Source organism: Hyperoodon ampullatus (assembly GCF_949752795.1).
Source record: "Hyperoodon ampullatus genome assembly, chromosome: 5".
NCBI lineage: Eukaryota > Metazoa > Chordata > Mammalia > Artiodactyla > Ziphiidae > Hyperoodon > Hyperoodon ampullatus.
The window spans coordinates 50,948,106-51,020,194 of record NC_136918.1 but is presented as its reverse complement, the minus strand read 5'-3'; the positions used below and the strand labels follow the sequence as shown (position 1 = coordinate 51,020,194).

General features: G+C 35.6%; 2 protein-coding genes across 2 annotated transcripts; one reads left to right on the top strand and one right to left on the bottom strand.

Annotated features, from left to right (window-relative positions):
- Window positions 1–12,437: 12,437 nt before the first annotated feature.
- PIK3CA (phosphatidylinositol-4,5-bisphosphate 3-kinase catalytic subunit alpha) lies at window positions 12,438–43,627 on the top strand (the record flags this gene model as incomplete). The annotated part of the gene is made up of 20 exons (XM_079705169.1): window positions 12,438–12,789; window positions 13,327–13,536; window positions 16,623–16,873; window positions 18,597–18,842; window positions 19,598–19,683; window positions 23,803–23,908; window positions 24,387–24,539; window positions 24,636–24,770; window positions 30,403–30,527; window positions 31,423–31,504; window positions 32,340–32,504; window positions 32,722–32,825; window positions 34,199–34,370; window positions 36,554–36,660; window positions 37,177–37,298; window positions 38,137–38,215; window positions 41,087–41,257; window positions 41,875–41,992; window positions 42,394–42,545; window positions 43,357–43,627. The coding sequence occupies 20 exons, from the start codon at window positions 12,438–12,440 to the stop codon at window positions 43,625–43,627; spliced, it is 3,207 nt and encodes a 1,068-aa protein (XP_079561295.1).
- Window positions 43,628–48,838: 5,211 nt separating this feature from the next.
- Window positions 48,839–69,251, bottom strand: LOC307053736 (calcium-activated potassium channel subunit beta-3-like; the record flags this gene model as incomplete). The annotated part of the gene is given in 6 exon segments (XM_079705225.1): window positions 48,839–49,406; window positions 53,773–53,903; window positions 53,906–53,961; window positions 56,773–56,861; window positions 56,865–56,964; window positions 69,190–69,251. Coding segments are annotated over 6 exon segments (507 nt in total). The 3' UTR covers window positions 48,839–49,337.
- Between the last annotated feature and the right edge of the window lie 2,838 nt (window positions 69,252–72,089).

Genomic DNA, 72,089 nt, shown 5'->3' with positions numbered 1-72,089 from the left:
AGTTACAGACACCATAGCTTAAGTTTAATGACACTGCATAAAACTCAGGAAGTAGAGAAATCCATTGGAAACTGTAGACCATAATGAAGCTTTATGAATGGCCCCTCATTCTCTCTCCTAGATAAGTTTGGCCTTGTGGCAGATAGTACAATCTATAAAATTTGGAATGTTAAGTTGGTCAAAAATGAAAATAATACTACCAAAGTAAAGAGACTTTCTATGAAATATATCTGGATGCAATTAGGTGAATATATTATGTCTGCTAGTACCCCTAGTCAAAGTTGCTAGCTCCAACTTTATTGGATCAAACTAGAGTGAAAATTTACTATTTTGGTATTTAGGGTGTTTTTTTCCTTTCTCTATGGATACTAACTACTTGTTCTGTACAAGGAGGATAGAGCAACTCATTCTACTGAGAAATCTGTAGCTGACACAAGTTTCACTTTGTTTATAATGATAGCATAAGACTTGTTATGCAGGACTCATCTTTTCATCATTGTCAGGAAATACCATAAGGTTAATCAGTGGGGTGCAGACAAGTTTCAATACATCTAGACACTAGAGAGGTACCACCAGAAGGAATAGTAATTGACTAGAAGTCCCAATAGTGACCAAATTATGTCTTCATCCTATGACATAACGAAATAAGGTAGCTGTTCATTCTTGATAAAGAGAAGAAAAGACAAAGAACAGTGTGAAGCAAATGTTTTCCAAAAGTTCATCTGCCCTCACCCATAGTAGCAGGAGAGCTTGAAAGATGACTGTTGAGCTATTCAAAGCCATGGAAAGGCTTATGAGGGCATTATGCTAAACCAGAAAGAAACAAAAATAAAAGAGGAAAAGCCATTTGTAAACTTCAGGAAGAGAAGTTCTCATTCCTGATGACTTATGGAAACATCTTGCCTTCAGCTTATTACAGGTCTTTAAAAGAATCAAGTCAAGTGAGCTAGAAGACACATTGCTAGTGTTACCTTTTTCTAGATGTTTTAATTTAATTAAGATGTTTACTCAAGATATTCTTAAACTCTTTAATGCATTTATCTAGATGGGCCCTGGATGATGTACTCTTTTGTCTCTTCAAAAGAGTACATCCAAGTCCCGGATAGGTGTTAGCTTCATTAGTATAATAAAGAGTGAAGTTATGTTTTTTGAAGCCCCCAGACTTTTGAAAGAAAAAGAGGGGAGAATTAATTTTAATACTGACTTTAAGTTGGAAAGTAGATCCCTTTTATACTTTTTAAAATGAACCCATCAATCAAGAAAGGAGCACTGTGTAGTTAGCATCATCTGTATAACTCCAAGTAATAAATAGTAATAAATAGACTTTCTTTCTGAAATATATGGGACATGAGTCTCATTTGTAAAGGGGAATTAGAAAGGACTGTGAGCCCTATTTTTTGGTTATCATCAGTAATAAGTTTGGTTATAAACTTTGACTTCTAAGAGATTAAGCTTTCAGGACCTTTTCTCTTCATCTTCCATGGGAGCTAAAATTTTTGCTTAGCAGGAAATTGGAGTAACATTTCGAGAACTCCATATTTTGCATTTCTTTGTAGTAGGCCATGCTTTCTTATGGGGCTGTTCTCTTCATTGATCTTATATTGGTTAAATTTTCATGGAGGCAATCAGGTGCATAATTAGGCTTCTGTTTTCACTGTTGTGTTGAAGTATACTCTTGACCCTTAAATGTAAATACAGCTGCCAGACTTAAATATCATAGAGTTGTTTCTCTCCATATATAAAAGATACTACTTTGTAACCATTTTTCAAGGAAAGTATCTTTTTTCTCAATAAAAAATTACCCTTTACATTATACCAAATTTCCTTTAAGTATTGCTTCCGTGAACTAAATAGTATCTTACTAAATGTACATGAGCTATGTTGTTGGTTTTTAGCCCAAAAAGATCATCGATCATCACTGCTTATTTCCAGTCAATCCAGATATGACTAAAAGGCATTTATTTTAACATGAAGAGAAAGTCGGTAGTATGGTCTATTTCATTCCCCTTTACTTCTTGGTTTTCCTCACTGGTCGTTATTTTTTTTCAGTCCAAAGAGCCAAAAATACTTGTTACCATGACTTTGAATTTTTATTTCTATTATTCATTGCAATTTTCCCCCTTTTTCTTTAAATGAGAAGAACCAGTAGAATCTCATGTGTAAACTTAAAGAAGTAGATTTTACAAATTATGTATAGCATAATTCTAAAATAAGAATTTTTATATTTCCATCTGCTTTTGTCTTATGTTTCTTGTGTTTTATCATTATTGAAATATGTTAGATGACCATTTGATGCTTATGCTTTGCTGAGAATGTACGGACTGAGTTAAACAGACACAGGCCTCATCCTTTAGGAATTTCATGTTTCAGTAAGAATACAGAGACAAATACAAATATGAGGACAGAGACATCTGTACAGATATCAAATATATCAATAAAATATTCTGCATCAAAAATATTTTTTAAAATCATTTTAAAAAATATCTTTCATCTCCTTACAATAGGCCTGAAACAATAAAGTTGTGTCCCTTTCTGGACACATGGATCTAGATAGCATTGATCCAATAGATAAGAGAGAGGGAACCTTTATTGAATTTTTATGCTCCAAGCACTATACTAAGGATTTTTTTACACGTATTATCTCATTTAATTCTTATAACATCACTATGAGGTAGTAACTTTTTTTTTTCACTTTGTGCAAATAAGGAAACTGCCTGAAATTTCCTCTCCTGGGGAAGTCTTAATAATTGCAGAGTTCTTCATAGGGTCAGCAGAGCTGAGGGTGATGGAGCAAGCAGTGATCTGAACCAAAGCAAAACCCTCAGGTTAGACCATTTCTGCTCTGCCATTAAAATAAGACTTTTCATATATGCTACTAAATACTGAATAATACCATAATTGAAAAAACGTAGAGGTTTCTAAAACGTTTTCAGGTCCCTTGGTTATTCATTTGTTACAGGTGTTAAGATGTTAAAGCTTAAGTCACCTGGTTAGATTCTCTTTATGGAATGGTTAGCTTTGTTCGTTTCTTTGGACAGAAGGAGGCACCCTTAACCGTGTCCACCTGTGTTACCAATGCTTGCTATTAGTCACAAGGTGGCCTGGTTAATAAAGAGGAATCAAAGAATTGGAATTTACTACTCTTTTCTACAAATAGAAAAACAAGGCAAACTATTAATGTATTTTTTATTTGAAGTATTGCTCATTAAGTAAATGGGAATTCTAGAGTTACCTGATTTACAGTTTACTTCTGACTGCCTGCTGCCTGTTTTACATGAAGCTGTGATAATCTGTCTTGACTCCCTCACAAAGATGAGAAAAATATTTTCTGGAAAACTATGTCAGTGTGGAATCATTTGTCCTATTAAGTTGTGTGCTACTATGAAAGAGCTCTTATTGTATTTTCCACATTGTTTAACTATATTTACTTCATAATCCTGTCCTTCCAGTTTACACTGTACTCTTTTAATATTTAGGCCCCTTTGAGTTTAAATTTTAAGAAATTTTAATTTATCCTATCACACAGTAAAATTTGAATTTTTATAAGTTCAAATTGGGAAAATTAGTGACTATATTTTGAGATTTGGTATGTTTTCTTTATGTATCTATATAAAATATGAAAATTATAATTTAATAATCTAAGATCAAATATTTATTAATCTGTATTTCACCTTATTAATGACTTATGTTTGTTTACCACATTTTCTTTAGTTAAGCGTTTATTTATTTATTTATTTGGCTGCGGCGGGTCTTAGTTGCGGCACGTGAACTCTTCGTTGCGGCGCTCAGGGTTGTCTTCTAGTTGTGGCATGCAGGCTCTAGAGTGCACGGGCTCAGTAGTTGCAGCGTGGACTTAGTGCGGCACTCAGGCTTCTCTTCTAGTTGTGGCGCGCAGGCTCTAGAGTGCACGGGCTCAGTAGTTGCAGCACGGACTTAGTTGCCCCATGGCATGTGGGATCTTAGTTCCCCGACCAGGGATCAAACCTGTGTCCCCTGCATTGGAAGGTGGATTCTTAACTGTTGGACCATTAGGGAAGTCCCTGTTTACCACATTTGATTGTGCTACACATTTGTTCACATTTATTGATAATCAAAAATATGTCAGTAGAGGGACTTCCCTGGTGGTGCAGTGGTTAAGAATCCACCTGCCAATGCAGGGGACACGGGTTTGAGCCCTGGTCCGGGAAGATCCCACATGCCACGGAGCAGCTAAGCCCGTGCGCCACAACTACTGAGCCTGAAATCTAAAGCCCGCGAACCACAACTGCTGAGCCTGCGTGTCACAACTACTGAGCCCAAGAGCCACAATTACTGAGGCTGCGTCCCACAATTACTGAGGCTGCGTCCCACAACTACTGAAGCCCGCATGCCTAAAGCCCATGCTCCGCAACAAGAGAAGCCACCACAATGAGAAGCCCATGCACCACAACAAAGAGTACCCCCCGCTCTCTGCAACTAGAGAAAGCCTGCATGCAGCAACGAAAACCCAACGCAGCCAAAAATAAATAAATAAATAAATTTACTTAAAAAAAAAAACCCATCAGTATAAACATTGCTGACCTAGACCTTAATTGTCATTATTTTAAAAATCCATTAGCAAGACCCTTCCTAAGCCCATCTATGGACCTCATGTTAGGGAACACTTATGTTATATAATGCATTAAATCTCTGAAATTTATTTTCATAACACCTTTTTTATAGCACTACAAATTTAATAGTGAAAATGAATTGCATCACCTTCTAAAGGAATTTAAATTTTCTATATCCTGGTCATGAGAACTTGATTTTCCAACCAGAAGTTGTTAAGGTCTGTCTGAATCACTAAAAGAATGAGTTAAATCTGTTTTCTCATGATCTGCTTGTAAAGGTTAGTGAAGGACAGCACTTTGAAAGAAATGGATAATACGCATCCTTCCAGAGCTCGTGTATATTACAGCTGTCTGTTTGGACTCACTCCAACAACAGCTCAGTGACTTAGAGGAAGAGAATTTTAGAGGCCCTAACTGGGGCTCAGAATAATTGTACTAAAAGACACTTGCTTCCCATGCATAACCACTGAAGTGAAATTTGTTTAAAATGGTTTCTTATCCCTTAAATCCAATTGGTCTCTCAGTGCTTTTGATTTTCCTTTACAAGGTATCTTGTCTATCTCTTTTCTTGCTTATTACTGTTGCTACCACTCTTTTGTTCAGGGCCTTGTTACATTTTCCCTGGGATGATTTCAACAAATTAGTTTTCCTACTTACTCATTTATGCTGTAGGATTATAGTCACCCAAATAAAGACCCTATCTTGGAAAAGTTCACAGTCTATCAGGAAGTCAAACATGGATGTAGATAATATAATAGTAATGTATTAAGGTATAATTATAGAAATACATATAAGAGGCTGGGTAACATTAAGAAAGGAAGTAATTAACTCTGGAAATAAATATTAAAGAGATTAATCAGACCGTGGAATTATTGAGATTTAAATCATGTTATTTCTGTAGTAAGTGTAGAGGCAAGTTTTTGTTCTCTTGTTCTAAATAAACTAAAGATTCATTTGTAATTATTTAAAAAAACAGAAAAGTTTATTTTCTAGTTAATGAGCAAATAGATGCAGCTGAGATGCAATGGTGGCAACTGAGTTAGCCACAAAACGAATGTTTTCCTGTTGACCTATCTGAGAATGAGGGTAGAAAATATCTTGTCAACATATGTCTAAACAGATACACATTTGTAAATGTGTCAGTGAAATCAGATAACATTTGCTAAATGTATCAGTTAAGTTAAAAAATGGTATTTGTAAAACCTTTGGTCATTCAACAAACATTTATGCAGCTTCTATATTTGTGGGACATATATATCTAGAAAATACAAGGTGCTTATTTTAGCAAATTGTGGCTGTTTGGGGTGATTAAGCTGCAATCGAGTCAGTATAGATATCCCCTCAGTTTGCAAGTGTGCACTTAAAAATAGCTTTCTTATTTTTAATGACTTCCTGATGCAGATGTAATATTGATATTTTGAAACAAATAACTATTTTAAACATAATATACTTCTGAAATTAAAATCTGAATTAAAAATATATAAGATATGCTTTATGTATATTTTAAAGTAATCAAGTTAGAAAAGGTCTCTGCTGTCTTAGCCTGTGTTTATAGAGACTCATAATCCACAGTCAACTAATAGTTTTCTGTACTCTGCCTTGGTGATATTGACTCTAGAGTATTGTACTAGATTTTGATTGCTGCATTTTGAGATGAATATTATTAGCAAAAGAACACATCCAGTGATGACAACAAACTATCTCACCTGAATTATGGTTAAAGGAATTGGGATTAAAAGACTTAGGGAAAATTCTAATCTCTGTCAGTATGTGAAGAGATAGAGAAGGCAGAACTGTTGGAATAAAGAAGGTTTAGGAATAACAACCTTTAGGAATAACTTTAGAAGTGCTTCACAAAAACTTCTACATCAGATAGTGAGCTCCTAACACTGAAAATATTTAAGTGACTTATGAGATACTTTAGCATTTCAAGATTTTAACTTCACTGGCTTAAAATTAATGTCTTTGTTTTTGTTTTCAGAGTACTTAGATTGAAAGTATAGGGTTGTGGTTGTAAAGGTAGGGTTGGGATGACTTACTAGCCATTGTGCATTTAGAAAATTCTCCAATTGCTATCAAGTAATTCTGATACCTTTTCAGAGGTAGCAAACTTATTCTGTAAAAAGCCAGATAGTAAATATTTTAGGTTTTGCAGGCCACATGGGCTCTGTAGCACCTGCTCAACTCTACTGTTGTAGTGCAAAAGCATCGTTGACAATATGTAAACATGGTTTATTGGCTGTGTTCCAATTAAACTTTATTTACAAAAGCAGGTGGTGAGTTGGATTTGGCCTGTGGGCCATAGTTTGACAACCCTTGCCTTAAATGATGAAATCTGGAAATAACAGTTTAATATAAATGGAGAAAGGCTTTCAATTTAGCAGTTAAAAACAAATTGTCAAAATGTCATTGTCTTTTTGGGCTGAAAGTGCACACTAAGTGTTCAAAATACTGAATTGCCCATTGAAGTAAGAAGCCTTTCACTATAAAAGTCAAGTGACAGTGGACAGTCTGAGACTATTTTCTACTGTTCATTTCTGCTGCATATTTTGTCCTTAAAGGTGTGTTTACTCCTGCTGAGCAATATCATCCATCCCGCATGGACTGCTAATGCAGACAGACCCAACCCCTACCAAGACATAAATGCAGGTTCAGGCCTTCTAAGAACAAAAAAGACTTTCAGTGCCTCCTGCCCAAGCACAGTAATTTTTAACAGTAATTTTAATACCAGAACAAGGAAGTAAACAGAAGTCCCTGATCAGCAAGTTATCTGTTACATGTTTTGTTCTAACCTCATAAAGCAGAGGTTCTCATATCATCATTTGGTCTGTTGGCCTTTAGCTAATAGACTGTTAGAAAACGATGGTCAAATGTGGATGCTGACTAGAAATGAATAACAGAAGAACAGGAGGCTACTCTCATAAGGCAGTCTGGCCACAGCTGAGAAGTGACCATTGACTGCTAGAAAACCAGGGGATGAGAGCGTTTTTAAATCACAGTCTCCAACCTGGGGTCATTGGTTTTAGGGTCAGAAATACCCTCAGACTCCTCAGTAATACTGAAAAGCTTTGCTTTTGATTTTTGATTTTTGATCTTGTGTTTTAGTATAGCACAGTAGTTCATTTTATAATGAGGACTGTAATTCATCAAGAAAAGGGTAAGTTGTAAAATATATTTATATATACTCTTTTAGGAAAACAGAACTGCCCCAGTTGAAATAACTTATTAGATATATTTAAAAATTAGGATAAGCAAAACCAATTTATTTCCTAACAGTTCTGAATAATTGTGATTTGTCAGTATGTGGCTATTTAGTCCTGGCATTCTGAACTCAAAAGCCAATAGAGTAGTTCCTTGACTCTTAAAGTGTTTTCTTTTTAGCAAATACATTTTTGTCACCTCAGACCTCCAAATTGCATAGATTCATATTTTAAATATTCATCTTAGAGTGATTTATCCCCCTCTACTGCTTTTCAAATAAGTTTTTCTTTGTAAATAGGTTATGCCCTTAAGTTTGGACAATTCCACCTTCTTTATCAACATTTAATTTTTTTCTATAGTGTAAAGGCCGTTTATTTAAAACGTTACTTACTCTGATTTCTTAACTTTAGGGATTTTCCTCCAAATTTGGGAAATGGAGAAGATTAAGTTTTTACACCTTGGTTTAATGTTTATTTGATTATATCCTATATTTAAAAACAAATTTTTTAAGAAATCTGAATTTAAAAATCATGAAAAAAATGTCATGTCATTCTTGTGTTCAAAATACTTCAGAGACTCCCTTTTACTTATAGTGTACTACATAAAATTCAAACTCCTTAAAATGGAGTCTGCTCACCTTTCTGGCCCCTGCCTACCTCTCATCCCTCCTTCTTTATCACATATCCTACCTATTCTCATGCACTTCATACTCAAGTAATAAAAACAACTTGTATTGCTGGTAAAATGTGCATTCTTTCATGGTCTGTGACTTTGCACACATACTCTTGTGGCAATCTAAAACACCCTCCTCATCTAGCTCTCCCATGTCCAAGCCACCTCTTCTCTGCAAAATCCTTACTAATCTGTAATACTCAGACTTTACATCTGTGATGCTTTCCCTAGCCTCCTCAGGCAGTTGGAGATTTCCTGTGACTTTTCCAAAGTTCATATTCTGTCTTATAACAATTTTCCATTGTTAAAGTTGTTCCTGTGTCTTGTCTTTCCCCAGTAAACTCAACAACCAAAGAGAAAGCATCTATTTACCATTGTTTTCATACTATTTAACCTAGAACCTGGCACAAGCAAGTATTTCTCCAAAAAGGAGGATTCCTCACACCTAAGCCATAAATAGCTGTACCAATTAAATAGGGATACTAGGGGTTTGGGGAACTAGAAGCAGCTGCAAAAGTACCAGCATCTGAGCCACATTCTAAACTCATCTGTGAGCCTTGCAATACCAGTGCTACCTTCAAGTTTCAGCACTTGACACTGGTGCTGCTTTATGAAGCTGAAGCTCCTTATTTACTTGCCTCCCTCTGTAAAAGAACCCAAGCCCCTTTTTCCCATCCCTAACTGATGCTAGTCCTGAATAATTCATAATAGCTTGAAAAGATAATATGGGTATACTTAACAGGTTTATTAATAATATTTAACATTTTTGAGTGCTTACAGTGTGCCAGTCTCTTTGCTTACATGTTTTTCATATATTACCTCATCTAATACCACAGTCTGATGAAGTATATGCCATTATCCCAACTTAACAAATTGGGGCAGGGGGCGGCAGGGGTGGGGAGTGATATAAGGTGCCGTGAGATGAATTAAACTGCTCAAGGCCATACAACTATTAACTAAGGCAGACAGAACGTGAATCCAGTGTAACTTCAGAGCCCATTCTCTTATTTACCACCAGTGAATATTCCTGCCATAACTGAAGCCCAAATAGCAGCATGGTTATAACGTACACTTTGAAATCATCTAGACCTGGATTCAAAATCCGTATCTAACATTTACTGGTGGCAAATAACTTTACTTCTCTGACCTTCGTTTTTCTCATATGTAAAGTGGTTATTACCTACACCAAAAGGGTTATTGCCTGCGTAAGTGCAAGATGCATACTAAATACTAAGTGTTAGCTCCATTTGCCTCTTCTACACTTCTGTTCTTGTGAGCTCTGAGGTAATGGTTTGAACAGAATAAGGCCTGGCAGAAGAAGACAAAGTTAGCTTCCTCTCTTCTGTATAGTACTACCAGAGTGTCGACCAGTGCCTGCCTTCCAAGATCACCAAGTGTTTTATAGCTGTGATTGCATTTATTCTCTTAATGAGAAGGGCATGTCTTGAATATTTACTAGTTGTTAATTGCCCATAAATATACTATAGTAGAATAAGGATTAGAATCAGTGATCTCCTGTTGTACTAGACTTCTCTTTTGCTAATTCTTAGGAAACATATGGGACTCTGGGGGTTGTTATTTATTATATATAAAATAGTTGCCCGCATGATTCCGTAACATAGATCAGTTAGTGCCATTCAACAAAGAACACTATAAACACAGCTGCTGTTTTAGTGTGGTTTGTGGTTTGGTTTTGTTTTTGTTTGAACTTTTTTGTGCAGGCAGATCATCATTTAAAAGTAGTCATTTGGCATTTTCCCTTGCATTCTTCAAATTTTTTTGTATGTTTTTAAAAAGCTTAGCTTAAGTCACTTTATAATTATGCACTCAGATTGATCCATCTGGTCTTTTTCCTAGCCAGTGAATTTTCCTTTAAAAGTATAGAAAATAGGATAATTATATTTTAAATCCTATAACTTCAGTGAGTCCCTTTTATAAATTTGAAGAAAATATTTTCAAGTATTAAAAAATAATTTTTTATTCCTTATTGTCTTTCAATTGATTTCTGTATTTCCAGAGGTAGGGAGAGGGCTTGAAATTTCTCCTATTTCTACTCCTCACCTCCTTCGTATGTTATAACTCTGAAGCATACCATAAACACTTGTTTGCAACTGAGAATGGGTACAGCAGAAATGTCTGATCAAAATAGGTCCTATTGTTCTCTCTAGGTTGCACTGGCTGTGAGGAGAAAGATGGATTGTAGGGGGCAAATGTAGATGTAGTAAGACCATTTAGGCCTTTGCAGTGGTCCAGACAAGAAATAGTAGTGGCCCGACCCAAGGTACTAAGAGATTCAGGATATAGAATTAACAGAATTGGTTGATGGATTAGATGTTGACGAGCATGACATAAAGGAGTCAGAGATAGGTTTCTGGATTAGATAATATTGTGCTCCTCACCTCTTTCTCACTGTGTTTGTTCAGCTCCTGCTTATCCCTGAAGAATTTAGTTTATATGTTACCTCCTATGGAAAACTTTCCCACTCCAACTTCCATTAAGTTAGGTGACCACTCAATGTGCTTTTATAGCACCTGACACTTCATGAGAACATTTTTTTTCCATTTTGTACCTGTGAATTTATTACCCCACACCCATATACACATAACCTTCACACTCTTGACTTTGTCTTGTGAGGGCAAGGGCCATGCCTGTCTTACTTATCATCATATTCCCAGCACCTAACATGGTCCTGGGGACAACACCAATACATTTTTGGTGAATAAACAAAGTGTCATTTATAGCTATTGTCTGCAGTGCCTGATAGAGTAATTGAATACGTAAGTTATCTGGGCTCTTTTTTGATTCATTCTTCTTGCTGAACTTTTATTTCTTTTTTATTTTCTTAACATCTCAGACCTTATTTTTTCTTATATCTTTACAGTTTAGCTTACTGAATAAAAGAAAATATAAACAGCAAGAAATAAAATTTTGCTTTGTGGGTTTTGACAGTATCTTCCAAAGGAACCCCTAAGGTTGTTGACATATAAAATAAATGAGGGCTTCAGATTGTAATAATACTTAATATTTTTCAAAATATTATAAGTGCTTAACACAGTTTGTTGGAACATTATACTGACAAAAAGAGTCATTGGATATGTAGATCAGTTCATTTCAATCAGAAGTATTAGGACTGGGTTATTTGATAAAAGGGATGGATCATTGCAAATTCATAATCATATCTCAAGGAAAATGCATTGATGACACTTTACATTATAGTGAATATATAACTAAATTATACTTAAAAGCTTATTATACTTAAGCTTTATACTTAAGTAAATTTAATTATACTTAAAATACTTAGATATGGTCTAAGATATCACTTAGACAATAATCAATACAAAAAAGGAAATTACAATGATTTTTCTTTCTTTTCTTAAGAAAGAAAAAAAGACTAAGCTATGTAAATTCTCGTTACCACAGGGTAGAAGTAGGGGTGTAAAAGCAAAAGGATTTGACTTCTCTAGCCTTTACTTTACTCATCTTTAAAATAAAAACAGTGGACCCGTGATCTAAAAGAGCCTTTCCAGCCCAAATTCTGTTGCTCCATAAAATAGAAAAGAATGATATATTACGGGAATTTTGGTTTTGGTTGCAACTTACTATTTATTCTCTCCATAGCCCCAGCTCTGTCTTGTTAAGAACTGACTTTAAAAGTCCATTCAAATAAAACTGTTTTTTTATTGAATGAATTTATTAAATACAAGTGATTTTTTTTTCTAATTTCTGCTTTGGAATCAATTCTTCTAGCCTAATTAGGAGCAACAATCTAAGATGAATTGTAATTACTTACCCTAATCATTTCAAACTACAGAAAATGAATTTTTGCATTTAGTAATGCCATAAATGTATTCTTTGATGGTTGTTTCTCTTTTAACATATGTTTTCTTTCTTTGGTTTAGATTTCTGCTTTGGGACAGCCACGCATCTAATTCCTTAAAGTACTTTTATATGTAAAACTTGTAAAGGATCAGAACAATGCCTCCAAGACCATCATCAGGTGAACTGTGGGGCATCCACTTGATGCCCCCAAGAATCCTAGTAGAATGTTTACTACCAAATGGGATGATAGTGACTTTAGAATGCCTCCGTGAGGCTACATTAATAACTATAAAGCATGAACTATTTAAAGAAGCGAGAAAATACCCTCTCCATCAACTTCTTCAAGATGAATCTTCTTACATTTTCGTAAGTGTTACCCAAGAAGCAGAAAGGGAAGAATTTTTTGATGAAACAAGACGACTTTGTGACCTTCGGCTTTTTCAACCCTTTTTAAAAGTAATTGAACCAGTAGGCAACCGTGAAGAAAAGATCCTCAATCGAGAAATTGGTATGATAAAACTTTGAAATGGCCTTGTCATCCCATTCTAAATGCAAATAACTATGAAGCTTAACTGTTTTCTCATTAGTAAAATATTTTGTCTGAACTGGTTAATTACCTTTGTAATCTTAAATAAATAGATTTCAAAATAAAAATCATTACAAATCTAAAGTATTTTTGACTGTTAGGCTGAGGAACTATTTTTAACACCTTGGTATTTTTCTGTAAAGTTTTCTTTAAGAAGTATCATTTGTAGGGATGATTTATATTTGTTATAGCCCAGTTTTGTTTTGTCTTTTAAAAAATAATTGATATGAATAATGTTTGCTACCTTTGCTCCAAATTGCCGAACAGATCATATTTTATATGTTAAAAATATTTGAGATCTTGTCAATTCTTACTATTATGTATTCATCAAAAATTTTATTAACAAAGAGAAACTTCTTTATTGTGATCTTCCATATCTACCAAGTTCCCTATTTACAATAAACATGGTCTTACTGTGTGTTTAACAGAATGTTATATTCTCTATATAATTTTCTTAAGGTTTTGCTATTGGCATGCCAGTGTGTGAATTCGATATGGTTAAAGATCCAGAAGTACAGGACTTCCGAAGAAATATTCTCAATGTTTGTAAAGAAGCTGTGGATCTTAGGGATCTCAATTCACCGCATAGTAGAGCAATGTATGTCTATCCTCCAAATGTAGAATCTTCACCAGAACTGCCAAAGCACATATATAATAAATTGGATAAAGGTAAGAAAATTGTAAATCTACCATAGTTGGTCACTGTAGTGAAAACTTTTATCTGTGCGTATATCTTTGTACAGTCTTTTTTTGGGGGGGGCCCAGCCGCTCCGCGGCATGTGGGATCCTCCCGGACCAGGGCACAAACCCATGTCCCCTGCTTTGGCAGGCGGACTCTCAACCACTGTGCCACCAGGGAAGCCCTGTACAGTCTTTTTATCCTAGCTAGATGATAAGCTTCTTGAAGGCAGGGAATGCTTTACTGACAAGATATAGTTGAGTGCCAAGCACACAACTTTTTTTTTTTTAATCTTGAATTATTTTATTTGTGTGTGTCCTCATGAGATGTGTAATACTTTGTGTGCTGTATTTGCTTTATAATTGAATTTATTTACTTATTTATTTTTTATTGGGGTATAGTTGTTTTACAATGTTTTGTTAGTTTCTGTTGTACAGCGAAGTGGAGTCCCCTGTGCTATACAGCAGGTTCTTATTAGTTATCTATTTTATACATATTAGTGTATATATGTCAATCCCAATCTCCCAGTTCATCCCACCCTCATCCCCCACTTTCCCCCCTTGGCATCCATACATTTGTTCTCTACATCTGTGTCTCTATTTCTGCCTTGCAAACTGGTTCTTCGGTACCATTTTTCTAGATTCTGCATATATGCGTTAATATACAATATTTGTGGGGCTTCCCTGGTGGCGCAGTGGTTGGGAGTCCGCCTGCCGATGCAGGGGACGCGGGTTCATGCCCCGGTCTGGGAGGATCCCGCATGCCGGGGAGCTGCTGGGCCCGTGGGCCGTGGCCGCTGGGCCTGCGTGTCCGGAGCCTGTGCTCCACGGCGGGAGAGGCCGCAGCAGTGAGAGGCCCGCGTACCGCAAAAAAAAAAAAAAAAAAAAAATATATATATATATATACAATATTTGTTTTTCTCTTTCTGACTTACTTCACCCTGTATGACAGTCTCTAGGTCCATCCAGGTCTCTACAAATGACCCAGTTTCATTCCTTTTTATGGCTGAGTAATATTCCATTGTATATATATACCACATCTTCTTTATCCATTCGTCTGTTGATGGACATTTAGGTTGCTTCCATGACCTGGCTATTGTAAATAGTGCTGCTATGAACATTGGGGCACGTGTGTCTTTTTGAATTATTGTTTTCTCTGGGTATATGCCTAGTAGTGGGATTGCTGGGTCACATGGTAATTCTTTCTTTAGTTTTTTAAGGAACCTCCATACTGTTCTCCATAGTAGCTGTATCAACAGTGCAAGAGGATTCCCTTTTCTCCACACTCTCTCCAGCATTTATTGTTTGTTGATTTTCTGATGATGCCCATTCTAACCAGTGTGAGGTGATACCTCATTGTAGTTTTGATTTGCATTTCTCTAATAATTAGTGATGTTGAGCATCTTTTCATGTGCCTCTTGGCCATCTGTATGTCTTCTTTGGTGAAATGTCTATTTAGGTCTTCCACCCATTTTTGGATGGGGTTGTTTGCTTTTTTGATGTTGAGCTGCATGAGCTGTTTGTATATTTTGGAGATTAATCCTTTCTCTGTTGATTCGTTTGCAAATATTTTCTCCCATTCTGAGGGTTATCTCTTTCTTCAGGTACACAGCTTGTGTGCAGTAAGTAGTGATTGATTGAATGAATGTGTGCATATGGTGCTGATCCCTTGGTGAATTGTTTATCTCAGAATAAAACTGAAAAAAAAAAAAGCATTGAGTTTGAAATTCACTGTTACAGAATTATAGCTGATTATCTTTTTACAAATAAAAATAAGTATAAATAGAAATATTTTATGAAATTTTGGGGAAACTTCACACATTCTTACTATATACAAAGAGAAAGTAAATTTCCTAATCTTAATGTTAAATGCAGTATTTAACTCTGATCATAGTGAGTGATAATATATAAGTCGACTTTTGACAATATATCAATTTCTAGAATTAAGGGTACATGAGAATATATAAACTAATTGTTTTAGAAATGAAAATATCATTGTGTCAGATAAATATTTGTAGTTTTCAGAATAACAAAGTGAAGTTTTTAATTGAAAGTTATAGAATAGGTTAACTTAATACACTATTAAATATAATATTCTCTCAGTAGAATAAGTTAAGACATCTTATTACTATTTTAGCCATATTTTTCAAAGTAGTTTAATGCTTATATAACATAAGGTCTTCATTAAAAGTTCATTTCTGGGCTTCCCTGGTGGTGCAGTCGTTGAGAGCTGCAAGTGCTGAAGCCTGTGTGCCTGGAGCCTGTGCTCCATGAGAGGGGCCACTGCAGTGAGAGGCTCGCGCACCGCAATGAAGAGTGGGCCCCCACTCGCCGCAACTATAGAAAGCCTGCACACAGAGCAAAGACCCAACGCAGCCAAAAATAAATAAATAAAATAAATACATTTTTTAAAAATTCATTTCTACTTTAGCATACTTTTTAAAATGGAATGCTCTTTTTATTTTTCCCCACTACTCTTTATGAAATATTTCCAACATATAGAAAGTTTGAAAGAATTTTATTATGGATACCTACACCACTCTAACATAGTTTTAATCTTTTCATTTTCATTATTATTTTTTTTTGGTCCCCCAGCTTAAAGCTTAATTATTCTTCTTAAAAGGAAAAAAAATAGAAAATTTATTTTTTTCCCCTTCCTCCCCCATCTTTTCTCTCATTCTGATTCAGCATCTTTCTTTAAGTCTCCATGATTCTTTCCCACAGTTCCCAGAAACTCTTCTACTTAAGGTACTATTGAACCTTTGATGTCGTCCACTCTTCACAGGGATTGTATCTATGAAGTATGTCATGTAGTTTAGAATGGAAATTAGCTTGGTCTCAGGTAATTGAGACACACAGTAGTCACAGTTTTGTGTGCTTGCCTTAAAACATGAGGTTTGGGCATGGTTTGGCAGCCCTATTAGATTTGAAGATTTGGTCGTTCTACCTGATATTTACCTGTATTTAATTAAAGTTGATTATAAGTCATTACTGGTTAGTGCATACTTTTTGAAATTTGTCCCTTGAAAAATGAAATATATGTGGTGACTGCATCTAATATTATTTTCCTATTATAGGGCAAATAATAGTGGTGATTTGGGTAATAGTTTCTCCAAATAATGACAAGCAGAAGTATACTCTGAAAATCAACCATGACTGTGTGCCAGAACAAGTAATTGCTGAAGCAATCAGGAAAAAAACTCGAAGTATGTTGCTATCATCTGAACAACTAAAACTCTGTGTTTTAGAATATCAGGGCAAGTATATTTTAAAAGTGTGTGGATGTGATGAATACTTCCTAGAAAAATATCCTCTGAGTCAGTATAAGGTGAGTAACAAGTTTCAAAGATCTTACTTTTAAATTTAAAAGGTAATCACATTGGGAACTGGTATCTGTATTTAGGACATAGTTTTTGAAAATTAAAAAAAAAATTTTTTTGGCCATGCTGCACAGCTTATGGGATCTTAGTTCCCCCATCAGGGACTGAACCCGCACTCCAGCAGTGAAAGTGCCAGGTCCTAACCGCTGGACTGCCAGGGAATTCCCAAAATTAAATAATTAATATTAGTAAATAGATTAATAAGTTTAGTTTTTACACTGTATTTAATTTGAGAGACTGATGAATTTGAGACGACAGATGCTATTCTTTTAGATTTTATATAATTAATATTTGGGGACCTGACTACATATATGGGTAAGCTGATTAATGTTTTACAATTGTAACAATAGTTATATCATTATTCAGATACAAACATTTGATTTGGTGACTGTTTAATTGTGCCATGAGGTAGGATATAATAATGCTTCAGGTATTCTACATGCAAAAAATGTATCGTGTGCTTTTCTGGATAGGTCCAGCTCTATAGTGGAAATACTTTTATAGCCAATAGGAATTTTAAATAACACGGAACTTGCCCAAAAGGCTTTTCATGTGCCTTACTTTTTTTAAAAAGGGTTTGTTGTATTCATTTGAATAGGCAGTGTAAGCAATAAGGTAAATGTGTTCTTTGTCAAAAAAAAAAAGTTGGCAGTTATACTAATCCCCAAATATGGGGTATTTAATGATTTTTATCCCCTCCCAAGCAGTGGCACTAGAAGGAATTAAAATAAATATTTCAAAAAATCCATGATCTATAGTTAATTAAGGTATACTATAAATACTTCCCTACTCTCTATTTCTATTCATTAAATAAATACCTATAAGAAGCAACTGTATTTGTACCAAGCATATGTCAAGTACGGATTTACAATACCAAGCAAGAGATGGTTCTGGCTTTTAGGTTGCTTACAGTATAGTAGGGCTTATGGGTAAGAAAATAGGTTTTTGTAATATGTATACAGTTGCTTTAAAATCTCTATCCTAACTACCATTTCAGAGTTCAAACCAATGCATTTTAGTATTTTTTAAAACATATTCCATAATTTTATTAGTCTCCTCTCTTTGTGGTTTTTGGGTTTTTTTGTTCCTTTTTTTTTTTAACAAAACAAATATTTCTCAAGAAATGTTGGGATAGAAGAACAAGTGGGCAGCAACTCTTGGGTTTGACATCAGTATGACTTAATAGATTGAATGGCAGAGGCTTTCTAAATGATGTTGCTTTTCCTTTAACAAGCACCTGCAGTATGTTTTCAGTGGGCTAGAAAACATCTACCTCAGCTTATAGTCCTTTTCTGTAATTCTAATATCTAGTGTTTTCATAATGAGTATCTTCTTATCCTTATTTTTAATTCCTTTTCTCTTTTCTTTCTTTTTCCTTCCAGTTAAAGGTAGAACTACAGTCTAAACAGCTGACCTTTGTTTTTCTTTTCTTTTATACAATTTATATTCCAAGATGTGTTCGGTTTATCTGTGCTATAACCTAACTCCCAAATGTTAGTTTTTTAAATGTTATAAATGTAGCAACTGCTAAGAAGTGTGTCTATAATGTTTGATTTTTTAATTACCTTTGCAGATTAGTATGTAAATTCTCATAGTACTCTTATATGTTGCCTTTAAAATGAAAAACCTTACAAGAAATGGCTTCTCTCCTCCCACCTTAATCTCTTACAGTATATAAGAAGCTGTATAATGCTTGGGAGGATGCCCAATTTGATGCTAATGGCTAAAGAAAGCCTCTACTCTCAACTGCCAATGGACTGTTTTACAATGCCATCTTATTCCAGACGCATCTCCACAGCTACACCATATATGAATGGAGAAACATCTACAAAATCCCTTTGGGTTATAAATAGTGCACTTAGAATAAAAATTCTTTGTGCAACCTATGTGAATGTAAATATTCGAGACATTGACAAGGTAAGGTCAAGTGTTGATGTTTATTATTGTATATAAATTATTTTATAATAATAAAAAAATAATAAAAAATAATAATAAAAAAAGATTTCAAAAATCTTTTTTATTGAAGTATATAATTGTTGACCTGCAGTATGTTTTCAGCTGGCTAGAAAACATCTACCTCAACTTATAGTCATTTTCTGTAATTCTAATATCCCTAATTCTAATAATTCTAATACCCATAATTCTAAGCTCTTAAAACCAAACTTTTACAGAATTCATTTGGCAGGAAAACCTGACCTAACCTGAAGCGACGTTTTTTACAGTCTTTATTTATCCCACTTAGTGTAAATATCCATATGTTTTATTGCATAAATATTAATTTCTTTATGGAGTGCTGCTTTAACTGCTAAGAGTACTAAGTAATATTTAGTATATGTACCAATTTATCTTTCTAAAATATGAAAAACTCTGAATTACATACCTGGCCTAAAGGGGTTGTAGGCCTATCTTGATTTTTCATAATGTAATGTCCGCCTGAAGGCAGCAGTACATTTTGGTGAAGAATCTGCATCAGTATTAATTTACTATACATGTGATGAAAAAGAGAACAGAAAAGCTACATCTGAACAGAAACTTTAGTTGATTCTCTCATTCATATCAGTTACATTGTTTTGATAATGTTTAATATTGGTCTGGTCTAGTATGTATGTGTGCATGTGTATATATACATATATGTATGTATGTGTATACACATAACTTTTTATTTTCCTTAGATCTATGTTCGAACAGGTATCTACCATGGAGGAGAACCCTTATGTGATAATGTGAACACTCAAAGAGTACCTTGTTCCAATCCCAGGTAAGGAAGTATATATGAGTTTATATTTCCAAAAGTCATATTAGTGTTTAGCAGTATAATAAATAAAAGTATAGTTTACATCATTAGTTTTATACAAGTCATATATAATTACCAGACATTTACATATAGAACATGAGGACATTCCATCTAATGAGTATCAATCACAGGATCACTTTATTGATTCTCCCTAAAATGTTATCGGAAGGGTTTTTCTGATCCTCTCTTCTCATTGTATCAAGGAGAGAACAGAATGTGGTTATAGTTTTGTGCTGATGATTCCTTACATTAGATCCATAAACCTAGCATTTTATTCCTTTTTTATCTCCATTTGCATTTCCATTAAGAAGTGAGAGTTGGCAAACAACTTTAGAGCTGGACTACTCTGAGGCAGTTTCCTTTACAGTACTCCCAAGAATACATATTTATGACATTCAAATAAAGAATATTGGGGAACAAACCAGTTTCTTAGTGGGAGGGGGTGTTATTGGGAACATTTTTAAATGATTACTGCCTAGATAAAATGAAGAAATAAAAGGTAGTATAATTCAACAGATTGACATCCTGCCATTTCTTTGCTTCTCTGTATAGAATCATTTGGGGATAAAAGTTTATTCCTGAAATTAATAGTAATATTTTAAGAGAACTCAAATTGGAACTAAATGTTAAAGATGGACTTTTTAGACTAGCAATAGAGCTAACTAGTGGATCTTCCAGAGATAAATTTCATAATCAATTCAGACTGAGTTCTAGGAGAGTCAAGAAAAAGTTATGGTGTTGTAATTAAATTGATAGAGGTGAGAGAGCCTACGTAAAATTCAAAGAGATGGTAGCCTTCTCTACCAGGAAGAAGGGAAATAGTTCCCCTCCCTGCCTGAACCATCATAGGTCAGAAAGTATCAATACATCATTCGGGTTAGAAGTTATGCGGTGGCAACAGACCATACCAGAATCTTCTGAATTTTTTGTGAGAACAACAAATGTTTATTTCTCACTCACACAGCATATCTGTCACAGGTTAGGTGGGTGGTGTGCAAGGAGCAGAAAAACAATATTTGAGGAAATTATAGCCAAAATTTTCCAGATTTGGTGAAAACTATAAAACCAACAATCTAAGGAATTGAACAAGCCCCAAGCAAAGACCCCAAAGTAATGTTGGATAGATTTATCCTAGTTCTTTCAAGTACCAAGAATAAACAGGCTTTAGAAAAGTAAAAGTTAAATTTATTTAATAATATAAGATTAAACTGTCAAAATTTTAATATCTTAAAGTAGCTATTCATAAAGGACTTATATTTTATTGTCTTTCCTTTAAGAATATCTGTAAGGTAAAATCCCTGTGGTAGTAGTATAAAGATTTAAGTAAATTTTAAAACTTTTCTGCATTTACAAAAAAGATCAGAGGTAAAAGTGTATGAAGTTATTAGAAAGATAGAATCTTAAAAATTCTTACTGAGATTAAGTGATTGTTCTAAATCTGTTCCTTCTATATGCTAAATAAATTAGATACTTTATGATTTCCTTATAAATGTTACCAGTTATCTCCCAGTGTCAAAATCAATTTGGAATATATATATATAAAACCATTGCCAAAATAAAGAACTTAATTGGGTATGGGTGGGGTGTGTGTGTGAAAGGAACATGCTTTATTCGGTTAGCATAATACTGAACTACATTAATAAGACACAGTTCTCTTAGAAAGTGTGTAGAAAATTTCTCACTAATTATGAGCAATTCTAAAAATTTCAGAGTAGTAAAAAGTACTAGGTACATTTGAGATACATCTTCTAATTTTTCTTGAATTACTGTGGACTTATCAAATCTCACAGTATTTCTTTTCCCTGCACTTGCTGTCTCCTTTCCCTTTCGATTTCCTTCTAGCTAAGTTCCCCCATTTTAAATGTAAGTCTTCTCTGTATAAAAGGACAATATATTGCTTTTTATCTTTGCCCACACTCAAGCAAAGATACTAGAATAAATAGAATTTATTTTACTGATGGTTTTATAACTTAGTCTGACTAATTAAAAGTAGAATTCTTATAGTTTTGTTAATTAAGTCTTGTTTTATTTATAATTAGAAAACAGAACAGAATTATAAAGAAGCCATTTGAAAAGTTTTCAAAGTTAATATCTAGCACTTGAGCTTTTAACATGGACCAGTTACTGTTCTAAGTGCTTTACTTATGTTATCTCATTTAATATTCAAAACAACTCTCTGAGAGTAGGTACTATTATTAGTCCCATTTCACACATGAAAAAACAGACAAAGCGAGGGTTACACATATAGTAAAATAGTAGAAACAAGATTTTACTCCAGGTAGTCTGACTTCTGAGTCCAAGCTTTTAGCCATTACTATAATGTTTTTTAATTAAAAAAAAAAAACCGACTACTTATTATACTTGGCTCTTTACCAGTATGTTTACCAAATATAGACATAATTTTGCATGTAACATCCAATAAATTGAAGGGAATTTATCATAAAAATTTGAATAATTTTTATCATCACTTGTTGTAGTAGCTTCTTATGCTTTCCTTATTATGAATGTCAAGTTTTATTACCTCTTGTGAAGTAGTTAATTACTCTAAAATTTACATACTTTCTCCTTACGTATCCTTTATTTACATACTGACTTATTTAAATTAATGGGCTCTTCTGGATGAAACTACATCATATATAAAAGTAATTAAATATAATTTTAATCATAATAGGAAATCTAATTTTATCTTATTTAGTTTTCCTTTTCTCTTTGCCTCTTCTATAAGCTAATTTGTTTTTTATTTTTACTGGAATATAGCACAAATGCATAAATCATAATTGCACAGTTCAGTGAATTATCACAAGGTGAATACCTGTACAGCCACTGTGCTGGTCAAGAATTAGAACCTGGGCTTCCCTGGTGGCGCAGTGGTTAAGAGTCCGCCTGCCGATGCAGGGGACACAGGTTCGTGCCCCTGTCCGGGAAGATCCCACATGCCGCGGAGCGGCTAGGCCCGTGAGCCATGGCTGCTGAGCCTGCGCGTCTGGAGCCTGTGCTCCGCAACGGGAGAGGCCACAACAGTTAGAGGCCTGCGTACCGCAAAAAAAAAAAAAAAAAAAAAGAATTAGAACATTTACCGGCATTCCAGAAACCCCTCCTCACACTACTTCCCAGTCCATTCATCTTCTCTCCTCCCCAAAGATAACTACTATCTTGATTTCTAACACTATTGGTTAGTTTTGGTTGTTCCTGAATTTTATATAAATGGACTGAAGGGGTAGATATTCTTTTGTGTCTAGCTTCTTACACTCAATATTATGTTTGTAAGATTTCAACCATATTGTAAATAACTGGTGTTCATTTCTGTTGATATATAGTGTGCCATTATATAAATATACTACCATTTATTCTACTGTTGGTCATTTGAATTTTTTGAAGTTTGGGGATACTGTAAATAATTGTATTAATATTCTGTGCAAAAATGCATACATTTCTGTGGTTTTATACCTGGAGATGGAGCTGAGTCATGGTTCAGTTTTAATAGATTATGCTTTCCAAATTGGTTGTACAAATTACACCTCCCCTAGCATGTATGAGATTTCCTGTTACTGCACCTCCTTTACCACCCCTTGGTATCATCAGTCTTTATAGTTTTAGCCATTCTCTTTTATAGTGATATCTTTTATTTTGCATTTTTTGAATGACATGATATTGACTACTTTCTTTTTTAAAAAGATTTATTTGTTTGTTTGTTTATTTATTTTTGGCTGTGTCGGGTCTTAGTTGTAGCACGCAGGCTTCTCTCTAGTCATGTCGTGAGGGTCTTCTCTTCTCTAGTTGTGGCGCGCAGGCTTAGTTGCCCTGCGGCATGTGGGATCCTAGTTCCCTGACCAGGGTTCAAACCCACATCCCCTGCATTGTAAGGCATATTCTTTACCGCTGGACCACCAGGGAAGTCCTGATATTGGCTACTTTTTCATGTGTATTAGCCATTTAAATATGACCTTGTGAACTCTTTATTCCAGTCAATCTCTGGCTTGGTTTTCATTTGATTTATCTTTTTCTTGATGATTTGTAGGAGTCATTTATATACTCTAGATAAAGTCTTTCTTGGTAAATTATTTTTTTCTTAATTTTTCATAGGTGGAATGAATGGCTGAATTACGATATATACATTCCTGATCTTCCTCGTGCTGCTCGACTTTGCCTTTCTATTTGTTCTGTTAAAGGCCGAAAGGGTGCTAAAGAGGTAAAGTATTTCAAAAGGAACAATCATTAACCTCTGAAAACTCCTAATTATACTGCTGATTGAATTTTTTCAAGGAATGGATATTATTTTTTCTTTTTTAAAAAAATTAATAAGCATTTTAAAATAATATATTTATTTAAAGAAGAATAGCTTGGTAGAGCTTCCAGAATTTATTTTATGATGAATATGTCCTGAGTTCATACTGATAAAATTTTTAAACTTGCAGAGTGACTACATACAAATATCTGTCTTGCTTGCTTTGGTTCATATTTCCTATTTATAATTTAAAAATACATGTAATTTCAAATGGGAAAAAGGAAAGAAACTATACTTTGAAAAAACTAATATGACTTGTTATAGCTACCATGAAAAAGACAGTTGTTGATTTCTCCTTTCTGGGAAAGAAGAGTGTCAATATTTTGAAATGCGTTTTATAATTTAATCTACAGAGTAGTGAACATTTTTCTGTTTTTTTAAGGAACACTGTCCATTGGCCTGGGGAAATATAAACTTGTTTGATTACACAGATACTCTAGTATCTGGAAAAATGGCTTTGAATCTTTGGCCAGTACCTCATGGACTAGAAGATTTGCTGAACCCTATTGGTGTTACTGGATCAAATCCAAATAAAGTAAGCTTTTTATTATCATAAATTAGATTTTTTTTCTTTTTTGTGTGTGTGATAGTCAAGTGTAATATGTATAATAACTTTTATTCCATCTCTTAGGAAACTCCATGTTTAGAGTTGGAGTTTGACTGGTTCAGCAGTGTGGTTAAGTTTCCAGATATGTCAGTGATTGAAGAGCATGCCAATTGGTCTGTATCCCGAGAAGCAGGATTTAGTTATTCCCATGCAGGACTGGTAAGGCAAATCACTGAGTCTTCCTTAAGTATCAGTCATAATCAGTGCTTTTGGCTACATACTGTTACTCTTTGTATAAAGAAGGTTTCATGTGTTTTAGTCATACTGGCATAGATACTTCAGGCTCTAGAACAGTATTGCAATAAAATAAAATTCTGTATGCTAATATTTTTACTGCAGCTCTGCCTTTTCTTAGTTTAGCCTGCCTCATTTAACAAATATTTATTGAATACTGACTATATGTATATATTTATTATATGATAGGTACCAGGTAATAAAGTTGTGACCTAAAGAGACCTCCACTGATTATACAGTCTAATGGTGAAAATAGGCCTGAACCTGGTAAAAGCAGAAATATAAGATCATAAATCATGGTGAGTGCCATGAAGGAAACAATAGTGTGTCAAGAATGACTAACATAGGGTTTTGGGGAGAAAAGCTAATGTATTTTGGGTTCAGGAAAGACCTCTCTGGGATAATAACCTTGAACTTGAAATCAAGGTATAAGTATGTTGTTAGTTGAGCAAGGGAGCAGAGGAAATAACATACCAGTATAGTCCAGACATGCTAGAAAAGAATATATGTAAAATGGAGTTTAAATATTGATCTATTTGTCTGATCTTGGCTGTAACTTTTGAACCGCAGTATAACTGCGTTCAAAGATCATAAACTCTCCTCGGTGCTTTCTGTCCACCTAGAGGGGTGGGATAGGGAGGGTGGGAGGGAGACACAAGAGGGAGGAGATATGGGGATATATGTTTATGTATAGCTGATTCACTTTGTTATACAGCAGAAACTAACACACCATTGTAAATCAATGCTACTCCAATAAAGATGTTAAAAAAATAAATAAGATCATAAACTCTCTCTTATTTCTCAAGGGCAAAAGTGTCAGTACTGAGAGAAGAGGGTACTTTTGTTCTTTGCTGTCTCTTTCCCCAGTTTTCTAATTTATCACCATTTTCTCTGGCCTAGTTGAAGGTTATAGATAGACCATTCAGTGAATGTGGGTCCTGAGATAGGCCTACCCCCAGTAACAGTAATAGTAGCACCCTGGGGTAGCCTGGAATCCTATGCTTAGGAACTTTATTAGTTTAACTTTATTAGTTGTATTCTCAGTAAGGAGTTTACCAATCCCTTTTGTAAACAGAATAATAATAATAGTAATAATAATCTTCCTGCCTGTGTACTTTCAGAACTATGTAGAAGATATTTTGTTAAGTAGAAATTAATTTAAAATCATTACTGAATTCTGTCATTTACTGAAGGAACAATTAGCTTTTTTGACATTAAAAAGGGATTCTGTTTCTTGAAAAACCCTACTCTGTAAGTTTAATTCTTTGAATATACCTAACATTTATTAAGTGCTTACCATATACCAAATGCTATACCAAGTACTTTTCACGTATTACCTCATTTAATCTTAAAAGCAGTCTCTATGAGGGTAGGTGCTATTATAATTCGTATTTTACCAGTAAGGAAAAGGCTTAAGGAGTTCAAATAAGTTATCCAGTGTCACTGTTTAATTAGTATTAAGTCTTTTACTCTTAACCATTCTAACTAGACAGGAATTCCTTACTTTTGAAATTGGGGGTAAAATACTGATGAGCATTTCCATAAAATGTCCATAACCCTATCCAATTAGTTATACCTTTAAACTAACTGCATTACAAGAGTCAAGTCACATACTTGGAAACTCATTTATTTCCTATTTTATTCATACATTCAGCCATTGAACTCAGTTTGCCATCAGGGCTTGTTGGAGCCAATTTTAGCTTTTGAGTTTCCTTTTTGAGCAGTTCTAACTCTGTAAGGATTGATATTTTATGACTTTTTCTTCCTTAGAAGAATTTTTTTTATTTCAAAAATAAAAAAGAAAAACTTTTTTTTTTAAATAACAAGTGTTGGTGAGGATGTGGAGAAATTGGAACCCTTATCCTTTTTTTAAAAAAATTTTATTTATATTTAGGCTGCGTTGGGTCTTTGTTGCTGCATGCTGGCTTTCTCTAGTTGCAGTGAGCGGGGGCTACTCTTCGTTGTGGTGCGTGGGCTTCTCATTGCAGTGGCTTCTCTTGTGGAGCACGGGCTCTAGGCACATGGGCTTCAGTAGATGTGGCACGCGGGCTCAGTAGTTGTGGCGCACAGGCTTAGTTGCTCCATGGCATGTGGGATCTTCCCGGACCAGGGCTCAAACCCGTGTCCCCTACATTGGCAGGAAGATTCATAACCACTGCACCACCAGGGAAGTCCCTGTTTATTTTTATAATAGAATAAAACTGACTATTTTTCAGTTACCTTTGGACCTATTGAAAACTTTTATAACTCTTAGAAACAATAACAGGATTTTAGTTTTCCTATATCTTAAAACATTTTACTATTTCATCATTATTCATTAATTCCAACTATGCTAAAAAAAGACTAAAATCATATAAAAATATAAAAGGATAAAATAACCTAGAAGGATGATACAGTAGTGAGATAAATCATCACTATTGCATCATCCTTCAGTCTTCTCATTGCATAGCCCAGTGTTTTGCATCATCTTTCCAGATATATAAAGAAGTCTGCAAACACCATCTTTGTAGTGTTTTGTTGCTGTTATTTTTTAGGCTTTAATTGAACACTGTTAATAATTCAGAATTTTTCCCTTTCCACTGATAATGCCAAAGAGAAGAAAATTGACAGAGGAAAATATTTCACAATTATTAGCAAATCAGAGTATGAATACAAAGAGACAGATAATAGCACTTAAAAGCAAAGTTTCTCAGCCTTGACATTGCTGACATTTGGGGCCAAAAACTCCTTTGTTGTAGGGGCTGTTGTGTGCATTACAGGATGTTTAGCAGCATCCCTGGCCTCCACCCTCTAGATGCCAGCACCACCACCGCCACAAGCTGTGATGATCAAAAATGTGTCCAAACAGTATCAAAGGTTCCTCTTAGAAGGGACAGAATCACCCCAGTTGAGAACCACTATTCCAGGCTTGAATGATGATGTTAAAATTGATCATGTAAGTGAAATATCAGATGACAATATCCTAGATGAATTTTTCTCAAACTCAGGAAACGATGAGTGAACAGTATATCTCCAAGGACAAAAAATGACTAACATCAGTTAGTCATTCTGCAGGAATGACTTTATCACACAGTATTTCTTTTTGGTTTTTTTTTTTTATTTTATTTATTTATTTATTTATTTATTTATTTTAAGATACAAAACATTTCCGTTTTATTCTTTTTTTTTTTACATCTTTATTGGAGTATAATTTCTTAACAATGGTGTGTTAGTTTCTGCTTTATAACAAATTTAATCAGTTATACATATACATATGTTCCCATATCCCCTCCCTTTTGTGTCTCCCTCCCACCCTCCCTATCCCACCCCTCCAGGCGGTCACAAAGCACCGAGCTGATCTCCCTGTGCTATTTGGCTGCTTCCCACTAGCTCTCTACCTTACGTTTGGTAGTGTATATATGTCCATGCCTCTCTTTCGCTTTGTCACAGCTTACCCTTCCCCCTCCCCATATCCTCAAGTCCATTCTCTAGTAGGTCTGCACACAGTATTTCTTAACAAGAACCCAGCCCACACCTCATCTTTTGCAGTATTCTTTCCATCTTTTATGATGTTGTGCATCGGAATTTACTTAGTAAGTAGATAGCTGCAGGCAGTTATGTATAAAAATGACTGGAAGGAAAAAGGTGATGTAGAAATTTAAATCCTTGGATTCATTATTCTGATTGATATCTTTAAGTATAAAAAATAGAAATGTTTTGCAGTTATGAAGCAAAGAAGATGGTTGTCCTTTCTTCAATAAAATTATGAGTCATCAAAATTTCCAAAAGTATTTTGACAATGCAAGTGTGAGAAGAAAAACCATAAGTAATGATAAACTAGAACTTATTAGATATGTATTTGAAATCTGGAATCAGTATTCACAAGATGGATATATTCAGGCTCACACATGACAGTTGATGAGCAAGTTTGTTGCATTCAACGTATGTTGCCCGTTTTGGATTATAAATTTGGTTTTACTGTGTTTATATTCTTATTAAGATGTCTAATAAAATTGTTTTTCACCATCACTTTATTCTTCTTTAAATTATTTTGTATTAAAAATATAAAGAAAAATCAGTAAGTAAAAGAACTAAGAGTCCATTGGAACCCAGATGATAAGTTTTAATGACTACTTTTTCTGATGAGTTGAGGGTTAAGTATTCTCTTACCTGGACTATTGCAGTAGCCTCCTAACTGGTCTCCTGCTTTCCCCAAAGCAACCAGAATAATATTTATAAAAGGTAAATCAAGTAATAGTATTCATCCTTTAAATAGCTTCGCTAAAAGTAAAATCCAGACCTTTTACCCTGACCTGCAAATTTTACATGCTCTGAACATGACCTCCTGTCACTCCTCTCCCTCATCTGTTGGACTTCAGACGCCCTGGTCTTCTTCCTGTTCCTCCTTCACACCAAACTCATTCTTTCCTTGGGGCACTTTCACTGTTTCCTTCATCTGCAGTAGTCTTTCCCTGGTCTTAGTGTGGATGGTTCTTTCTTGTCATTTGGATAACAAATTAATATTACCTTCTCAAAGGTCATTCCTGAACACCCAGTCTAAAGTAGCCACTCAGTCCTTCTCTGTCACAGCACCCAGAGTATCTTATCTATATCTACTCCAGTATTTTTATTTGTTCATTTAATTTCCCACTGTAATAGAGGCTCTGTTAATACAGGGTGTTTTACTATTTTCTGAGCCCAACAGTAAGAAAAGGACAAGGTACACAGTACATGTATTAATAAAGATTTGTTGAGTGAATATGTGCCAGTAATATTTCTTTATGCTGTTGGATAAATTAACAATATTTAAATGTATAAAAACCAAGTAGCATGGATGTCTGCTTTCATTTTTAGCCAATAGGAATATGTGTAACTCATCCTAAGGGGTGTGTGTTTTGCATGATACATTAATATGCGTTCATAATTATTCACTATGCGGTTAATACATTTGTATTTAAAGGGAATAAATACATTACTTGGAATCTTGGAATTACACCAAAAGTTATGGTATTTTCTTTTTTGTTTCCAAACATTCAATGTGCAGTGTTTTAATGTGGATGTTTTTTTTTCTCCTTTTTTCCCTTATTTTCACTTTTAAAATTAGAAAGCCTTGCAAGTGATTATAAGGATATTTTCAGGGAAGGATTATGAAAGAATTTATATTTTTATTTTATTATTTTACTTTTTAATTTTCTCTCTTATTCCAGAAACATTAGCAGATTAGTTAATAGGATACTAGGAAGGGTCCTCATCAGGAAGAGAAGTAAATTGTTCACTACCACCCCCTAGTATCCAAATCTAGCCTTATCCCTGACTGATTTTGGCACTTAACTGTTCTTTGGTTGGTGGTAATGTTAACCAAGTAAATTATTGGATTTGTTCCACAAGTAACTGTCTTAAGTTTGTTCTCCCCATCCCTGAAAATAAAGTCTTACAATGAGAATAAACTTTTTTAACAGTTAATAAGCAATGTAAAGTTTATTGAAAATTAATTTTCTTTTTTTGCAGATCACTCATGAGTCGGGGGGTGGGGAGGTATGGCAAAGAAAATTATATAAGATATTACTTTATTTTACAGAGTAACAGACTAGCTAGAGACAATGAATTAAGAGAAAATGATAAAGAACAGCTCAGAGCAATTTGTACACGAGATCCTCTATCTGAAATCACTGAGCAAGAGAAAGATTTTCTGTGGAGCCACAGGTAAGTGTTAAGATACAGTCTCTGTTCCTTCTATTTCAGAAGAAAGCACTGACTTTGGCTGATCTTGCCATGCTTCTGCCATTACCTATTAGAGTAAATAAAGCATAATTTACATGATTTTTAATTACAAACATTATCCTTTTTTGAACTGTGGGTATCGATCAGTATTTCTAGAAAATCATGCTGCATTGGTAATAACCATGCAGATTGAAGGCTTTTTTAAAATTCTGAATCCTTAACATGACACTTTTTAGGATTTGGTTTTTTGGTTTGTTTTCAAATAAAATTTAAAATCCAAAAAAAAAAAAAAACGTAGTTTTAGATCAGTTTAGTTGTGATTTAATTGGTCTAGATATTTTCATTTTTAGGAGTTCCTTCCATTTTTCATTTTTTCTTACACTTCCTTAAAGTAATACTGTAATGCCTTATTTTCACTTCTGAAGAAATTATCCTGCAACTTGGTAAGTGTACCCTGGTTTATTTAAATAAGGCAGTTGCAGTGCATTTCTGCAGAAAGTTCATTTAAACATAAATTTTGTCCAGTGACCACAGTAGAAGTGGTAACTCTTCTCATGGTTCATGCCGAATAAGTAGATGAATAATAGGAGCTATATAGTGTTATAACATAAATTCATAATTTTCCCTAAGTACCTGTCCTCCATTTGGATTTTCCTTTAGTCTTCCATGCCATTATAACTGTATCTATGTACATATATGTGTAGTTATAGTGTTAAACACAGGTTTGTTTTGATTTTAAAGAAGGCTAGTAATGGTAAGAAGTTTTAAAAGTGTTTGGAACTTCTTAAAGATTGCATAGTCACAAATTTAGACATCTAGGCCCTTTCAATAATATGTAAGAATGTTTTTTTTGTTTTGTTTTGTCTTTTCCACACAGACACTATTGTGTAACTATCCCTGAAATTCTACCCAAATTGCTTCTGTCTGTTAAATGGAATTCTAGAGATGAAGTAGCTCAGGTAAATACATGTTTGAGATTACTGAATAACTGTTGCACAAATTTGGTATGTCATTCAAATTGTTTTTTCTCAGAAAGTCTGCATAAGTATAAGAAATGAAATAGACTATGTTTTAAATTAATTAATAATGATAATACAGATGGTCCTCGACTTACCATGATTCAGCTTAAGATATTATTACTTTACAATGGTGAGAAAGTGAGATGCATTCAGTAGAGACTATACTTCAAATTTCGAATTTTGATATTTTCTCAGGCTAGCAATATGTGGTAAAATAGTCTCTCCTGATACTGGGCAGCAGTAGTGAGCCACAGCTCCCAGTCAGTCGGATGATCGTGAGGATAAACAACCAGTATCCTTACAACTATTCTGTACCCATACAGCCATTCTCCTTTTCACTGTCAGTACAGTGTTCAACAAATTGCATGGATATTCAACACTTTATTATAAAATTGGCTTTGTGTTAAATGATTTTGCCCAGCTGTGGGCTAAAGTAAGTGTTTTGAGCATGTTTAAGGTAGTCTAGGCTAAGCTATGATGTTCAGTAGATTATGTGTATTAAGTGCATTTTTGACTTGAGATATTTTCAACTTATGATAGGCTTATCAATACATAAGCCCATTGTAAGTCGAGGAAGATCTGTATAGTAGAGAAAAATACTGTTTACATAACTTCCACTGATAAAATTAATTAGAACTAAACATTTTAAGCACTGAATTCATAAGGGGAGCTTTTATCTAATTTTAAAATAAGAAATTAAGACAGTGTCTTAAGAGGGTTCATTCACAACTATCTTTGGTTTTTAAATATGATCTATTATCTCACTCATACACAGATGTACTGCTTGGTAAAAGATTGGCCTCCAATCAAACCTGAACAGGCTATGGAGCTTCTGGACTGCAATTACCCAGATCCTATGGTTCGAGGTTTTGCTGTTCGATGCTTAGAAAAATATTTAACAGATGACAAACTTTCTCAGTACCTAATTCAGCTAGTACAGGTAAAATAGAAAAATAATGTTTTATTCTAAATCCATGCACCTTCCAACACCTACTGTATTAGCTGGTTTTATGCATTTTTAAAAGTCAGTTTTATTACCAGTAGTATCTATTTTCTTCCTAAAAATTTTTTCTTTAAATCCAACCATGCAGAAACTGACCTTGATTGATGTAGAGTTGTTTTTATTTTTGTTTGTTTGTTTGTTTTTAATCACATAGGTCCTAAAATATGAACAGTATTTGGATAACCTACTTGTGAGGTTTTTACTCAAAAAAGCATTGACTAATCAAAGGATTGGGCACTTTTTCTTTTGGCATTTAAAGTAAGTCAAATTATTTTCCCATTTAATTCTTTATATATATATTACTTGTATTCTCAGTTGATGTATAAATATGTATTACTTATATACTGTTGTTTTTGTTTGTCTAGAAGAGTTTTCCATACTGAAAGTATATTGTACCAGTGATGAACTTCCCTCAGCCTTTTCTCTTTAACATTAAGTAAGCAGTAAAATTAAAACTAAATTTTATACAAGAATGAGAGCTGAAATATTTTTAAAGATTTTGATTCTACTTTAAGCAAAGTAAAATTTGCTAGGTCCAGATTAATGTTGCAATTGATTTCACCATATGTGTGGATTAAGATATCCCCCCACCCCCAAAAAATCTTGCCTTGGAATTCAGAACAATAATGACAAAATCCCAAGTTTCTTACTAGAAAATAAGCTAATTAAGAATAAAAAATATTTTGCAGAATATGCTATATCTAATACACAAAGTTAGAGGTCATAAACCATGCACTTTTTTATAAATTTAGAAACAGATTTGTAATTAACAGGATTTTTTAAATGTTAAAATAAATTTAAAATGGAATCTAGAAACTAAGTTTAAAATAACTTAAATTCAGGGACTTCCCTGGTGGTGCAGTGATTAAGAATCCGCCTGCCAATGCAGGGGACACGAGTTCGATCCCTGCTCTGGGAAGATCCCACATGCCATGGAGCAACTAAGCCGTGTGCCACAACTATTGAACCTGTGCTCTAGAGCCCGAGAGCCACAACTACTGAAACCCACGCGTCTAGAGCCCGTGCTCTGCAACAGAGAAGCCACCGCAATGAGAAGCATGCCTACTGCAATGAAGAGTAGCCCCCGCTCTCCACAACTAGAGAAAGCCCGTGCACAGCAACAAAGACCCAATGCAGCCAAAAATAAATAAATAAAATAAATTTAAGAATAACTTAAATTCAGACACAGTACAGAAAAGGGACATGTATGCCAGAAGAGTCAAATAGTGTTCACTGAGCTCTTCACTCCCTCTCTATTCATTGTATTATTTTTGTGCCTAATTTCCTTTTTTCATGTTTATGTATTTTGTGCTAAGATTAGTAAATGAAAAGTAGTTGAAATAAACCTAAAATCTAGTTTTTTTTTTAATTTATATTTCCAGGAACTACCTGAAACTCTTAATTGTTTTGCTTCTAAATGATAGGTTTTATATGATTTAAAACCTATCATTCGTTAGTATGATTGTATTAGTTAGTATTAGTTACATGATTATAACATTTTTTGAATTGAGAAAATGGGTTTCTTAAAAAAGGTTATGTGTATACTCATTTAAATCTCTCTCTCTCTCTCTCTCTCCCTCCCTCCCTCCCTCCCTCCTTCTCTCTCTCTCCCTCTCCCACTGACCTTTTAGATCTGAGATGCACAATAAAACAGTTAGTCAGAGGTTTGGCCTGCTTTTGGAGTCCTATTGCCGTGCATGTGGGATGTATTTGAAGCACCTGAATAGGCAGGTTGAGGCTATGGAAAAGCTCATTAACTTAACTGACATTCTCAAACAAGAGAAGAAGGATGAAACACAAAAGGTATGTGACTCTTCAGTTTTTTTTTCATACTCCTTCATTGCAGTGGGGCAGGGTTATTTGAGAGCCCAGTATATATGCAGATCACGGGCCTTAGAATTAGGCAGATTAAGATTTGGATCCAAGCAATGTAATGTTAGACACATTATTTAGTCTCTTGAGATTCATTTTCCTCATCTGTAAAATGGGAATAATACTTTCTTCATAGGGTTGATGTGAGAATTAAATCATACAAGATATGCAAAGCACCTCTCATAGTCCCTAGAACATGGGAGGTGCCCAGTAAATGTTAGTTCCCTCCTCTTTCCCTTCCTTTCTCTTTTACATAGCCCTAAGTCTTTTTAAAAAATTTTTTTTATTGAAGTATAGTTGATTTACAATATTGTGCTAATCTCTGCTGTATAGCAAAGTGACTCAGTTATATACATATATACATTATTTTTTTATATTCTTTTCCATTATGGTTTATCACAGGATATTGAATATAGTTCCCGTGCTATACATTAGGACCTTGTTGTTTAGCCCTAAGTCTTTTTTTTTTGGCTGTGTTGGGTCTTCGTTGCTGCGCACGGGCTTTCTCTAGTTGCGGCGAGCAGGGGCTACTCTTTGTTGTGGTCTTTGTTGTGGTGTGTGGGCATCTCATTGCAGTGGCTTCTCTTGTTGCGGAGCATGGGCTCTAGGCACACAGGCTCAGTAGTTGTGGCTCACGAGCTCTAGAGTGCAGGCTCAGTAGTTGTGGCGCATGGGCATAGTTGCACTGCGGCATGTGGGATCTTTCCGGACCAGGGCTCGAACCCGTGTCCCTTGCATTGGCAGGCAGATTCTTAACCACTGTGCTACCAGGGAAGTCCCAGCCCTAAGTCTTAAGAATGATTTTTCCTTACTCTGTGTCATTTCTTTTCTTTTAGTAATGACCCTGAAAATGAGTGGAAAGAAATTAGTTTCTATATTTCTAAGTTTAAAATGGACTCTTAGTCACACAGTAAATATATCACACATTTGAGTCACCTGCAGTCTTGCTTAGTGTACCTGAGGAACATGAAATGTAAAGGTTTTCATGACCTTTTCCTACTCCTTATCCTTTATTCAGTCCAACACACCCTACAGTAAAAAGTGAGATCATTCCTCACCTCTAGTGAAATGAAAAATGAAAATCCCAGTTTATTAGTGAGTCCCCAAAGGACAATGTAAATTAGTAGTACTGAATAAATTTTTTCAACATTTTCATTAATGTTGCTTGAAGAAAAAAACAACTTTAAAAGAAAGTTACTGTATTAATCTAAATGTCATACAGTATGTGACTGAGTTGATTTTATTGAAATTGTGGTATGTAAGTTCAAATACAGGTTATTAGAAAATAATTGTATTGTTTCTGCTGCTGGAATTGTGAGCAAGAAGAAATTAGACTGCTTTGAAATAATAAAATTTATTATATTGTAACTAAGGTAAGAAAAAAGAAATTAGATATTAGTTAAATTTGTAAATATAAGCATTTCTTCTAAAGTGAAGTTTTCATATCACAGATTGACTGTGATACAGTGGATTAAAAAAGGATGTTTCTTTCCACTTATGTACTAGAACCTTGAGTATAGTATGAGACTTTTCCCAACAATTTCTTTTAGACTCACTAGACCTTTTTTATTGAACAGAGAATGTGGTGTTTTCTGAAAAGCTTAGAAGTAAGGTTATTAAGCTAACGTGATGTCTCCACAGTTTTTCCTCTAGAACAAAGGTCAGCAAACTTTTTCTTAAAAAGCTAGATAGTAAATATTTTAGACTTGGTAGGCCATGCAGTTTGTTGTAACTACTCAGCTCTGCTATTCTAGTGTGAAAGCACCAATATATAAGTGAATGGGCATGACTATACTCCAAGGCAATTTGACTTACAAAAACTGGCAACTGACTTACAAGCCATAGTTGACCAAGCCCTGCTCTAGAGCCAGAACACTGCCTCTGTCAGCATGCAGAGCTTTTCTCACAGGAAGGTACACAGTACTGTCACTCTCACCTCTCCGTCTGAGTTGTGCAGCTCTGTGTTAGAGAAACCCTTCTAATTAGAATGCAGCCAATCCAGGATATGGATTAAAAGACTACACAACAATGAGGTTCCAGTGTATAAAAGAGATTAGCAATTAGTTTTACCTTTATCAAGTCAACTTCTAACCATGATTATGCTCATTTATCAGGTACAGATGAAATTTTTAGTTGAGCAAATGCGGCGACCAGATTTCATGGATGCTCTACAGGGCTTTCTATCGCCTCTAAACCCTGCTCATCAGCTGGGAAATCTCAGGTAAGGTACTTTATTGGAAGTTTTATTGATACATTTAAACAAGTACTTTCTCTGGAGAAAATCTTGAAAAAGTCAAAATGTCATTGTGTTCAATAATATATGCTTGTCTCTCCCCTTTTCCTACCCTGCAAAATAAGAGTAGTAAAATTTTCTTAAGTTCAGACCTGCATTTATTCAGAATGAGTTTTTACTACTTTAATAATAGAATTTAAAACTTTTTATGGCCAGAATTTCTGGTATCATTGGATAAGAAATGGAATGTAATATCTGTAAAACAAATGAGATGTCCCTATATTTGTGGAAAATTCATATTCCATTTATAAGAAATTTTTAAGCTTAATATGTAGTTTTTCTTTATACTACCTCAGAAATTAATTAATAAATAAAACTGAGGAGAAAGTTTAAAATTGTTATAACACTTCAAAAAGCTGTATAGTATATATATTTTAAAATAAATTGAGGCTACAAGGAATAACAAAGCTAAGGTGCCTAGTAAATTTTTCAACTATTTTAAAGGCTTGAAGAGTGTCGAATTATGTCCTCTGCAAAAAGACCACTGTGGTTGAATTGGGAGAACCCAGACATCATGTCAGAATTACTCTTTCAGAACAATGAGATCATCTTTAAAAATGGGGATGGTAAGGAAGAATATTAATGGACTTATGATGCATGAATTTAGTTATATTTTTATACACAGGATATTTATGAACCATGAAGATTATTGAAAGCCATTTAAGGAATATGCATGTGGTAAAATATATAATATTAAGCAAATGTCTTAACCTTTAGAATATGTATTTACAATTATTGAAAAGGAAAGAAGTACTAGGTTTAGAATCAGAAGGCCTGAAAATCATTTTGTTCAGCTGTGTGTCCGTTCACTCCATAAATACTTGACATGCTAGGCCCTGAAGTTGTAAGAATACACAAAACAGAATCCCTGCCCTCTTATAGAGTTTACAGTCTAGCAGGGAAAAGAGACATTAAACAAATAACTACAAAAACAGAATTACAACCCTGGTACAAAGGAAAAGTGTAGTCTGCTAAGGAATCATAAAAGAAGGTCCTAATTTATTTGGAGAACAGGGTGTGGGGGAATACATTTTTATATACTAAACAAATGTATCATTGATGGGTTTTCATTAGGAAATGACCTTTCAGCACTGAATTCTGTTAATCCAAATATTTTAATATAAACATGTTCAAGTTTAAGGATTCAGAAAAATAAGTAATTTAAATATTTTAATTTAATTTTTTTGTGAAATACATGCCACCTTATCCTACATTGTTATACAGATGTGTTTATGCAGATACTTTAGAAATGGGTTAAAGACTAAGATTATTGCTTCCTTACAGATTATTTTGAAGAGCAAACATAGTTCTGTATATTTTCTGTTTGAAAACATTGTGATGATGTGATACTCAAATTTGTGCTTGTGGCATTAAATGTTGGTATACATATTCTTTGAATTTCAGATTTACGGCAAGATATGCTAACACTTCAAATTATTCGCATTATGGAAAATATCTGGCAAAATCAAGGTCTTGATCTTCGGTAGGTAACCAATAAGACAACATGTATGCTGAAAGTTATCCTGAAAAAGTAAACCATTAGTAAATTTTAATTGTAAAATATATTAATTATAAACAGTATAGAGGCATATATCTATAAATAAATGTATGGAGTAATAATTAACACTAGTTGATTACACTGTGGTACTTTCTATTTGTCCTCTTCTTCCTTGGCTTAGAATAGCTAATGAGATTCAGCTAGGTAAGAAGAGCTATCTCCAATAAGCTGATAAAGACTCTGCAACTGGTCACTAGCAATCTTCCCTTGGTATCTGCAGGGGATTGGTTCCAGGACCCCCGCCAATACCAGAGTCCATGGATGCTCAAGTCCCTTATATAAAGTGGCATAGTATTTGCATATAAGCTATGCACATCCTTCTGTATACTTTGTCATCTCTAGGTTACTTATAATACGTAGTGCAATGTAAAGGCTATGTAAATATTGCCAGTGCACAGCAAATCCAAGTTTTGCTTTTTGGAACTTTCTGGACTTTTTTCCCCAAATATTTTCCATCTGCAGTTGGTTGAATCCGAGTATCCAGAACCCTCAGTTATAGAGGGCCAACTGTATTTAGGAACAGGACATAGGAGACAAGAGACACAAAAGGCCCCATTTTTCATTCAGAAGTTAAAGAGTTTAAAAGAAGGTTTCTTTCATTATATAAGTTTTCCAATTCTAAAACTTTATAAATTCTCTAATCTTGAGTCAGTTTTTCAGCAAAATTTATGAAAGCAACTAATCTTAAAGTTTTTGCCATTTTGTTGGTTTCTGCCCAACCTTCCCAGTTATCAGCATCATCTCCAAGTTTTCTATCCTGCCACATCTTCTCCTAGTCATTTTTGTGTCTAATATTTTATCCTTCTCTTACTTGTCCCTTTGCAAATTCAGAGTTATTCAGGCAAAGCCCACCCTCTTCAAAAGTACTTTTGTCTGTAACTCTGGTAATTACAATATTCAATTGTAAATTAGTGGCTATGCAAAAAACCATCTAAAGTTAAACGAGCTAGATCGTTGGAAAGTAAGTTGTATCTTTGGAAAGTTGTTACGTTTTTTAACTTAAGTAAATTTAAATTAAAATTTTATTTAAAGTTTAATTTTTTTAATAATAAGCCTGTAGGACTATGTAACGCTTTAAACTATGAGCATGTTCAACAGTAATAAAATTAAGAGAAGATGCTCAGGAGTACCACCTTAAGAAATTCCTTTATTTACCAGAGCAGATAGAAGAAAAGATTCCACAAGGAAAATGGTCAAAAGGGTAGGAAGACCAGAGTAAGTGATTCACAGAACCCAGAAAAGGGGAGAGATTCACAAACAGTTTACAGTATCAGGTGCTTCAGGAGTTTAAGAGCATAAGGGCTATGAAAAAGGCCTTGGATTTGATGATTCATGGTTAGCTTTAAGAAGAGTTGAGTCAGTATAGAGTGATAGAAATTAAGCTACAAGGAATTAAGTGAGAAAATAAAAATAAGTTTAGACTGTTACTCTTTTAGGAATTTAGGAAGTAAAGGAAAGGTGGAAAGAATGGACAGTAGCATATGAGAACAGGAGAGCAAGAAAAAGCATACTTCAGTACTTATGTGCCAATGGGCATATTAGGTCCTTTTTTTCATTGTCTCTTTAAATCCTCACATCTCTACCCTTGACTACATGTCCTTTTTAATATTACATGTGATGAATGGCAAATACCCATAAAGCACTTCGACTGCACACCAAAGTATGGTTGTATCAAGGAAAAAGCATTGGTGGGTTATTTGAGTTGTGGGCTAAACTAACTGCTTTTATCATGGAACATCATTTTTACTTAAAGAATAACTAACAGACAAGCTATGATTATTCAGACATGGATATTTGGTAGACATTTTCTTGAAAATGAACAATATGAGACTCTTCAGGGAGAACAACTGACAGTATTTGTTGTCAAAAATCAAATTTAAGCTTTCAAGTAAAAATTAGAATTTTGAAAAGCTTGTATCTACTGCTATGAGCTTCCCCAAAATTAAAGACTTTTCTGATGAGATCAGTGATAATGTTAACAATTGTGATTTTTTTTAGTTGGTATAATGAAAAGGAGATCAACATTTGGAAGATCTCCATAACTCAGTGAACTAATATCTTCCAAATGACCAATATAGGATATTATAAAGTCATATATGGGTAGAAATTCCATTCAGAGGCAAGATAAACAAATGGGTCTTCATGTAACAGAGTATGAAAAGTTTACTGTTATGGTTTCACATTCCACATTGCAACTTAAGAAACTATCTCTTGTCAAGTTTTGGAACAGTAGGAGAGAAAAATATGTACAATTATCTGAAAAGGCTATTACTCCCTTTTCCAAATACATATCTGTGAGAGGCCACATTTTCTTCATATGCTTCAGTCAAAACATTGCATTAGATTGGATACAAAAGCATTCATGAGAAGCCAGCTCCATACTATTACGCCAGACATTAAAGAAGTTTGAAAAAATGGGAAACAGTGTCACTCTTCTAAGTTTTTTTTGTTTTTAGGGTTTTTGTTTTGTAAAAGATAGTATTTTTTATATAAATGAGTATAAATATTACTTTAAATGAATTAATAAATATTTTAATTTTCTCCATTTTAATTTCTAATGTCAATAGATCTAACCCACATAAATAAAAGCTCTTTGGTATCCTTGATAATCTTTAAGAGTTTAAAGGAGTCCTGAAACCAAAAACTTGAGAACTGCTATCCTAAGTTATTGTTTAGAATGATGCTCGATTCATGAATCTCCTAATAAAACTGATTAGATCTTCACATTTAACAAAAGATAAAATATTTGCTGTTTTAAAATCCCATCATTTAACTGCAGTCTTGTTCCTTTTTCAGAATGTTACCTTATGGTTGTCTGTCCATTGGTGACTGTGTGGGACTTATTGAGGTGGTGAGAAATTCTCACACTATTATGCAAATTCAGTGTAAAGGAGGCCTGAAAGGTGCCCTGCAGTTCAACAGCCACACACTACATCAGTGGCTCAAAGACAAGAACAAGGGAGAAATGTGAGTATATTATTCTTTTCTTTCTATGCTAGTAGAAGTTTGTATCTGATAGACAAGATTTTTAATGGTTGTGTATATTTCTTTGAGTTAGACCAGAAAAGAAAAAAATAACAAACTGTATTTACTTTGGAAAAAGATATGTTCAACCTTTGAAATATTTGAGATTATTGAGTTTAAATGATCAGAATTGCTTACAATTTGGTGAAATCCTGTACATTCACCTTAAGAATCTAAAATGTGTTTTTCTTAATGCTTATTCTTTTTTTAAAAGTTAAGGTTAAATTAATAAAAATTAAAATTAAAAATTTTACTCCTAATTCATTGTTAAAATGATTAGAAAAAATTTATGTTAATGACATAAGTATTTTTTCACTATAATAAGAATTATGCTTTGGTCAGAGAATATCTAGAAATTTTCTTAGAAACCTTTGAACACTTGAGAATCCCAAAGTTCCTCAGATCTTCAAACATAATTACTTCCTCCCCCTAATGTCAGTGATGGTTTTCATTGTTTTAATGCAGACTTTACTAAAAGACTTTGACCATCTTCTCCCAGTTTGGACTGGATCATTCTGTATTTCCATACTAACTCCAAGGTGTTTATTTCTTCTTTGTAGATATGATGCAGCCATCGACCTGTTTACACGTTCATGTGCTGGATATTGTGTTGCTACCTTCATTTTGGGAATTGGAGATCGTCACAATAGTAACATCATGGTTAAAGATGATGGACAAGTAATAGCTTCCTCTTTTAAATGTGTCAACATTCTTTTTTTTTAATATTTATTTTTTTACTTATTTATTTGGCTGCACTGGGTCTTAGTTGTGGCATGCGGGATCTTCGTTGCGGCATGTGGGATCTTTTAGTTGCGGCATGCGGGATCTTCAGTTGCAGTATGTGGGATCCTTAGTTGTGGCATGCAGGATCTTTAGTTGCAGCATGAGGGATCTTTTAGTTGTGGCCGGTGGGATCTAGTTCCTTGACCAGGGATCAAACCCGAGTCCCCTGCATTAGGAGCACGGAGTCTTAGCCACTGGACCACCAGGGAAGTCCCTCGACATTCTTAAATTTACTAATTCAGGACATTGTATTTCTGCATTTGTCAAACTATAACATAATTTCTTATTTTTGAAAGCTGTTTCATATAGATTTTGGACACTTTTTGGATCACAAGAAGAAAAAATTTGGTTATAAACGAGAGCGTGTGCCATTTGTTTTGACACAAGATTTCTTAATAGTGATTAGTAAAGGAGCCCAAGAATGCACAAAGACAAGAGAATTTGAGAGGTAAGTTCAAGAAATCAAAAGCGCAAAATAAAGAATTCTTGCTGCTCTACCAAAACAATCGATATTTTTCAAGCAATTTAAAAATAAATGTTTTATTAACATTGTAGCATAAACTGGATATTTTAATATGTTTATTTTTATTTATTTATTGTGTAATGCTGTGAAGGAAATGGAAAGAAAAACCAGTTTAATTTATTGAGTTAGTTAAGGCCTAAAAAGAAAGTGATCCTTAAACTTCACAGTACATTAAAAGTTTTTGTTCACTGCCATTTAAAAATTGGATTCCACCTTCTCTTTATTAACAAATCATGTATAGTGCTTCAAACAACACTTTTTAGTCATACAATCTGAGGAATGCAGTCAACCATTAATACCATGTTTATTCATAATTTTTCTTAACCACCATATGGGGTATCATTAGTCTATCTTAAACCTTAAAGTACTTTTAAAAACCTTTTATAAAATTCTCTTTTATCTATAACTCAGTCCTGGCCCTAACCTAATCCCTAGAGGCTTTAGTATGGACCAGTTCATACATTTAATAAATCCTTATTAAATTGCTAATGTGCCAGGCATTCTTTTAGGGGCTGATGATAGAGCAGTAAATAAAGTGCTTATGGATTCACAGAGTTCACATTCTGGTGTCAGGTAAAGGGAATAGAAAGTGTTGGTAAGAGGAGTAGGGAGAAGAATGCTGTATTTTGTAGTTTTGTCCAAGAAGGCCTCTCTAACTTTGTGACATTTGAGCAGAGACCTGAAGGTATTAACGCGTTTTACTCCATACTAACCAAACTGTTCTTATTACTTGTAGGTTTCAGGAGATGTGTTACAAGGCTTATCTAGCTATTCGGCAGCATGCCAATCTCTTCATAAATCTTTTCTCAATGATGCTTGGCTCTGGAATGCCAGAACTACAATCTTTTGATGATATTGCATACATTCGAAAGACCCTAGCTTTAGATAAAACTGAGCAGGAGGCTTTGGAATATTTCATGAAACAAATGAATGATGCACATCATGGTGGCTGGACAACAAAAATGGATTGGATCTTCCACACAATTAAGCAGCATGCTTTGAACTGAAATGATTAAGAAACTGAAAGCTCAGTATCTGGATTCTATACTGCACTGTTAATAACTGTCAACAGGCAAAGACTGATTGCATAGGAATTGCACAATCCATGAACAGCATTAGAATTTACAACAGGAACAGAAATAAAATACTATATAATTTAAATAATGTAAACACAAACAGGGTTCGATAGCACTAAACTAGTTCATTTCAAAATTAAGCTTTAGAATAATGCGCAATTTCATGTTATGCCTTAAGTCCAAAAAAGGTAAACTTTAAAGATTGTTTGTATCTTTTTTTAAAAAACAAAACAAAACAAAAAAAAAACCCAAAATATATAGAAATGATGGAGAAGGAAAAAGAATGATGTTCTTTTTTTGTCTTGCAAATGTTTTATGTTTTGAAATGTGGACACAACAAAATCTATTATTGCATTAGGTCCAAGTAAACTGGAGTTTGATGTTAAATTACACTAAGATTGGAAAATAATGAAAATTTTTATTTTTCCATTGCTGTTCAATTTATAGTTTGAAGTGGGTTTTTGACTCCTTGTTTGATGAAGAAAAATGCTTGGGGTGTAAGGGACTCTTGAGATTTCATCAGAGACTTTTCCTTTTTAATAAATCAAGCCTTTTGATGATTTGGGGTCTTATCTGCAAAGTTTGGGAAGCAGTCACAAATGAGACCTGTTATAAGGTGGTGTTTTGGGGTTTTTTTTCTGGACAGTATTTACAAGAATCTGATTCTTATTTCCCAGGGAAATTCTGGGCTCCCACAAAGTAAATAATCATCATAGAGAAAGAACGAGCAGGAATAATTCTTGCTCCAGAATTGTACAGTATTCACCTTAGATTGATTTTTTTTCTCCTTTTGCAATGAATTGAATACATTTTTCATGCATGTTTTCCAGAAAATAGAAGTGAGTATTAATGTTATTAAAAAGATTATTTTTTTTATTAAAAGGCTATTTATATTATAGAAACTATCATTAATATATATTCTTTATTTACATGATCTGTCCCATAGTCATGCATTGTTTTGCACCCCAAATTTTTTATTGTTTGTAGCAGCATGGTCAGCTTTTCTCTTGATCTGTGGGTGAGGCTCAGGCACTATCCCATTTATACCAATGACTAGTGTATAACTACTTAAGGAAAACAGATGAAAGTTCCTCCTCTTTCCTTTTATTTTCTTCTGTTTTCACTTGAATCCCCCATCTTCCATCCTCTTTTATAGTGGAGAATGCCTCAACCATATGAAATTAGTTACCAAAATTAACACAATTTAGACTATCTTCCTGATTTCTTAACCCCTCTACCAAGGTATGTTCATGAATAATACTTTATAATAGGGGGAATAGAAACCATGAACTTTTTACCTTTTTAGCCTATTTATTCAGTATCTCCATAATAAAATTAGGGCCTTAAACCATTTTAAGATCATGTCCCATTTCCGAGTTGTCAGGGCTCACTCTCCAACTTTATTAAATTGCATTTGAGCACAGGTTACATTCTTAAACATTTTGAAAAATATTAACCCAAGACGTAGGGGCTAAGGCTAGTTATCACTCTACAATCTGATATTTTACTCAGTATTTGAAATGAATGATTAATGCCCTAGGACATAACTTTAGCAAATGTCCAGGTGCCACACCAGAAAAAGTGCAATAATTTACTGACAGTTTTCTAGACTAGGCATATTATTGGAGTACAACTTTATGAAGAGTGAACATTTTATACAGCATCACTTAAAAAATATTCATTTATGAAATCAGTTACCTATAGTAGAAGTCTTGAATAGTGAACGGGACTCTAATACAAATACTCTTAATATTTGACTATTTTAGAACCCTTAAAGGGCATAATTACTGGAGATTTAGGTACCTCACTAAAGCATGTACATAATATTGCCAACAAGAAAAATAAATTTGGGAACTTATTTAGGGAACTTACTTCCCTAAACTGTCTTAGAATAGTTACAAGAATTTAAACTTTGTTTTAAGCAGGAGACCAGATAGATTCTTTTGCAGATATAGATTTCATAACATTAAAATTTCATGATTAACAATTTGTGTCTTTTAGATTTATTCACTTAATACATACTAACATCCCAGTGTTTTCTATATCAGGGATTAATTACAGGAGAACTCAGTGAAATGGTACAAATCTGAAGCTTTGATGGTGGAAACTGAAGTTTTTAACAGAGAACTGTGTTTTACTGAGTGCCAAAAAAGCTTTGAGCTTCCTTGCACCAAGTTTATACAATTTTTGCATTTTTCACATCAGTCCAGATAGTCCCCCTTCCCCTAGGACCTCTCCACCATTAAAACACAAGCCACATAACTTATTTTATCATTTACATTTAAGTTATTACAACCAAATTAATTCCGTTTGAAGAAATGTAGACAAATTCTATAAAGAATATACATTAAATGAACTAGCTAAATGCAAAGTACATTTCAAACAAATCCAAGCAGAGTTTAGGTAAACAACCTTAAAAATAAGGGAAAAGGGATAGGTAGTACTCAGAAGGCAAGGAACCAGAAATTGAATTAAATGCTACATGGGGTGACTAGGGTATGTTTCAAGTCAGTGATGATATAGCTACTTCCAGGTACTTCAGTATCAGAGATCAATTCCAATTGGTCAGTTTCTATGGCTGACCATCCTTGTCATTGAATGTGGTATAACTGAGTATTGGCTCAACAATTTCATTTGGTCACTTGAGCAATATTTCCTTCAATGACTATTTTTGGAGAAAAGAAGAAAATCAGGTTTAAAGAAAATAAAACCTAATTTAAACATTCTAGCAAGAAATAATCAACTATTTGAAAATCATGCTTTAACTTTTTATCATTCTCAGCTATATAAAATCATTTATTTTGAAGATTTTTAGAATGCTGTTAATTTAAAATCTGTTACTCATGTTGTGGAATTTGGTTTTTTAAAAAGATGTTTCTAATTGGGTTTTTTAAAGAAGAATGGAATTTGGTCACTATTTTACGATAGAACCTAAGCTTTTTGTGGTTCTTAGTGTCCTCTGTAAAACTTAGTGTCAAAGTAATCAACTTTGAGGTTTTCCCTTCTAATCTGCTTTATATTACAAGCCCTTTAGGAAATGGGAACCTGGTGAATATACAATGAATTGTAAAATATTTTAATGTGTAACTTTTTCAACTGTGAAACTATGACTATTGGTTTTTTGAAGAAAACAGCTGCTGATAAAGTATTTTGTGTAAAGTGTAGTTCTTATTAATCAGGAAAATAATTACTTGATTAGAATGTATATACCCTCTTGGATTTTATTTTAAATGGATTGGTGATTTTCAAATAGGTAAAACACAGTCCATCTGTATTTTTTTTTCCATCAAAAATCTAGTGATTTGGCATTTATTAAAAAAATTATGAGCAGCCTATTTTAAAGGCACCATGGAAATTTCACAGTACATAAACTTGGGTTTCTTAATGATTTGTAAATCCATTTAATTCATATCATGACCAATAGCTCATGCTTGCCAACTTTTGAAGAAATTTAATTTCCAGCATTATTTTAAAATCAGCAAGTTAACTTTTTCTGAATGTTATAAGTTCCTTTTGTTTCTATATCTGCACAAACTGCAGACCTGGGCTGGACCCACACATTCAAAATCCACCTTAAAAATTGATTTTGATGTCCAAGACATCACTAAAATACTTCAGTTTAAAGACCATATGTGGTGTTATGGATTGTGGTGCTTCTACCATCTAAAAACAACTTTCATACTTCAGATGTTTTTGAGAAGAGGGGAATGTGGAGGGAGGAGTTGCTTGAATGAATTACATCCTTCATATCCATCCTGCTCAGATCGGGCACTAAGAGATGGCTGCAAGTTGTGAGAGTATATTGTGCGTACCATGAGGGAATTAACTCTTCATCAAGGATGGGATTGTGAAGGCTGAACTATATAATTTAGCACTGATAGAATCCTCAGACAATATCAATAATTCTTGGTGACAGAATAATACAGCTGGGCTGTTTTTTAAAATATAAAGACAAACCATTTTTATTTTTTATTACATTAAAAATTGTAAATGTATCTTATGTGCCATGGCCTGGGAAGCCTTTTTTCTTTTCTCTTAAAAGTTATTTTCACTTTCTGAAAAGAATATAGTGTTTAGCTCAAGATAACTATGGTCCTGATAAAATTGGATGGGTAACTCTACCTCAGAAGGTTAATAAGGAAAAAAAATAGAGTCAAAAATTCAGTACTTCCGGCTCTGATACGACAGAAATTTGCAGGGCACTGTATTTTAGATAAAGTCAGAGTTGGCATGCCTTGTTTTTAATGGCATTGGAGACATTAAGAAAAAATTTGTGTTAAAATTTAATCATTGCTCCAACCATTAGGAAAAGGCAGTAGTGCCAGGAGGTTCATGGTACTAGGTTCTTGAATTCGGCATTTGAAATTAGTTTTGTTTTCTTTATTATTAGTGAAATTGGTGTGTGTATATTTGCAGACATTTCTATTTGTATACACAGTGCTTGCTAGCCCTAGTCAAGAGGCATCTTTTATAAAAGGTGTAAACATCAAGGTTCTAAAATTCAGAAGAGTTTTAAATTGATTAGGAGCTTCCCAAGTTGGGATATTAGTTTTTAAACAAGCGTATTTCCTTCAAGTACTCCACTTGAGTAAAGTTTTGCACTTTTTATCAATGCAGCGCATTCCTTTTGCTTGGTTTTAGATATGTTCATATTTCAGCCATGCTAGTTAGCATAAAGTGATAGTTACGAGCCATAAGAAAATCTTACGACTTAATTTTTACACAACTACATTTAAGAGTTTTAGCAGGGAAGAAAAAAGTAAAATCAGTCCACTGTACATATTAGTGTAGTTTGGTAGCTGATTTTCACTACCAACAGTAGACTCCAGTCCTCATGTTGGTAAGTATGGGGAGGGTAATGCATTTTGTAAGCACTAAATTAAGTTTATGAATCTATCTAAAACATTATTTAATCTCTCACTACAATAATTTTGTGGTTATGCTAAGAGCCATGTATACTTTTAGGTGATTCTTTTGTTAATCCTTCTAGGATAGCAAGGAGGCAGAAAACCTTCACTGTTTTATTATTTTCTCAGAATATCTTTAATAAGACTAAACTCCTTAATTCTAGTATAAATTTCCAAATGTGGTCACTATCCACTGATTTCATAAGAAAAATCCTCTTATCAGATTTATGTTCCTAAGAGTATTGGACAGCTTGGCCTTCATCTGATTTGTAGAAATGTTTTTGGCTATGGAACCAAAGTTTCAAATGCAGTTAATGGTTTCAATGTGACTCAGTCCTCAGACTTAATTGGATTGACTAAAATCTAAAAGAATGTATGCTTTTAGAACGTAACATCTTGGGAATGTGGCACTACCAAAATTAGACTACTGATACATCAAATGTTGACTTTGGAAGCTTCAAAAAGGAGTTCCCATCACCCTCCTTAGCCCGATTTATTGTAGCAAATCTATTTCACTATATTTTGTCATTCAATGAGTTGGAGTCCTGTGGTATACTGCATTAGTTAGGAGGAAAATGTTTTTAAATGTTCTTTTAATGATGGCCCAAGAAGTATTTGACACAGCAAGTGCATGTGTTATTGTACTGAGAATATAGAATAATACAGTGTCACTAAATTTAAGACCTCTCCCCAGTCTTGCTGTTCCTGGCAAGACGTTTGGCCTGTGACTGCACTTACTGTTTGTGCTCATCAGAAACTGTCAATGTCTGCTTTACTTTAACTTTGCAGTCTGTAACGTCACGCTGTTTATTAAAAAAAAATATTACTTTGACTTGTGTCCAAACAATCCTTAGTGTACTATATGTTAAACAAAAAACTGTGATAATTATATTTTGCCATTTCTTTTTAATACTTAACAACAAACCAGTGTTGCTAATAATCAAAATTTAGCTGAATTTGAGTTCTTGTCAATAATGACTAAGTATAGTTGACTAAAAACCTGAAACTATTATGCCTTAAAAGCCAATTTTTCTGTCCCAGTAAAGTGATGAATATTAGAGAAATACCTGTTGAAATATTAACTTCCTTTAAGCATGAAGAATTACGTGCTTGTATTTTAAGCAGAAATATATGTGTACACATACATGTATGAATGTGTTTGTATGTGTGGACAGACTTTTTCCCAAGTCAGTTGATGACTAGAACCTAAAAGTGAAGTTCAGCTAGAAGCAAGCTGGTTTGCATTCAGCTATCATAAACCTTGCAAAAGGTAAGTCTGGGCTTTTCTTGGACCAGTAATGCACATGGGCATTGATATTTAGTACTTCTAAGCAATTCACAGCAAATAATTGCTAAAATTTTGTTTATTTTCCAAATGGTTAGAGTGACTTTGAGTTAACATTGTTGTAAACTGACTTTGTTCTTCAGGCATGTCTCTCTTTCCTGAGATGGACCAAGTAGCCACTATATAAATGGAAAATTGTAGTATTTGAAACACTTTAGGTTTCACACTTTCATGCACTTCAGGTTTCAGACTGTTTTAAATTTGTTAGAAGAAAAATCCAAAGAACTGCATATTGTTAGATGGGTGTCAAACTTACTAAGAAATGGAATAGATATGTGCCCTTAATTTAAGAAATCTAGAGAATCTCAATTTGCAGAATGATTTAAAATGTGTATGCATACATATATTTTATTATGGGGAAGTCTTTGGCGTACAAAATAATTTATTACAACCTTTTAAACAGCATGTTCTGGACCTTAAATGCATATGATATTTAGCCAAGAGAAGGTGGGGAGGAATCCTTTCCTGCAGTTCCCTACCCCAGCCCCTATACCCAGCTGTCCAACAAAAGTTACCAAGACCGATTGAATTTATTTTTGATGAGAATTGTGTATACTTAAGGTTTACAATATGATTTGATATACATAGTGAAATGATTGCTACAGTCAAGCCAATTAACGTTTCATCTCCTCACATAGTTACCTTTTGTGTGTGTGCGTGATGAGAGCACCTAAACTCTATTCTCTTAGCAAATTTCCAGCATTCGATACAGTATTATTAACTATAGTCATCATGCTGTACATTAGATCTCGAGATTTATTCATCTTATAACAAAATTTGTACCCTTTAACCAACATCTCCCCAGTTTCCCCCACCTCCCCGCCCCTGGTAACCAGCATTCTGCTCTCTGCTTTCTATGTATTTGACTTTTTTAGATTCTACATGTAAGTGAAAGCAGTTTTTTCTTTTCTGTCTGAATTATTTTACTTAGCACAACGCCCTCCAGGTTCATCCATGTTGTTGCAAATGGCAGGATCTCCTTTTTTTTAAGGCTGAAAAATATTCCATTGCATGTATTTATACACACATTATATATATATATATATATATATATATATATATATATATATATCTCACAATTTATTCATCTGTTGATGGACACTTAGGTTGTTTCCATATCTTGGCTGTTGTGAATAGAGCTGCAGTGAACATGGGAATGCAGAAATTTCTTGGAGGTATTGATTTCATTTCCTTTGGGTATATACCCAGAAGAGGGATAAGGCTGACTGAAAACTGAAACTTAGCAAAAGTTATCTACTAACAAACATTTTTGAGCACCTCTACTACGTACCAGAAACTAAGCTATGTGTTTTACATACTCTTCCTTTTTTCTTCCCTAAAAATAACCTCATGAAAGAAGAGATCATCCCCATTTTATAGATGAGAAGAGTGGCTCAAACAGTTCAGCTGAATTGCCCAAGGATACATATCTGAAAAGTTGTAATTATGGCCTACAAATTCAAAAAAAATGTACTCTGAGATACATGTTCTCTCCACTATTCCACACTAGAAAGAGGAGATAACACCAAAATTGTCCACTGCTGGTGAAGTCAATAGTGCTCTATTATTCAGTTTATTTAATAATGTGTGACTTGCACTTATTTGCTAAAAGGAATTAAATTGGCTTAGAGTCAAAGTTTCTGTTTTGATTACATCTTCATATAAAAGTTGTTTCAAAAGTCATTCTTTCTATTGTCCATGGTGTACAATTTTTTTAGTAAAATTGTAAAGATACTTTGAGGAACACTGGTTTCAGAACGAACTCTGTTTTCAACTCATATTCAGCTTAACCTGGAAAGCACTTGTTGGGAGAGTCTTGTGACAGTATTTAATAACCATGGGTGATTCATTAAAGTACGGACAATTGTTGACTATCCATGTGGGACTTTTCTATGATGCGGATTACCTGAGATGAATGTTAAATTCCATCCACTACAGCTTCTCCCTACTTCATAACACATTTCTAGCTATCTCTCACTCCCTCCAGAATGTACACAAAGAACAAAATGCGCTTACGGAAAGCATAATAGAAAAACTTGTTGCTCAAAGAAAAATCACAAGGTACACGGCAAGGTTAAGTACAAATAAGGCTAAGCTTAGTGAATTTCCTAGGCAGCGGCTTTCCTCCTTTCTCATGGATGGTGAGGTAAAACAGTAGGTCCACATTTTCTGAAATTATCAGATTATTATCTTCCTATAGTGAATGAACTGCTCTTCACTAAGACTTTTTTGAGAAATGTTTTAATGTGGACTATGTTGCATAGAACTAGACTGGCTGTTCAGTGCTCAATAGGTTAGAAACCCTCATCACTTATTTCCACAATGACAAGTTCTAGCTAGAGCTGATATTAGATGAAGCACAATGACTTTGAGCTCATTTTGCCCTGTGGAAACAAAAAGTGCTTCCCTGGCTGATGTGGAGAGATTTGGAGTGAAAAAAGATGGTGAATTTATATGTATTTATATAGAATAAATAAATACCTAATGAGACTTTTTAATGAGATTTTTCTTTCCCACATGAAATGTCATACCTTGCTTCTACACAGTTAGTTTGCAAGCAGGCATAATTAGGTCCTCAAGTGCAGAAATTGCAGGTATCTGAAGGCCCGGACTTTGGCCACCATCTTAAGATTTCTCTGCTCCTTCCTTTGCTCCTCCCAACACTCCACAGTTTGAACTGATGCTGTGCCATGTAAGGAACTTTGCACTTACCTCGTCTCTGAGTGCAGTGCTGTATTTTTCACATAAGAGGGACAGGTATTGTGCTAATCTCACCATGCCAACCATCAGGGCGCCCTCTCTCAGTCATGAAGGCCAAAATAACCAGTGGAAGATAACCATTTGGTCATATTTTTTATGAGAATGACGTCTTCAGATTGGCTGTCTGGAGTGTGGAAGCATGAAAAGGGGGTCCCATTTTGTGATCAAAGGGTTCCTTTATGTTCAGAGCACTGTCGAGCAAATCATTTCTATCCCAGGAGCACTTAGGGGTATAGAAGCACTAGGAATATGGAGGAGGAAGAAAGGTGAGGGCATTGTCTCTGAAAACAAGCACTTAAACAAAAGCTTTAATTCTGAAATTGCTTCAGACTGAAGCTATGAGGAGTTTTAATCTCAGAGGTGATGAAACCTATTACATAGCTCATGGGGAAGGGTTGCCAGGAGGGCAAATAGTGAAATGGCCATTTCTGAGCACTAAACAGGATGTGGGAATAAAGACACTGAGGTTTATCGCCATATCCACTAAGCACTCACGACACTGTGCCAAAGGCCCACAAAACTGTTTGAGACCTTAAAGATGATTGCATCCAAAATAGAAAACCAAACTCATCAGATTGAAATTAGTGCTTAAGTAAACACAACGAAGTGTAAAATGTCAACTAATCTAATACAACTCAACTTTTATAGTTATGTGAAAATGTACCCTTTAAATCATATGAACTTGTTCAGTATCCTTTAAAGGATAATCTTTAAATTTCTTTGATAAGAAAAATTACTTGTTTGATTTAAGGTGGACTGTAAGTACATTTTAACATTTTCGATATGATGGGGAATGGGACTGCCAAAAATAAGAATGATAAATAATTCTGTTCATTGGCCCAGTCTTTAAATTCCAGACACCAGTATGACCTCTCTTTTCTATATACCCCATTTTTCCTCCAAGAATTCTTTTAGCTTCATTTATCCTGATTGGGTCATTGTCACAATGTTCACTGGAAGAAAACAGATTTATCTAGAGATGGCTACTGCACCTTGCTAGGGACAGTCTGCCATGGAAAAGTTGCTGTAATTAGAACTGTTTCATTACATGAACTTTACACTACCTTGGAATTTATCTGGACAGCCTCTTCATTATCATGTAGGAGCACTTTCTGACCTGAATGGGTGAGCTTCACAAACACCTGCAGACACGGGTACTTGCCCGGACATCGGCAGTCCACACCACGGGTGAAAGACAGTCCATCCAGTCGTCCAAGATGTGTGTGTGGATGGTAGTGCTTAGATTCTTCTCTCTGAGTGCTTCAATTTGGAAAAAAATAAATGATTTTCACCCCTAGAAAAGTTAGTCCTATATTTCTAATGTGGTAACCCAAGGCACCTATTTCAAAGTAATGTAGGATGATTACAGAAGGCATCTAATGATTTGGGAGCATGGAGAACTTTGCAATGGGACAAACAGCAGCAAAGTGCCAAGTTCCATCTCAATTATGACCCTCCTTGCATATTTCTCACTATAGATCAATGGTTTTCAAACTTCAGAATCACCTGAGTGGGTTTCTTAGAATGAAGAATTTGTTAAAACATGGGTTCTATGACTTCACTCCCAGGGATTTGGGTTCAGTTGATCCAAGTTGAGGCCCAGGAATCTGTATATTTAATAGTATTTAAGTTGCAGGTATTTGGAGAACCACACTTTGAGCAATATTATCCTAAATACCGTAACCACAAATATTCATACTCAGAAATCTTATCTCTCCTGCCTCATCATCTCAAGATGCACCAACTGGCTTGTCCTGGTGAAAATGTGCCTTTGGAAGGAGTCCAACCACAGGGCTCTTAGACAACACAGCCTCCGAAAGTTGTGGTAACAAGGTACAATTCCACTCTACTTCCAAAGAGGCAAATGCAAATCACATGAGGAGTCTCTCATTAGAAAACTTGCCATGTTTTTACTATTAGTAATTTCCTTAAGGTCAAGAACTATATCCTATTCGTCTTTATGTTGCTCAAAGCACAAAGCACAATGCCTCTCACACAGTAGAGGCTCAATACGTGTTGTACTGAATTAAATTTTACTTGGAAAACATTCCTTGAGAATTTACACATGCACTGCATATACAGAATGTCACAGGTGCAATGAGACGGGGTAGACAAAATTCCTGCCCATGAAGACTTTGCGGTGGTGTTGAAGAGAAAGGACACTTGTGTATAAAATAATTAGAGAACAGGTCCAAGATAAAGTAAACGAGAGTGAGAGGAAAGGCTCTGATTGAATGCACAGGTCCACTTCCTCATGTATCCTCACACTCACATCTAGGTAAGTCTTTGTGTTTATCTCCCTGTGCCTTAAACACAAGAAGTTAGATTAGCAAATTCTAAAGCCAGAATGTTTGAAAAGCATTGTTTAGGTTCAGACTGCACTCTCATTAAGATCTTGGACTGTATGTAATCATTTTTCTTTATTAACATAACAAACCCGAGACACAGTGCATTTTAACATGATCTCAAGGCCCAGGGCATTAAAAAAAAAAATCACTAGATATGGCCTTAGAAGAATAAAATACTGGGCAAGTGAAAATACAAAAATGGAAAATAAGGTTCTTTCACAGGTTTAGCACTGGCCTGATTTTCACAAAATTAATTTCTCTACTTATTTAGACCAGGCATCTTAAAGTATTTAGAGTTGTCTGCCTTTCTGTATTAGAACTTAAAACTCTCTAAATCCTAACCAAGTGCCAAACAGAGTTTGATTTGAACCTTCCTTGAAGATTTCAGGAAGCTCCAATATAGAGAGTGGGATATTCTTTCCTATGTACAAGGGCCAGGCCAGAGGCTTTCAGGTAGAACCAGGAATGTATTTAAGGCTGAAACATTCAGCATGTTCTTTCAATAGTAATGTGCGTCAATTTGTCTACAAATAGACAAATTCCATCGTTTGATTGAGGAATGAGGGTATAAGGGAGTGGGGAAAGGTATGAGCTACCCAAGCCTCTCAACTTTTATGAAGCAAAACTTTCATCTTTTATGAAGCAAAACTATTCTCTGGTGGCACAAGATCACAAGGCAAGAGAGATGAGAACTCACCACTCTTAAACATTCCCTTAATTACTTCCAAACTATTTCCAGAAATGCTTAGAAAAGTAAGTGGTGGGAGATGAATCTGATATCAGATTCTGATATTCTGATATCAGAATAACAAAAGCAGGCCACACAGTTCCTTTTGTATGACCCTTTTTCTTCACTGAACTCCTAGGCCTCCCTCTTCCTGTACCCCCTGGGCCTTCTGTTGCTCTTCGGCTAGCCAAAGGGGAGATATACCTTGCTTACCCCCTACCCAGTGCCACCCTCCTCCAAAGTACCCCATGTTGTGTGAGCCTGTCTCCAAAATTAAACAGCTCCTCTACAACCCTAATCAACACTCCCATCCTCCTCACTGCATCAAACTTCAGTTAAGTATCAGGAGGCAAAGAGTCTTATATCAGAATGAATAGGCAGATTCTTTACTGGCTATATGACCTTGGGTATTCTACTTGGCCTTTCTGAGCCTCAGCTTTCTCATTCATAAAATGAAAGTTAAGTAATAAAATAATGCTTCCATCATGGACTTGCCATAGGTTTAAATAGGATAAAATATAATATATATTTGACATATATATTTAATAAACAGTAACTTATTACCTGTATTTACTAAGGAAACTACTTAAAAGGAAGAAAACTAATATTTATTGGCAACTACTATGTGCCAGGTAGATATTATCAAACTCAAAAAACTCAGACTCAAAAAACTTTTGTTATGCTCATGCAAAAGCTTATGCTCATCCCCTTCCCTGGGATATCTACATGTTAAAGACAGACTTTACTACCTACAGATATCTAATATGTGGACCATTGTTGAAAGAATTTTGAGATTGGAGGAGGGGAGTGACAAAGGAGTATCTTCCACTTTCTTACCACCTCTTCCTCCACACCCAGCTGCCTCCCAGCACTGAGAGAGGAACAGAGATTCTGGAGAAACCAAAGCCAGCCTCCCCTCCCCTCCTCTACCACTGTGCTTGCACCTGATTTGAACTGGAAATTCTAGGTCTCCTCTCTCTGTTTCTTACCTGAGCATGAAGGGCTTTAGGATGGTTATTCCAAGCAAAAAGAACATTAGGACAGAGAAGCCTATCATTGCAAACCCTAGCAGCATGGCTCAGTCCTCTGCAGCACTGGATGGCAGCTTCCTGTGCACATCTGGCGGGTCTCCGTCATTGTGGTCTATGTTTCTCTTCCTCCCTGAGGTAAAAAAGGCTGTCCTTTGTGGGAACAGGGAAGGAGATATTTCAGTAAGCTCATAAAGAATTGGGAACAGTGGTGATTATTCTGTGGAATATAGAAATATTGAATCACTATGTTGTGCACCTGGAACTAGCATAGTGTTGTAGGTCAATTATACTTCAATTTTAAAAATTAAACAAATAAACTATTTGTTTTTAAAAACCTAAGTTTAAATTCTAACATTTCTAGAAGAAAACATAAAACAAATCCTTTATGATCTTGGTGTAGGCAAATATTTCTTAGATACAACACAAAAGCACCATCTGAAAGAGAACAAACTGGTAAATTGGACTTCATCAAAATTTTAAATTTCTGCTCTTCAAAAGACACTGTTAAAAGAATGAAAATCAAGCCCAGACTGGAAGAAAATATTGGCAAATCATTGATCTGATAAAGGACTTGAATCCAGAACACATAAAGAACTCTCAGACTCAGTAATGTCACACAATCCAGTTAACGATTTCAACAGCCACTTCAAAGAAGTTATATAAAGAGCAAATAAGCACATAAAAAGATGCTCATTAGTAACTGGTACATTAAAACCACACGGAGATACCATATCACCTCCACTAGAATGGGTTTAACCAAAAAGACAGACAATACCAAGCGTTGGAGATGATGTGCAGGAACTGGAACTCTCCTACACTACAGCCAGGGGAGGCTGGCTTTGGTTTCTCCAGAATCCCTGTTCCTCTCTCAGTGCTGATGGGCATACAAAACAGTATAACCACCTTGGAAAACAGTTGGTATTTCCTAAAAAAGTTATGACCCAGGGGTTCCATTCCTACGTATTTATTTACCAAGCAAAATGAAAGCGTATAATCATACAAAGACTTGTACACCGATGTTCATGGCACCCCATTTGTAAGGAGCCCAAAACTGAAAACAACCCAAATTTTTATCAACAAGTATAAACTCTTACATTCACACAATGGAATAATACTCAGCAAGAGAACTGATAAACACAGTACTCATGATGAACCTCAAAATAATTACACTGAGTGAAAAAAGCCAAACAAAAGAGGTCACGCTGTATGATTCCATTCCTACAAATTTCTAGAAAATGCAAACTTACCTTTAGTGACAGAAAGCAGATTAGCGGTTACCTGGGGTTGGAGGAGGATGCAAAAGGGCACAAGGAAACTTTCATGGTAGTAGGTGATGGATATGTTTTTTATCTTGATCGTGTGATGGTTTCACTGGTATACACATGTCAAAACTTACCAAATGGCACACTTTAAATATGTGCCATTTGTCATATTGCAGTCATAAAGCGTTTTTTGACAAATGTTTAAAAAAAAAGTGGGAACATTTACCAACCCATGGGGGATGGAGGGATGATCCCATTTGCCGCCCACCTGAGGGTTGTAAGCAGGCTTGATGCAACACAATGAGATATTATATTCAGGGCATGGTTAAAAGTCCATCTAAACAAGCTAAAATGATGTGTTATAAATTTTTTTTTCATGTAACAAAACTAAGGAATGTTGCCTGGGTTAAGTCTTTAGAGATCTGTTTAATCAATGACTAGGAAAGAATTACCTATAAGTAGCTTTCATTCATTTTATGTAAATAGTGTTATAAACTTACTTATCTTCCAGGGAAATTGCATATTTCCCCTGAAAATATTTTTTACATTCTTTTATGAATTCCATATGGAAAGAATGACTCCGCAAGCTCACATTTGGAATTAATAGCATCCTGAAGTAGGATCTGACTTGTTCTTTCATATCCAGCTGTTGAGAAGGCAGCACATCCACCACATGGCTTTCTGGCCCAGGGCCCAGTCCGTTCAGAACAGTGAGGGCCTCGCTGCTGGCGTCTCCCTCGCCCACCTCTCCTCTGTCCTCATACAGCTCCACACAAGTGGCCCTACGCCTCTTCTCTCCCTCTCTCTGTTCTGCTCTAGCAAAGGAGGTGATAAATTCTTTCACAAGGGGGCGTCCAGGGATCAAAGTCCAAAACAAAGGTTGCCAACTGGTGACCCATGGACAGTATCCAGCCCACAGATGTGTTCTGTTTGGCCTTTTCTGTGTGTGTGGTTTTTTTTTTTTAATGTGGGATTCGTTGCTAACACTTAAAAAATCATGAAATTTCTCATAAAAATGCTGATTTCTACTTTTTTTAAAATAAATTTATTTATTTATTTTTGGCTGCGTTGGGTCTTCATTGCTGCACGTAGTCTAGTTGCGGCGAGCGGGGGCTACTGTTCGTTGCGGTGTGCGGGCTTCTCATTGTGGTGGCTTCTCTTGATGCAGAGCACGGGCTCTAAGCGCGCAGGCTCAGTAGTTGTGGCTCATGGGCTCTAGAGCGCAGGCTCCGTAGTTGTGACGCACGGGCTTAGTTGCTCTGCATCATGTGGGATCTTCCCAGACCAGGGATCGAACGCATGTCCCCTGCATTGGCAGGCGGATTCTTAACCACTGCACCACCAGGGAAGCCCACACAGCTATATTTTTATTGTTGTAATAATAATAGTCTTCTATTTCTCCAGCAAAATGGACTAGATACCCACTTTAACTGTAAACATAAAAATTCTGATCAAAACTTAAAAAAAGAGTTTGAAATACTCAAAGAACAAGAACTATGTGAAAGTAGGAACCCAGAAGGGAAAGTAGACTGGAGTAAAATTTAACCTTGAGGACATTTGCAGAACTTGGTGACCTTGAGCTTCAGTCTCACAGTTTGGGGGTGGGGGGAGACACAGGGACAGGAGACAATGCCCAGGGCCTATCCAAGGTGTGGGAGATAATGCTCTCAACGAGAGCTGGGACCCATAAGACCTTGTACTCAGTGTAAGGCTGAATTGGAAGTAGCCACCTCCTACACACAACTCCCCAGGAGACTGCAAGGAAAATGCCTTACTCTAACCTGACACTGAGTACAGGAGGAAAACTATAATCTCCCCTGAGATTTCATAACCTTAAGGTGATCCTTAAGAGAGTTTATAGCCAGAATTCACACTACCTGGGAAATCTAAAACCCTCAAGCTAAGAATTTCACTTAATCTTATCTCAAGTAGTTAGTGCCTTCTGGCAGCTGGCAGAAGCAAAGATATAAATTCTCTGGAGGAGATCACCTTCAACCTAGGTCTCAAAGGAATCCTATAAAGTTTCAAGGAGTATGTACTCTCATTCTAAAGTCATAAAGCGCACAATAAGGACCTTGGAGTGAGAAAAAGCAACAGAATCAGATCCAAAAAAAAACTTCAGATATTGGACAATATATAAAAATATATCTACAATATGCTTGAAGAAATAAAGGAGGGATTGGATAACAGAAAGAGCAAAAGACTCTAAAACATGACCAAGCCAATATTAAAAAGAACCAAATAGAATTTCTACAAATGAAAAATAAAATAAATGACATAAAAAGCTCAATGGACAACAAGGACCTACTATAGAGCACAGGGAACTATATTCAATATCTTGTAATAACTTATAATGGAAAAGAATTTGAAAAAGAATATATACATATAATATATATTATATATATATGGGAATCACTTTGCTGTACACCTGAAACATTGTAAATCAATTATACTTCAATAAAAAAATCAATGGACGGATTTAACAGTTAGATTAAATACATCTGAAAAGATAATTAGTAAATAGATGGACCTGCAAAATAAATATATTGCTAAATATACTTTAGCTAAAGTATAATACAGAGATTTCTTTAATGGAAAATATTGAAGAAAGGTTAAGAAGCATGGAAGATAGATAGAAAGGGTCTAACATAAAGTCTGTTCAGAATTCCAGAAAAAGAAGAGAAGAAAGCGAAGGAATATTTTTTAAAAAACAATAAAATTACAGAATTGAAGAAGACCCAGTCCACAGATTCCAGAAGCCAAGTGGGATAAAATAAAATGAAACCCACTACTATATACATCACAGAGATATTGCACAGACACCAAGACAAGAGAAATTCTTAAAAGCAGCCAGAGAAAAAGACAGATTAACTTCAAAGGAATGACAATTAGGCCGAAAGCTTACTTCTCTATAACAAGAAAAGAAGCCAGAAGACAGGAATATTGTCAATATGCTGAGAAAAAACAGAACTCTATACTCAGCAAAAATCTCTCAAGAATAAGTATGAAATAAAGGCATTTCAGACACATACAAGGCTGAGTTTGCCATCAACAGACTCTCACTAAAGAAAAAGGTCAAGTATTTACTTCAGGCAGAGGGAGAACAATCCAGGTAGAAGAGCTGAGATTTAGTCAAAAATGAAGAGCAATTACAGGAGTAAATAGGTAAGTAAAGATACAAACCTTACAAAATAACAATAATAATAAAACTTCAATAGTTAAATATTTAAATTTTAAATTTTCTTCATTAAAATGATGATGATAATGGTGATGATGTCATCTTGTGGGGTTAAAAGAAAAGACAAATACATTATAAGAGCACGTACCTTATAGGAGGTGACAGTGTTACTGTGTTCTAAATTACTAGTATTTTTTGAGGAGATGATAAAGATATTGATTTCACTTTAATAAGTTCAAGTCTGCATGCTAAAATTGATGGAGTATCCACTAAAAGAGTACAAATAGGTGATATAACTTCCAAACCAGTAGAGAGAGAAAGAATGAAAGGGGGAAAAAATCAATCTAAAAGAAAGCAAGGAAGAAGGGGAAAAAGAAAAACTCATGGAAAAGACAGGACAGATAGAAATCACAAAAACATGATAAAATAAATCTAAGTACACCAGTAACTACAATAAATCTAAATGGATCAAATGATCCAGTTAAAAGATAAAGATTGTCCGACTGGATTTAAATATATGTTTTTACATCTAAAACACACAGACGGGGAGGATCTTCAAGATGGTGGAGGAGTAGGACATGGAGATCACCTTCCTCTCCACAAATACATCAAAAACACATCTACATGTGGAACAACTCCTACAGAACACCTACTGAATGCTGGCAGAAGACTTCAGACTTCCCAAAAGGCAAGAAACTCCCCACGTACCTGGACGTGTGGCTGACAGGGTTTTGGTGCTCTTACCAGGTGTCAGGCCTGAGCCTCTGAGGTGCGAAAGCCAAGTTCAGGACACTGGACCACCAGAGACCTCCTGGCCCCACATAATATCAAACAGTGAAAGCTCTCCCAGAGATCTCCGTCTCAACGCTAAGACCCAGCTCCACTCAACGACCAGCAAGCTCCAGTGCTGGACACCGCATGCCAAACAACTAGCAAGACAGGAACACAACTCCACCCATTAGCAGAGAGGCTGCCTAAAGTCATAATAAGTTCACAGACACCCCAAAACACACCACGGGACACAGTCCTGCCCACCAGAAAGACAATATCCAGCCTTGTCCACCAGAACACAGGCACCAGTCCCCTCCACTAGAAAGCCTACACAACCCACTAAACCAACCTTAGCCACTGGGGGCAGACACCAAAAACAAAGGGAACTACTAACCTGCAGCCTGGGAAAAGGAGACCCCAAACACAGTAAGTTAAAAAAAAAAATGAGAAGACAGAAATACACAGCAGTTGAAGGAGCAAGGTAAAAACCCACCAGACCAAACAACAGAAGAGGAAATAGGCAGTCTACCTGAAAAAGAATTCAGAGTAATGATAGTAAAGATGATCCAAAAACTTGTAAATACAATGGAGAAAATACAAGAAATGTTTAACAAGGGCCTAGAAGAACTAAAGAGCAAACAAACAATGATGAACAGCACAATAAATGAAATTAAAATTTTTCTAGAAGGAATCAATAGCAGAATAACTGACGCAGAAGAATGGAGTAGTGACCTGGAAGATAAAATAGTGGAAATAACTACCGCGGAAGAACAAAAAAAAACACCCAAAGTTAGCAGAAGGAAAGAAATCATAAAGGTCAGATCAGAAATAAATGAAAAAGAAATGAAGGAAACAATAGCAAAGATCAATAAAACTAAAAGCTGGGTCTTTGAGAAGATAAACAAAATTGATAAACCATTATCCAGACTCATTAAGAAAAAAGGGGGGAAGACTCAAATCAACAGAATTAGAAATGAAAAAGGAGAAGTAACAACTGACACTGCAGAAATACAAAGAATCATAAGAGATTACTACAAGCAATTATATGCCAATAAAATGGACAACCTGGAAGAAATGGACAGATTCTTAGAAAAGCACAATCTTCCAAGACTGAACCAGGAAGAAATAGAAAATAAAAACAGACCAATCACAAGCACTGAAATTGAAACTGTGATTAAAAATCTTCCAACAAACAAAAGCCCAGGACCAGATGGCTTCACAGGTGAATACTATCAATCATTTAGAGAAGAGCTAACACCTATCCTTCACAAACTCTTCCAAAATATAGCAGAGGGAGGAACACTCCGAAACTCATTCTACGAGGCCAGCAACACCCTGATACCAAAACAAGACAAAGATGTCACAAAGAAAGAAAACTACAGGCCAATATCACTGATGAACATAGATGCAAAAATCCTCAACAAAACACTAGCAAACAGATTCCAACAACACATTTAAAGGATCATACACCATGATCAAGTGGGGTTTATCGCAGGAATGCAAGGATTCTTCAATATATGCAAATCAATTAATGTGATACACCATATTAACAAATTGAAGGAGAAAAACCATATGATAATCTCAATAGATGCAGACAAAGCTTTCGACAAAACTCAACACCCATTTATGATAAAAACCCTCCAGAAATTAGGCATAGAGGGAACTTACCTCAACATAATAAAGGCCGTATATGACAAACCCACAGACAACATCGTTCTCAATGGTGAAAAACTGAAATCACTTCTATGAAGATCAGGAACGAGACAAGGTTGCCCACTCTCACCACTATTATTCAACATAGTTTTGGAAGTTCTAGCCACAGAAATCAGAGAAGAAAAAGAAATAAAAGGAATCCAAACTGGAAAAGAAGAAGTAAAACTGTTACTGTTTGCAGATGACATAATACTATATATACAGAATCCTAAATATGCCACCAGAAAACTACTAGGACTAATCAATGAATTTGGTAAAGTAGCAGGACACAAAATTAATGCACAGAAATCTCTTGCATTCCTATACACTAATGATGAAAAATCTGAAAGAGAAATTAAGGAAACACTCTCATTTACCATTGCAACAAAAAGAATAAAATACCTAGGAATAAACCTACCTAAGGAGACAAAAGATCTATATGCAGAAAACTGTAAGACACTGTTGAAAGAAATTAAAGATGACACAAACAGATGAAGAGATATACCATACTCTTGGATTGGAAGAATCAACTTTGTGAAAATGACTATACTACCCAAAGCAATCTACAGATTCAATGTAATCCCTATCAACTACCAATGTCATTTTTCACAGAAGTAGAACAAAAAATTTCACAATTTGTATGTGAAACACAGAAGACCCCCAAATAGCCAAAGCAATCTTGAGAAAGAAAAATGGAGCTGGAGGAATCAGGCTCCCAGACTTCAGACTATAATACAAAGCTACAGTAACCAAGACAGTATGGTACTGGCATAAAAAAAGAAATATAGGTCAATGGAACAGGATAGAAAGCTCAGAGATAAACCCACACACATATGGTCACCTTATCTTTGATAAAGGAGGCAAAAATATAAAATGGAGAAAAGACAGCCTCTTCAATAAGTGGTGCTGGGAAAACTGGACAGCTACATGTAAAAGAATGAAATCAGAACACTCCCTAACACCATACACAAAAATAAACTGAAAATGGATTAAAGACCTAAATGTAAGGCCAGACACTATCAAACTCTTAGAGGAAAACATAGGCAGAACACTCTATGACATAAATCACAACAAGATCCTTTTTGGTCCACCTCCTAGAGAAAGGGAAATAAAAACAAAAATAAACAAATGGGACCTAATGAAACTTAAAAGCTTTTGCACATCAACGGAGACCGTAAACAAGACGAAAAAACAACCCTCAGAATAGGAGAAAATATCTGCAAACGAAGCAACCGACAAAGGATTGATCTCCAAAATATACAAGCAGCTCATGCAGCTCAATATCAAAAGAACAAACAACCCAATCCAAAAATGGGTAAAGACCTAAATAGACATTTCTCCAAAGAAGATACACAGATTGTCCACAAACACATGAAAGGATGCTCAACAACACTAATCATTAGAGAAATGCAAATCAAAACTACAATGAGGAGGATATAGGGAGGGGGAAGGGTAAGCTGTGACAAAGCGAAAGAGAGGCATGGACATATATACACTACCAAACGTAAGGTAGATAGATAGTGGGAAGCAGCCGCAGAGCACAGGGAGATCAGCTCGGTGCTTTGTGACCGCCTGGAGGGGTGGGATGGGGAGGGTAGGAGGGAGGGAGATGCATGAGGGAAGGGATGTGGGAACAGATGTATATGTATGACTGATTCACTTTGTTATAAAGCAGAAACTAATAAAAAAAAAAAAACTACAATGAGGTATCACCTCACACTGGTCAGAATGGCCATCATCAAAAAGTCTACAAACAATAAATACTGGAGAGGGTGTGGAGAAAAGGGAACACTCTTGCACTGCTGGTGGGAATGTGAATTGGTACAGCCACTATGGAGAACAGTATGGAGGTTTCTTAAAAAACTACAAATAACACTACCATATGACCCAGCAATCCCACTACTGGGCATATACCCTGAGAAAACCATAATTCAAAAAGAGTCATGTACCAAAATGTTCACTGCAGCTCTATTTACAATAGCCCGGAGATGGAAACAACCTAAGTGTCCATCATCAGATGAATGGATAAAGAAGATGTGGCACATATATACAATGGAATATTACTCAGCCATAAAAAGAAACGAAATTGAGCTATTTGTAATGAGGTGGATAGACCTAGAGTCTGTCATACAGAGTGAAGTAAGTCAGAAAGAGAAAGACAAATACCGTATGCTAACATATATATATGGAATCTGGGGGAAAAAATGGTTCTGAAGAACCTAAGCGCAGGACAGGAATAAAGACGCAGATGTAGAGAATGGACTTGAGGACACGGGGAGGGGGAAGGGGAAGCTGAGATGAAGTGAGAGAGTAGCACTGACATATATACACTACCAAATGTAAAATAGATAGCTAGTGGGAAGCAGCCGCATATCACAGGGAGATCAGATGGGTGCTTTGTGACCACCTAGATGGGTGGGATACGGAGGGTGGGAGGGAGACGCAAGAGGGAGGAGATATGGGGATATATGTATATGTATAGCTGATTCACTTTGTTATACAGCAGCAACTAAGACAACAATGTAAAGCAATTATACTCCAATAAAGATGTTTAAAAAATAAATAAAACACACAGATATACAGAAAGGTTGAAATTTGTTAGGCGAAGTCTAATGAAAAGCAAGGTGATATGAACGTTAAGGTTAAAAAGCTTTATTAGAAGTAAAGAAGTAATGACATTGATTTAAGGTTCATTTCACCTGGAAGATATGATATTAATTTATACGTACCTGATAGCATTGCCTCACTGACAGAACGATAGGAAGAAATAGACAAAATCCACTATCAGACTGACCTATTTTTACATACTCCCCCAGTAATTGATAGCTCAACCAGACAAATCAGTAAGGAAATAGATTTGAGCAAAGCAATTAACAAGCTTTTTCTAAATGATAAAGGTAGAATATTGTCCCCTACAGAATATATATTCTTCTCAAACATACGTGAAATATTTGAGACCTAACCACAAACTAAGCCATAAAGAAAGCATCAATAAATGTCAAAGGATTTGTAACAGTAATGAACTTATTTTGTATGCTCATTTTATGAAACTTTGAAAATATGGGTAAGTCTAGAGAAGAGAATAAAAATCGCTTACAGTTCTACCACTCAGAGAGAATTATTATTCACTTACTGGGTTATTCCCCTCGTCTATATTGTTTTAAATAGAAAGAGATCACACTGGATATATATATTTTTTTAAGCTTGTATTTTTCAGTTAACATAATAACCACTTTCCCATGTTGGTAGCAATTCTTTGTAACTCTTCTGTTGGCTACATAATATTCTATGAATTGGATATACCATAATTTCCTTAACCATTTCCTTACAGTTGAATATTAGGTTGTTTCCAGTTTTCTGAGGCCATAAACAGTCCTGTAATTAAGTTTGTGGTATTTATAAGCACCTTTCATCAAAGGACCTGAAAGTGCTTAAGAGTGATCTTATTTTATTCTCCAGCCAGTGAGATGAGTGAATAGCATTTTCATTCCTCTTTGCCAGCAATAATCTTCACTTTGAACCAATGTGTTACCTGGAGGCACTTTATTATAGTCAAGGCATTACCCACCCCTTCCTGCTGCTCCCCTGCAGAAAGAACTGACTTTCCCACCAGCCCTGACCACCGCAGTTGCTACAGGTGCCTTCTGGCTTAGCATGAGGCAAACTCAATTTCAAAGAGCTTGAACATGTTCATCTGGGTGTGATCCCTGTGGAAGCCCGCAGCCTCTTCCTCCAACACTGTAACTTGGGCAGAGTGTTCCTTAGAAGGATGATGCGGTTGATCAAAGCTTGATAATTCAGCTGACATTCATTTCACATGTGTATGTGATTTCTAAGCACTGGGTATGTTAAATATTTCCCTGTAATTTGTTTGTGTTGCAGGGATTTGGGTAATTATTTTTACCCTTCTATTTTTTAATTACAAAATTATTTAACAACTTCTTTTGAAACAGCAAAGGAGGTTGAGCAAAGTCAACGTGGTTCATGAAATTCAGCAAGAGGCAAGATGGGTGATCCAACTGTGCATTTCAGAAGTGAAAATGGGATGCTGTATTGCTTTGGGGAGAACACAACTGCTCTGATAGCTAGTTAATTATGTTATGAATGGGGCATTAAAAATTGTTCCCTTGGGCTTCCCTGGTGGCGCAGTGGTTGAGAGTCCGCCTGCCGAAGCAGGGCACACGGGTTCGTGCCCTGGACTGGGAAGATCCCACATGCCGCGGAGCGGCTGGGCCCGTGAGCCATGGCCGCTGAGCCTGCGCGTCCGGAGCCTGTGCTCCGCAACGGGAGAGGCCACAGCAGTGAGAAGCCCGCGTACCACAAAAAAAAAAAAAAAAAAAATTGTTCCCTTGCATGTTTGTCATTTGATCTTCTGCCATACAATGACTCACTTTGATTGTCTTCTCACAAAAGCATTAGTTCACTTGCAGGACAGAAACGTTTTTGCCTCTATCTCTTTCTTCGGTTTGTTCCTTCCTCCTCCAGCCCCAACCTCCGTCCAAACCCCTACCTCTCACTCTCCTGCATACTTTCTCCCAAATACATAAAGACCCATGAGTGTAGTTAAAGAACAATGGGAGTGGGCAATGTGATGACCATTATGATCTTTACTGTTTCCACGTTCTCAGCTCCCAGCTCCACTTGGGCCACTAACAAACCATCCAGGTTTCCAGATAGAGTGACTGAACTTAGCTGTGAAATGTACCCTCCCACGAGTAAGCTGGCAAGTTTTAATACCTCATTCCTCAAACACCCTCAGGCATTGCTCTTCTCTCCATGTTGGTGCCCACTTCTCAATGCCCCACTGCCCCATGCCTGGGGACAGGCAAAGTACAGCCCCTCTGCTTTGCATTCCCCTGCTCCTCAAGATAACCTGTCTCACTTCCCCCTTAAATAGTAGAGGCTGGTGGTCAATAGCCACAGCTAAAATGTGAAATGGAATAGTATAGAAAGTAGTACCTAGAGAGTATGCTAAGGCATGCAGAGACCATTACTATCGCCATCAGCAGACAAGAGGATGGGGCAGAGAGAGGCTAAGTGACTTGCCCACAGTCATACAGCTATTTAAATGATGGAGCTGGATTTGAACTCAGGCTGTGACTCCAAGACCCAAGCAGATTTCACCAATGTGACAAATTCTGGTAGTAATTTCATTTAACCAACAGACATTTGTTGAGCACCAACTATGTGCTGGGCCATGTTCTACTGCTGGGGAGCCAGAGAGGAGTTTAAAAAGATCCCTAGCCTCCAAAAACTTGCAGCCTAGATGAGGAAGCCAACAAGAAAGGATGCAACCCCTGGATAGCAGTGCTGCTGGGGAAGCCTCCAAGGTCCCCTGGGAGGCATGACAAGTGGACACCCTCAGAGGATGAAGACCAAATTCAACCTCCAAACTCCTTATGGCCGCTCTTCTTCTAGCCACTTGTTCAGCGAGATGCCCATGAAAGCTGAGAGATTCTGGTGGTGACTTACCTCCCCTGGCGTCTCCAGCCGCCCTGGAGTGTAATTTGCACGGGGATGCTGAACAGCTGCATGAGACCAGGAGGCTGGGCAAAATGGACTCCTTCCACCTGAGCCATAGCCTCTGAGGGCACCAGAAGGGTGAAGTTTAAACATCAACAGAAGTGGGGTCCCCGGGGAGCCACCAGTCCCCGGCGCAGGCAGCCATTGGAAGGACCTGCACCTCCAGAGCTGCCACCTGGTGGTGTGCGGTGCCCGCTCTCCTGGGGAGGTGGGGGGTTAGGGCTGGCCTGTCTGGGGGTTCTGCAGATTCCCGGCAAGGCAGGGCGGTCCATCCAAAAGGCTCAAGGCCCTAAGTGGTTTTCTGCAGCCATACCTTCTCCCCGTGGTCGCCCAATGCCTGCCGCTGCCTTATCACCTGGGTTCTGCTTCAGCAGCCGGTGCATCGCCATAGAGACCTAAACGCTTGTGGAAAGTTCTGAGGCCTAAGGGACCCTGTATAATTTGCGAAGGACATACGCAGTTCAAGGTTTATAAAAAGAGGAAATGTTTTGCCCTGGCCACGTTTCCTTTTTCATAAATTTTCTGTTAGAGTGCAAGCTCAGAGGATGGATTTTTTCTGGTTAATTGTATGTTCTGATTAAGAGAATTCATTTCTATACCATATGTGATTTCCCAAATTTTCAAGACTCAAAGGGTCATAAAATAACTCACCATTAAAACTATAACAAAGTTTAAAAAAACTGTATCAAATGATATTTTATCTTTCTTTGATAACTAAAAGACATTTGGGGGGATCTTTCGATACCACTAAATCATGAACATAAATTACTATTATATTGTAGCTTACCGAAATGATGATAGAATGTTAGGTAGACTACTTTTGCTGCATGTTTTTTAGTAAAGGTAGTATTATCTTAACATTTTCCAAAACATTGGTGTTAGCAAGAAGGTAAGCATAATCTCATCTATAAACATCATATATATACAGCCATATTTATTAACTGTTACTTGCAGCTGTATTAATATCACTTAATGAAAAAATATTTATATACTTATGATTTGTATTAATTTTCCATTAGAGTTATGGACTAGTTCCTTTGTAAATTATTTGTTTTTAATGAACTGATGCAATTTGGAATAAAAACTGATACCAACTAGAATTTTTTCCTTCTGCTTCCTACTTGAAACAGCCTTATAAATATATAATAAATCTCTTTTTCAGATTTAGATGTGCTAATAAATTCTCCTGCAATTTGGTATGTAACTCTCTTTGAAGAAATGATTGGTTTTCTGCTATTTTTATGTATTTGATTCAACCTCAGAAATAGGGTACTTTCTGAACCCCTAAGACCCCCTACTTGAATTTGCACTTGCCTTTACTGGGGCTTCCCATTTTATAATTCTAGTTCCACCTAAGTGAAAATACTCATGCAGAATCTTTAAAAATTCATTTTAAGAGGGTGTGAACAAAAAAAGTGAGTTATTTTAAATTAACTTTAGTCCCAATTCAAAAGTTCTCATAGATCCAGACAGATTTATTTTGGGTCCTGGACAAGTCTGGGTCTGGTAGGTCTTAGAAGTAGCTGGCACAGTTGGCCATCTGAGATCGACCTCAGACCCAGCCTATGCTTGTTTTTTTCTTCCTTTTTACATAGGGTCATCATGGTAAATGGGAAGGAGTAACTTAACCTGTTACCCTTTGATTTTCTTCCTGGTGCCCCTTCCCTTGGTAACTGACTGGCCTCTCTGTCCACCAACAACAGACCACTCCCCTCTCACCCTTACAACAAGTGCCCGACACACACACACTCTACTCAAGGCTCACAGCCTACCTCTCAAGAAGAAGCTAGAGTGGTTGCTATGAATTGCAATCCCAATGCATCCATTTAGGAACACACAAGCTAAGCCAGAAGGAGTGTGGTGGTAAGAGACGCCAGGTGCACGGACCTTCACTGTACATCAGGATCTCTGATCCCCACCCTTGGTCCCTCAGACCATCCCTGAGTCCCCAGCTTACTCTTTCCTCTCAGAGTTGCTGGAGATCACTTCCTGCTCCACAAAAGCCATGAGTCAACCATCAAGCCCACCATTTGGGCCCCCTCCCTCTCTGGGCCAGAGGATTTGGGTACTGCGTTCAAATCCCAGTTTTGTAACTTCTGGTAACACTTTATACATTCTCTGCCCTGGTTTTCCTTAGTAAAAAGAAAGTAAATAAAATTCAGTGCGATACCAAACGTAAGGTAGATAGCTAGTGGGAAGCAGCCGCATAGCACAGGGAGATCAGCTCGGTGCTTTGTGACCGCCTGGAGGGGTGGGATAGGGAGGGTGGGAGGGAGACGCAAAAGGGAGGGGATATGGGAACATATGTATATGTATAACTGATTCAATTTGTTATAAAGCAAAAAAAAAAAAAAAATTCAGTGTGAGTTGTGTGAGTGTGATGTAACTTAATTAGTGCCCATAAACTGTTGTGAGATCTGAAGATGAAAGGGGATGTTACTGCCAAATGCTGGCGTCATGGATTCTTGGCTCCACATTTCCTTTTGCAGTGAACAGGTGCTTTACTCAAGGGAAAAAAGAACCATCTCCCTTTCACCAGGCTAGAGAAACCACTTCCTCACTCATTTTCATATTCTCTCAATTACATACTACTTATTACAGCTACGAATTCTTTGGTAGCTAAAATTCTCCATGTTCATGAGAACTGTATCTCTCTTCAAATTTGGAGATGTACAAATCATATACAACAACCTAAAAAGTATACAACAGCTTATGTTCTTTGTCTGTCTCTGTTATTTGTAGGAGAATAAATAAACCTCTAACTGAACAATCATCCTGGTATGAGTAGTTTTTGCTGGTGCAAGCAGTAATTTAAACTGTCAAAAATAGAGTAATATGTGATCTTACAT